This window comes from Rosa chinensis, chromosome 2 (genome assembly GCF_002994745.2).
Source record: "Rosa chinensis cultivar Old Blush chromosome 2, RchiOBHm-V2, whole genome shotgun sequence".
NCBI classification, from domain to species: Eukaryota; Viridiplantae; Streptophyta; class Magnoliopsida; order Rosales; family Rosaceae; genus Rosa; species Rosa chinensis.
The window spans coordinates 27,892,698-27,964,786 of record NC_037089.1 but is presented as its reverse complement, the minus strand read 5'-3'; the positions used below and the strand labels follow the sequence as shown (position 1 = coordinate 27,964,786).

At 36.7% G+C, this 72,089-nt stretch overlaps 2 protein-coding genes, 2 long non-coding RNA genes and 2 pseudogenes across 5 annotated transcripts; 5 read left to right on the top strand and 1 right to left on the bottom strand.

Annotated features, from left to right (window-relative positions):
- Window positions 1–3,472: 3,472 nt before the first annotated feature.
- On the bottom strand, window positions 3,473–7,006 carry LOC112184042 (annotated as a pseudogene).
- A 15,739-nt stretch (window positions 7,007–22,745) lies between these two features.
- LOC112188874 lies at window positions 22,746–24,590 on the top strand. Its single transcript, XR_002931601.2, has 7 exons — window positions 22,746–22,821; window positions 22,940–23,003; window positions 23,433–23,488; window positions 23,800–23,889; window positions 24,098–24,145; window positions 24,300–24,441; window positions 24,541–24,590. It is a non-coding gene; the product is annotated as an uncharacterized LOC112188874 (long non-coding RNA).
- A 317-nt stretch (window positions 24,591–24,907) lies between these two features.
- Window positions 24,908–30,068, top strand: LOC112184041 (annotated as a pseudogene).
- A 1,672-nt stretch (window positions 30,069–31,740) lies between these two features.
- On the top strand, window positions 31,741–38,474 carry LOC112186411. Its single transcript, XM_024324841.2, has 7 exons — window positions 31,741–32,071; window positions 32,383–32,468; window positions 33,431–33,577; window positions 33,673–33,781; window positions 36,273–36,396; window positions 37,087–37,357; window positions 38,057–38,474. Exons 1-7 carry the CDS (start codon window positions 31,948–31,950, stop codon window positions 38,162–38,164), a joined length of 969 nt encoding a protein of 322 aa, XP_024180609.1. The 5' UTR covers window positions 31,741–31,947; the 3' UTR covers window positions 38,165–38,474.
- A 123-nt stretch (window positions 38,475–38,597) lies between these two features.
- Window positions 38,598–42,353, top strand: LOC112186410 (F-box/FBD/LRR-repeat protein At2g26030). Of its 2 annotated transcripts, XR_002930781.2 has the most exons (5): window positions 38,598–39,501; window positions 39,998–40,940; window positions 41,349–41,480; window positions 41,572–41,934; window positions 42,090–42,353. XR_002930781.2 is itself a non-coding variant. In XM_024324840.2 (4 exons), the coding sequence occupies exons 1-4, from the start codon at window positions 39,473–39,475 to the stop codon at window positions 41,878–41,880; spliced, it is 1,413 nt and encodes a 470-aa protein (XP_024180608.1). In that variant the 5' UTR covers window positions 38,598–39,472; the 3' UTR covers window positions 41,881–42,353. The 2 variants fall into 2 exon arrangements, 1 of the variants encoding a protein (XP_024180608.1); XM_024324840.2 differs by having other exon boundaries at window positions 41,572–42,353.
- A 5,992-nt stretch (window positions 42,354–48,345) lies between these two features.
- On the top strand, window positions 48,346–55,133 carry LOC112187632. The gene is made up of 4 exons (XR_005807587.1): window positions 48,346–49,066; window positions 49,233–49,321; window positions 49,743–49,814; window positions 54,572–55,133. It is a non-coding gene; the product is annotated as an uncharacterized LOC112187632 (long non-coding RNA).
- The last annotated feature ends 16,956 nt before the right edge of the window (window positions 55,134–72,089 follow it).

Here is a 72,089-nt window from a genome sequence, read left to right as displayed (position 1 = left end):
TGCATTTGATAGAATCAAGATTCAAGAAAAGCAAGAATCTTACTTCAAAAGTATGTGATGACACCCAAAAAGAAAAGTCCTTTGGAAGTAATCAAGAGTCCAAGATGGTCCAACCTGCAAGAACTCATTGTAAGAATCATAATCAAGAAATCATGACCTCAAAATAAAGCGAGGGGGTCTTCATCAAAGCTCTGATATATGGCATGGTTGAAGAGAGAGAGATCTGGGTTTGGGAAAGAGGTGAAGACATGGTGGGTGTAGCGAGGGGAAGAGGGGAGAGAGAGAGGCGCAGAGAGAGATGACAGTGGAGGCTAAGGAGGCGTTGTGGTGGAGATTGGACTGGAGAATGTGGTCGTAGAATTACAACTAATCATGCTGCAGGAAGTAAAAACAAATATGGTACCAGAAAACTTATGAGTATTGGGAGACCTATCCTTCCTCAACGCACTTCTTCATTCATCTAGTCTTCTCCTTTTCAACTTAGGGTTTTATCAGAGCAAACGAAAAATTTGTACCAGAAGAAATTGAACGACTTCTTACTTGCCCTTTCAATTTAGGGTTTTCTGAGAAAGTCTCAAATTTTATGGTTGATATAATTTAGAATTTTGCAACAAAAAAAAAAATGTTGATACAGGCTAACGGGTAAGCAGGTTACCATTATTGAATATTCTGAACCATTAGATATAATCTCAGTTTAATTATATCTGACGGTCTAAAATATTCAAAAAAGTTAATGTATGACATACATTAATATACACTAGAATTTTCCGATAAAGTAATATAGGCTTCACAACAAAAAACAATGGCAATAGATGAAGTTGACCCAAATATTTATAAACCCATAAATAAAGTCCCCATTTTCCATGTGAGATTCATATTGTCAACACTCCTCATCTGATTCTGCCATTCATCACAAGAGTTGGTCTCATTTGTGTTCTTCACTTTTTCTTCATTTCTTCACTTGTTCATCATTGTTAATATTTTGTTTCTCCTTTCATTACCCTCTCGATGGAAATTGTACTTGCATGAGCATTTTGCAAGCATAATTAGCTCTAATGAGCCACACTCATACTACCGCCATCAGTACCAACAACCATCAAGAGTGTGACCTATGGAAACACAGCCAAATAGGCTATCACCTGAGCCCCGGCTCACCTCCAGATCACCGCTAACGCGCTGCCACGCACCGCGCCAATATCACCTTGCTGAAGCATCAGAAGCTGGGAATTGAAGCATATTAGTCCCACATCGAGAACAAGGAAGAGATCAGTCTCTCCCCCACTTATAAAAGGTCCACTTCTCTCTCCTTATTAATTACGCATTTACTACTTACCTACTGTTATACTGTCAACATAAATACATTGACTAACTTAGGCATCGGAGAAGAGAAGACCGCCCAACGCAATCTCCCTTTGACGCCCTATGTATTTTATTTGACAGATAGCGGGAGCAACAAGAATATCACAAGTAGCAGTTCGCCCCTCGAACCAGCGTTAACCAAGATTTGGCTACCGCCCAATCTTAGACATTAACAGAAATAAAAATGCTTCATTTCATGGTGATACCCCTTCACTTCCAATCCAGAAGTGACTTCTTCCATGAGGAATTGTTTTCTAATACAGATGTAACCACCAAGAGGTCAAGGTTTGATATCAATGAAATTGTTTAATTGTAAGTTGACGTTTTCATTGGTGCATATATGCCTGAAAGTACGTTGGGGTGTCGGAATTGTTGTGACTTATGAGAAACAACATAGGAGAAGTTCGATCAGCTAGTTAGAGTTGTTCCTCACTATAGCTAGTGTTTCTTCTCTTAGCTAGTCATGTAGATCTTGCGATCTTATTCGGGTTGCGCGCAATTAGCTATCTGGAGTATGATTTCCTTTATGTTGGTTGAATTGTTTGAGTATTAGATAAATGACTCTAATAATGTTATCGAGTAAACCTAACATCATATGAAATCATGAGTTTTTATAACTTTAAACATATAAGAACCTCATGAATGCATACTTGAAATCATGTATGTACCAGCTAGCTGCCTAGCTCACACATATATAAGAATGGTTTACATACAAACCAGCTGGGGTTGTGTGTGAAGATCAACGATTTCAACAGAAAAATTTGTACATCAAATTAGAGACACAATAATATATAGAATATAAGTTGGTGGTTTGTAATAGTACAGAGGTTTTTTTAGATAAAACTCTACACTTGTTTTTTGAGATAAAACTCTACACTTGTTTATTTTAAATAAAATTATACAATGATCTATAGGTTAAATGGGAATTAATTATTTCATAACGTTTTGAAAAGGTATGAACAACATATGCTAAAGAAAATTCATACTAGCATGTAATGGCAAAACAAAGACAATTCCGATCGATAGCATGATAGCAGTTCAATTGAATGATAATCGTACCTTTTCATCCAAAAATAAAAAATAAAACAATAATAGCTTATTGATGATATGGGCCCTATATAATCATATTGATGATACGTTGGTGTGCATGTATACATCTTGACATAGCCTTTTTTTTTTTTTTTTTTTGAGAAATATGTTCACATTGCCTGAACAAGGAACGATCCCTGAAACAAGTAACATGCATTCATGCAAAAACCGCTAAACGGTTCTGTAAAATTGAAGACTATGCCTCCTTACGAAAGTGATATGATCTAATTTGTCGTTTTGAATTTGCTTCTCCATGCAGGAACATTTTTGTTGGATAATACATTTGTACATTATTTAAATTGTTGTATTATATATCCAACAATAACGCATGGATACATAATAGCATTGATTTTGCAATAGATATTACATTCTTTCTTTTTTTTGAACGCGTGGGGTGTCAGTTCATTAATAGTAAAGTAGGAAACATTACAAATATGACTCACCCGGACTCCGGGCAATGACAGAATAGAGTCATGAATGAATAATCTAAAACCCTAGACTACTCAAACATAATGTAACCATAGGATTAGGCTCCAATGCTTCAAGTAACCTTGACACTACCAGGGTAGACTCCGCACACAATCAAGACCCTACCCTAATATTATTCATGTTTCCAGAGAAAAACCCTAGACTGGGGATTCTCCGGGCTCAATGAACAGATAAAAAATGAAGATAAAAAATCGAGGCCCAAAAGACCTACGAGCCCATGCTACATCCAAAACCAATTGGCAATGGATGGAGCGGCGCAAACCCTTATGAACTCATAGGCAAGGTCCCATTTTTTCGATGTGGGATGTATATATTCTCAACAGTAGTGCTTCAGTTTATTTAAGCAGATAGCCTCAAAGCAGAAAAACACAGAAACTACAAAGTGGAAAGAGCTAGATGGAAGTTATTTTTGACTACAGAGTAGTAGAGTGAATTACCAACTAAACATGAGTCAGAACCACATTGCCAAACAATTACATAATTACATACTGAATCAAATGCCATGCCAAGATATATCAACACATTAATTAAGGGGTTACGAAATAGGACGACGGCTCAACACCTTACCTCTTGCAGTAGAGTCCTTTGAAAACTTGATCTTGATTGTTTTAAGTATGGCTACAGCCTCTTGCATGTTTATCCTCTCTTCCGGTGATTCTGCTGAACAAACAACAGCTAATCTCATAATAGATGATGAGCACTCCTTGCTCATGAAGTCATGATCCTCCTCAGTTCCAAGTAAGGTAGAATCCATAACTTCAACTATCGCATCTGCAACTAGGAAATTTGTAACCCATTGATTTATTCTCATTCCCCCAACGTAGATCTCATCAGTTGGCTTCCTTCTTGTGAATGTTTCCATCACTATAATACCAAAACTATACACGTCCCCTCTTCTGGTCACTATTCCTTCTGTTCCATACTCTGCATATATAAAATTTATTTAAAAACAAAAATACTTTTATAATTAAGGACAACATACAAAATTGAAAGATAAAGTACAACACCTGGAGCAATATACCCAATTGTGGCTAGGGTCATGGTTTGAGTCATAGAATCTCCTCCACTCAAGAGTCTTGCAATACCAAAATCAGCAACATGTGCAACCATATTATCATCTAGTAGGATGTTGCTTGGCTTCAAATCACAATGGACAATAGGTACTTCATAACCCTGATGAAGGTACTCCAATGCCGATGCAACATCTATCATTATATCCAACCTCTGCATTATGTTCAAAGAAGAATTCTAAGAATACAACCACTTCTCAAGGCTCCCATTAGGCATGTAATTCAATACAAGACCTTTGAAATCAATTTGACTGCAGCAACTGATGACTTTGACAAGATTTCGGTGATAAACATTACTTAGCACTTCACATTCAACCTCAAAACTTGTAAATGCCCCTTCTAACTCCAAATTGAAAACCTTTATTGCAACCTCTATCCCATCTGACAATGTTCCTTTATATACTGAGCCAAAACCCCCAGTTCCAATTAAGTTGCTCTCATTGAATCCATCTGTGGCACTTAAGAGCTCTAGATATGAAACTCTTCTCCATAAAACTTGTGGCGTCAAGATAGTATGTGCTGCAGCATTCGCATTCTTTTTTCTGCAGAACATCAACATCCAAAATATGGACGTCGCTAGAAGCATTGCGGACAAGATCCCGGGAATAACATATTTCAAGATAGACATTCTAGTTTTTCTTTTGCATGGTGGAACTTGAAATTGCGATGCACCACAGAGTCCTTGATTTAAAACAAATGATTCAGCAGAGAAGTTTTTGAAAGGACCACCTGTTGGAATTTCTCCTTGGAGGCTGTTGGAAGACATATTCAGGTACTTGAGATATGAGAGTGCTTCTAGAGACTTTGGAATGACTCCAGTGAAACTGTTATGAGATAAATCCAATCATTCTAAGCTTATGCAGGTTGCAAAGGAACTAGGAATAAGGCCTTCTAGATTATTATGTGCTAAAGAGAGATTGACCAAATTCAATAAACTCCCAACGCTGCTCGTTATACTACCAGATAATTGGTTGTATGATACATTTATGTGTGTAGCAACTTTCAAATTACCAACACCATCTGATAGAGGTCCAATTAGAGAATTGGATGACAAGTCTATTTGCAAGATATCTGTAAGTCCCCACAAGGTAGATGGTATTGTGGAATTCAACAAATTGGAGTCTAAGTATAGAGTTCTTAGAGATGCTGTTAGATTACCCAAGCAGGAAGGTACATAACCAGAGAGTTGATTCCCACCTAAATGCAAAACACATAAGCCTTATAGTTGACAAAGTTCATCTAGAATGTATCCTTGCAATGTGTTATTATACATATACAAACCTTGAAGATTCAGTAGTCTTCCCATTGATCTTGGAATTGGCTCGCTCAATTGATTGTGTCCAAGGGACAAAACTATCAAGCTACTCAAGTTGCCTATATCACTAGGGATGTTACCTCTCAAGCTGCAATCTTTTAAATAAAGATTTTGAAGTGATGCAGAGAAATTACCGTAGACAACCGGAAGCTTGGTATTTAATGGATTGCTTGAGAAGGCTAAATACCTCAAATTTCTAAGATTTGCCAGACAAGACAAAATATTAACTTCTGAAGTAGAGGTATCAATGGTCAAATTATTGATGAATAATGCGAGCCATTCAAGGTTTGTCGAGAGGCACAGAGTTCTTGGAATAAATCCAGAAAAAGAGTTACCTCCCAGACTTAGAATCTGAAGCTCAGAAGCATGGGAGATGGATTTGGGGATTATTCCACTGAGGTGATTCCCTCCTGCTCTAAACTCTTCTAGGTTTGGAAGCGCAAGGCCTATGTTTGCTGGGAGGCTACCTGAAAGCTGATTGAGGCCAATATTTAATGCTATTATTGTGGACATATTGAAGATTGAGGATGGGATATGGCCATTTAGATTATTCACATAGAGCACCAGTACCTCTAAATTTGGAAGATAACCAAACTGATCATATGGTATAGTACCTGCAACAATTAATTGGCATTATTAAATACTCATGTGAGAAGATTTTTATGAAGGATAGAGTAAAGTTGTGGATGGTTTTCTTTTTCTTTTTAGAAAAAAAAAAAAAAAACTATTAGTCGATCAATTGTACTCTTTTGATACTCTTTTTTACTTGCTCTGATCAAGCAGAGTAAAAGAAATCTCTATTTCAATAAAAAAATAAAATAAAAATTTGTGGAAGGTTTTTTTTTCTTTTCTTTTCTTGAACATGGGAAAGTGAGGGGAGAGATAACATAAAGAGAAAAGGATAGTGGGAGAAAAATTATCAAAAGTTTTAGGAAATTATATTAAGATTTGTCTAACATAAAAAGAATACTATAGGAATACATCAGACTAACATAAAACAGGAATAAATTTGTTAGAACAATATAATATGATTATCAAAATATATATAAAATGACCAGAACATCTTTTGGATTGATAATTCTATGAACCCGTTTATAAAAATGTATAATGGTAATTAAATATATGCAATTGAGATTATGAATACCTGTCAAGCTGTTTGTGACAAGGCTAATCTTCTTTATCCGAGTTAAGTTCCCAATTTCTTTAGGTATGCTTCCACTAAACATGTTATCCCTCAACTCCAAAGTAAGAAGTTGTTTGCATTGCCATAACTTGGATGGAAGTGGACCATCAAACTGATTGATACCTAAATTCAACGCTTGAATATTTGGAAGATGTTGACATATATTGTTCGGAATTCTACCATTCAAGTTGTTTTCATAGAAAGTTACAATAGTCAAAGATGACATATTGAAGATACCCATAGGAAAGGGCCCTTTTAAGGCATTTTCTTGCATAGACAACTTTTCTAGTTGATTCAAGGTGCCGATCTCATTTGGAATCTCTGAAAAATCAACACACTCTAGCTTATACAAGTTTATGATATACTCTATACTATTTCATAAGAATAAACAAAATTTAAAAATGGGACAGGCAAGGTAACTAATTATCCATTTTAATTAACAAAATCGATGGAAATCATACCTTTAAAGTTATTATCATCAAGGTAGATCTCCTTCAACATTGTTAGATTCCCGATTTCTCTGGGTATTCTACCTGTTAATAATTATTTATTAGATATCGATCTCCTTATCTTAACAAGCTAGGGTGCCAATCATATATAATTGAGAAAACTTATAATCATTACCATACATTGGTTACTTGGGAATAAATTATATCATGAGAACAAAATAAGATAATTATTGGTTAAAAAAATGATTATTAAAATATTAGCTGACTTTACGAATACTTGTCAAATAGTTCGAGCTAATATCAATCGTTCTTATCTGGGTTAAGTGATAAATATTAATGGGTATGCTATGTAATAAAAAAGAGTCGTTTACATTGCGACCATTTGGATGGAAGTAGACCATCAAGCTAGTTGTAAGAAAAATTCAACTTTTGAATGTTCTGAAGATGTTGACATATATTGTTTAGAAGACTTCCGGTCAAGTTATTTTCATATAGACACAAAATAATCAAACAAGACATGTTGAAGATAGGTATAAGAATAATTCTTTTAATTAAGGCATTGGAGTTCACTGACAACTTCTCTAGGTGATCTAAAGCACCAATGTCATTTGGTATTTCTTAAGAATTAAGAATGATATATTATAGTTGATGATCTCCATACCAGATGTCTGATTGAAGTTTCAAGTATGGGGCATATGCATGGTTATTTTCTCTTTAGCTAATCCTTCAAAACTGATTTGTGGGCCACCTATGAAATTGTTACCATAAAGGTATATCTCCTATAACATTGTTAGGTTTCCAATTTCTTTTGCTGTGCAATAATTATTACTTAAAAAAACAAGCGTATATTATACCTTAACATGCTAGCTAAGGTGTTAATATATTAGGGTTCCAGATAATTTGGTGACAAATAATTTTAGTTCATACCTAACAGTTGGTTATATCTCAGATCAATTATTTGCAGAGCAGATAAGTTGAAGATAGTAGCTGGTATGAAACCTGAAAATTGATTACCAGACAATCTAAATACTTGAAGTTTGGACAAGAACCCAAACCATGACGGAATGACTCCAATGAACTTGTTGTATCCCAATTTAATAAATTTCAACCGACACAAATGAGCCAATTCTTGAGGCAAGGTACCATGGAAACTGTTATTTCTGAAGTCCAGATCAACAAGAAAAGATAAGTTGCCAAGCTCCGGAGGAATGGTGCCTGTGAGACCAAAGTAAGAGAGGTTCAACTCTATGATTCGATGACGGCGTGCACCACAAGTGACTCCAACCTAGTTGTAAACAGGGGTGGTGGTTGACCAGTTGGTGAAGATCATGTTTTGAGGGTCACTGGTGATATGGGCTTTGAGAGCAAGAAGAGCAGATTGGTCTGTGGTGATGTTGAGGTTGGTTTGTGCTGCCATAGTTAAGCAGCTAGCAGCCGTACAACCGATTAAGTATGCTAGGAAGAACCAAGTAACTCTCTCCATTATGTGAATAATGGATATGCAAAGTGTGTGGAATTGTTAACTAAGACAGAGAAGAGTTATAGGAGACACTGGCTGGAGATTGTTCAATATATATACACACACTACTAATTCAGAGAGGTTACCTGTCTCGGCTTACTTTTCAATCAACATATGAAAACTCACAGCACGTCTAAAGACTTGACTAGTACACAGATATATGTGATTGACAAGGAATTGCATGGATCAAATTGTTAACTGAAGAAATAATAAATCCAAGAGAAGATTGACAAGTGTGGATCAAAATTGACATGGTAATGCGTTGATCAACCACTCTAACAACAAATGGACCCATTTAAGTAGACTTCAGTGCTCTCCTTTGTCGATCAATCACAGAGAAAACTTTCCTTAGATGGCCTCTTGAGATCAAGTTTGGTAGTGTTTTGGGCCCTATTCGGTAATGTGTTTGAAAACGTGTCTGGTACCAATGTATGAAATCATTTTCATATACTTATGAAAATTTATATAAAATGATTGAAATGTCTTCTAGGCCATGAAACTAGTCCACAACACTGCTGAAAAAAGTAGTTTTTGTTGTGTGATTTTCAAGGAAACAGGTAACCCCTTGATCAATTTAATGACTTACCCATTACGATACAAGCTGGTAGGAAATGTGTGGATTGAGTTGGTTTAAGGCATTGTTTTGTACGCCATAAATTCAAAATTTTAAAATAAAATAAAATAAATCAATTCTATATTGTTCCAATGTCACCCAAAAATTGTACTAATAAAAAGAATAACAAATCTGTCTAATATATATATATTTTTTGATACGCAAAGGAGTAAATTAGATACTAAGGCCACGCGGGCCTCCACAGTTTACAGAGTCATACAAAGTAGCTCTAGCAACCGCAGGTGGAAAGCGATTAACCCACCAAATACGGTCCGAATGAAGGTGTCCTAGATTAGTAACTGAATCAGCAGCAAAATTTGCCTCTCTAAACACATGTTTAAAAGTGATGGTAGAAAACGAAGCAACAAGAAATTGACGTCCTGGATAATTTCCACATTCACCAAGGTGGGTGAGAGACTCCATTGATAGCATCAATAACAAGTTTTGAGTCTCCCTCAACCTCGAGGAACTGGAAACCCCTATCCTTTGCAGTAGCAAGACTATCCCGTAAAGCGATCACTTCTGCCATCGGTACAGTCGCATGACCCGAGTTTGTTGCACTGGCTAGAAGTGGATTCCCTAGGTGATCTCTGAAGATGAAGCCCGAGGCAGCAGCGCTTGATTTTACAGATCCATCAAAGTTTATCTTGATTGTATTTTGCGGAGGAGAATGCCAGCGAATGTTAAGTGGTGGTTGGTTGGAGCAGCTTGATGTTGAAGCTTGCAGAGCGTTATCCGATGTTTGTAGAACAGTCTGTGAGGCTGACACAACAGTACTTGGCACTACAAGAAGTCCTTTAAAGATAAGGTCATTTATTGCTTTCCAAATTTGTCAAGCCATAACAATGACTTTAGCAAAAAGCTTTTGATCATATGGTCTATTAATGAACATTTCTCTTAAAACGTTCAAATACGCTTCATTCCAGTCAATAGGTGCAGAAATCCCTGCTAGTCTCTAGATATTTGAAGCAAAAGAACAATAACCAAAAAGGTGGTCAGTTGTTTCATTATCAGTGTTACATAAAGGACAAGAATTATCTGAGACTGAACCAAACCTTGATAGTCTATCTCTTGTCTTGAGTCTGCCACAGAGGAAGAGCCAGCCAAAAATCTTAATTTTTGGCGGAACATTAAGTTTCCACAGCTTGTTAATAAGGTCCATTTGGCTATGTTTGTTTGTATTTTGTAGTTGAAGCTAGGTTGCAGATTTGATTGAGAACTTCCCACAAGAAGAGGGGCCCTAAACAAATTCATCATTCTGCTCTGATAATGGTATTGGGATTCCAAGAATTTGATTAACTATTCTGCGGTCAAAGAAAGAACATAATTTAGGTTTATTCCACTTACCTTCAGTGATGTAATCAGCAACTGTCTCTTCCCAGTTGATGTGAGCTTTCTGTGTGTCATTTAACAAGTTACACAGTGGGAAATCGAAGGCCCAGTTAAAAGTCCATAATTAATAGTTCTACCACTCCCCACAATCCATCTCATTCCTTTGAGTACCAGATCTCTGCTGTCCAAAATTCCCTTCCAAGCCAAAGAGCCAAACTGCTTCTTTTTAACCTGAAAAAAGTTAGAATTCCTCAGATATTTCTGCCTAACAATTTGAGTCCACCAGTTATTGTGATCACTGCAGATTTTCCAAGCAAGTTTAGCCAAGGCTGCATTATTAAAGAAAGCTGAGGGTCTAATTCCAAGCCCTCCCATGGCCTTGGGCTGACAAACTTGCTCCCAAGCCACTGGGGGACATTTCATATCAGATCCCCAAAAGAAATCCCTTGCTTGTTGATCCATTTTGTTGGTTAAATCTTTTGGACATTTGAATCATGATATAACATGATTAGGCATGCTAGCGAGATTAGATTTAATCAAGGTTAATCTACCAGCCCTGGAAAGAGTACCTTTCTTCCAACCACTAAGTTTACCTGCCATTTTGAGGAGAAGTTCCTTTTCATTTATCGGGTTCTTCCAAAATATAACAGTATGTATTCCAAGATACTTACCAATGGTTACCTTGTGTTGTATATTGAGAATGCCAGTGATATCCTGTTTCAAAGAAGCTGGTACCCTAGGTGAGAAATAAGTAGAGAATTTATGATAATTGATTTTTTGCCCAGAGGCAGTAGAGAAATGATTAAGAACAGAAACAATGTTTCTAGCAGATTTCCTAGAAGCTTTACCAAAAATAAGACAGTCATCTGCAAACATAAGGTTAGAAATTCCAAAACCAAGGGGGGAAGATAAAATTCCAACATGGGTCTTATGACTAGTGGCTAGAGAATTAAGATGCCTGATTAGAGGTTCCATTGCCAAAATAAAGATATACGGTGAAAGGGGGTCACCCTGTCTCAAGCCCCGATTCGGTTTAAACCAACCAGTCGCATTACCATTCACTAGTACAGAGAAGGAGGCAGAGGATATACATTTCATGACAAGATTGATCCAAACACAATTGAAACCAAACCTTTTCAAGCAAGCTTCAATAAACTGCCAACTAATCAGGTCGTAGGCTTTTTCCAAGTCAATTTTTACCGCCATATTCCCTATGTGTCCTTTCTTCCTTTGGAAATCAAAAAAAATTTCATGAGCAATGAGAATATTATCTTGTATGGCTCTTCCTGGTGCAAAGGCACCCTAGTTTCTTGAAATGCAATTTTGAAGTAAAGGTTTTAACCTACTACTAATGATTATTTTGGTAATAATTTTGTACGAAACATTACAAAGACTAATAGGTCTATAGTCATTCACTACTTCAGGACTATCCTTTTTGGGAATCAATGCTATATTAGTGTGGTTAATTAAGTTAAGGGACATACCATTACTGAAGAGAGTCCTGACCAACTTGATCACGGGGTCACGTACTTCATTCTAGCAAGTTTGATAAAAGATTGCATGCAGACCATCTGGTCCGAGAGAGCTTTTAAAGCCCCAATGGAGTTAACCGCATTCCAGATTTCTAGATTAGTAACTTATGCCGTCAAAGAGATGTTATCCTATTCGGAGATGCAAGGTGTAATAATGGAGATAAAATTGAGCATTGCTTGATTTTGGGGATGTTCAACAACATGAAATCTCTTCTTGAAGTCCCTGACTAAGACCATTGCAATGTCAGCCTGGTCAGTCAACCAGTTACCATCAGCATCCTTAATTTTTGCTATGTGATTGGATCTTTTCCTGATATTTGCTTGCGTCTGAAAGAACCTGGTGTTCCTATCTCCCAATTTTAACCAGTTGGCTCTAGCTTTTTGAGCCCAAAAAGTTTCCTCATCCTGATAGCAAGTCGCTAATTCTCTTCTGATTTGAGCATCCTGTTTCGGTAGAAAAGATGAAGAGGGTGAATTCATAAGCTGTAATTGAATTGCATTACTAGTTTGATCTTCAATAAGTTTGAACAGATTTCCAAAAGTGTTTTTATTGCAGGACTTAACCTGGTGTATAAACTGTTGAGAGATTGTAAGGAAATTAAAAAGCGGGTTATCATTAAAATTTTGCTCCCAAATTTTAGCTACAAGAGGTTTAAAACCTTATGAGACAGCCACATTGCTTCAAACTTAAAAGGTTTACTTAAGCGCTTCTCTTTATGTTTTATGGTTAAACAAATAGGACCATGATCAGATCCCACAATAGGTAGGTTTTCCAGAAATAAATCTGGATAATCATTTAGAAAAGCTGAATTGGCACATGCCTGGTCTAAGCGTTCATAGATTACAACATCTTTCCTTTGTTTATTTGTCCAGATAAAAGGAACACCAATAGATTTATAGAGCATAAGTTCATGTTCGTAAGAAATCGAATAAAATTCAACATATAAGGTGTAACAATCTGATTTCCACCCAGTTTCTCATCCAAGGAAATAATTATATTGAAATCTCCTATTAGAAGCCATTTCTCATCATTGTTTGGCTGTAACTTAGCCAACTCATTCCATAAAGAACCTTGCTTAGCCTTTTGTGGGTAAGCATAGACAAAAGTGGCAAAGAAAGTATTTTGTAGTGACATCCGTAATAAGATAATGTATAAACCGTTCATGTGGATAGATAATAGAAATATTGATCATTCTAGATTTCCAAAGCAAAAGCATACCACCAGATTGACCATTAGAGTTAACAACAAAAGAGGAATCAAAAGACAATCATTTAGTTTTATTTAGAATAGTAGAATTAGCTCTTGTATCCAGGATACAGAGCACATCAACATCTAAAAACGAAGCATAATAGAGGACTATGCTACAAAACCAAGCCAAGCATTGCCCTTACTATTCCAGCAAAGGATCTTCATGGTTTATGGACGTTGTGAGAAGAGGCGCTGTCCTCCTCATTACTAGCAGCCTCCGCCATACTCTGATCATCAGCCATGTCCCGAATCCTCTGTAACAAAACAGAGCCCTTCTCCCATTAATCATCCTAACCTCATATTCATTCATGTTCTGATCCTCCCCAGCAAAACCAGAGGCTCTAACATCAGTAAAATTCTCAAACTGCTCATTTGAGGATCCAAAATTAGCATAATAATAGTCCAAAGCATGGGATGGAGAATAGATATCATCCGGATCATAATTATAGAGTTTTGCTATTTCAGGAAACGAAGAAAAAGATAAAAGATAAGTTTCAGAACTAGATAAGCTCACCACTTCCTCCTCACTGGAGGATGAGAGCTTGTGGGGACTAAGGGTCCTGTTGAGGTTATCTCATCACCGATGATGACGGTTCCACGTCCCTGAGTTGCATCCTTTAAGCTAATTCCCAGCTTGACGAGAGCTTCCTTGCGAGTGTTCTGCCTTGTTGAACTACCTGACTCCATGACGACCTTCCCTTTCTTATGAAGATTAGCATTTGTATCAACTCCCTTAGTTAAAGAGTAGTTCTGGTTCCTGCCACGAACCAATTTCCATCCAGGTGATGGCAGGTTGACATTGGGGTTGTTGTGATTAGTCTCCTCAAGTTCCTCCTCCTTAATAGGCTGAGGGAAGTAGAGCATAACTTTCGACGTTGCCAGCTGCTTGACCTCTGGTTCAACATCCATATCAGCAGGGACAATATCATCATCCCCCTCCTCCTTGTCGACCATAACGAAGTGTTTATCCTTCATTCGGAATGGGCAGTTCCTGATCTTGTGCTTGTAGCTTCCACACTCGAAACACACTTCAAAGATTGTTTCATAGGAAACATAGATTTTGGCTGGATCACTTACTAAATCAAAGGGCAGATCACCCTCTTCTTCTTCACCAGAATGCGCTTCGGTGGAGTGTGCAAGTCAATTTCCATGCACACTCTAGCAATGACATAGTTTTTGCTGTTCTCCGTGCGTTCATCCAGTTTGACAAAACGGCCCACAACTTGTACAATCAGTTGAATAGCTTGTTGGCTCCAGTAATGTAAAGGGAGATTGGGGAGCCTAATCTAGAGGATAAGAGTTTCAATCTCCGCAATTCTCGGGTTGAAAGAAGGGGACCCACACCTAATGTGAAAGAACCTGCCCTTAACAAACCATTGCCTATTTTCCAGGACAAAGTCAATGTCCTGTTGGTAGGTGAATTCCAGACAGTACCACCCATTAGCCATCTGGATAAGCTTGACAGTTCCTTGGAGGGCAGCCCACATTCGGTTGCACTTCCTAGTAATCTTCTTAGGGGAAACCCTTTTACCAAAAATTTTGGCCAGAAGGCAATAGTTATTGAGGTGTTGTTTGGTGGTAATGGCATGTTTGGGGACAAAGATATGAGTTTGGTTGCTTTCAACAACAACCCTTATGCCACCAATATTGGTGACAAAGGGAGGTTCATTTGGGTTCGGTAGAGGAAGAGGGTTGAACACAGGGGTTCTTCGTGGAGGGCTGGCCTGGGCACAAGGTTTGGGCTGAAAGTCATGGTGAAGAGGTAGGGGTAAACAAGGGGGAGCAGATTGAGAAGAAGGTAGATGAACCAGTGAAGTCCAGAATGGTTCGAATAAATAGAGGCAGATGGAAGGTTTAGGGTGTAAGGAGGTATACATCTAAGACATTGGGAAATCAAACTAGATCCCCAAAACCAAGAGAAGTAAAATGAATTCCGAGGGCGGAACTAATCATGATTAAAAACTCACAAAAGACGAAGCATACTAGTAGCAGCCCTATTTCATAATGAGAACGAAGCCCCATTTTTTGAAGGTAACAGGGACAAAAGGTACATTGGGAAGGAGAGAAACATACCTGACCAGTTGGTTGTTCAGTGGGAAAGACGGCTACCCATTCTTGAAACCCAGGAAACGGCAGATCGAATGGCCAAAAAAATCCGCCTGCTCGAGGTTGTGTTATAGTGGAGTCGAAATCAGAGCTTGGGAAGCTCATAGGCAGCTTGGTAATGTAGGCGGAGGCTTCGACGGCGAAATCATCATGAGAAATGTTGTGAAGAGTGAGATCAGGAAGCAGGAGCTCGAGGAAAGTCATCTTGGTGGTCGAGTCGATGTCAGGCCAAGTCAGGCCAAGGAGGCCACCAAACAATCTCGCCGGCGGCTAAGTACTTGGAGTGCAGAAACACTAGCAGAGCTCTAGGATTGAGGAAAGCGCATGACGCGCGTGTCATGGCTCTTTTTTTCCCCAATTCTTTGATCCGACCCTGTCTAATTCTTTGCTTGTTGCAATTTCATAAGAGAACCTTCACTTGTATAAAAAGTTGAGCAGTATACAAACAAATGTTGCGGAAGCAATCACAAATGAAGCTTATAGCAAAACCAACTTAAATAAAATGAACCTAAAGTACATAGGATTAAAATATGCAAGCTTGCTCTATATGTGGTAGTGTAAAGCCACTGGGTGGATTGCCACAAACATTCACTGCACATTCCACTTCAAATACATCTTGTTTCTTAAGAGAACAACTTCACTATTTGGATCTTCATGATAAATTTCAACACTTGTGGATGCCTCTTGTTTCCCCATTAAAGTTGGAACTGGACAATATTGAATAAGACATTAATAAAGAGATGTTCATAAGTCTGCCAAGGTATCAACACAAACATCCTAGAATGAAGATAACTTCTTAGAATTTACAGAACCAACAAGTGGCATTGTAAGTCTCAAAGCTTCTAAGTAGTGTTTAGCCAATTTCTATCTATTTTAATGTGCATGCTTTGTGTATTACAACAGCTGTTGGTGATCCTATATGAACTATGTACTTTCTTTGCTTGGTCATCGTCTCACAATTTTCTCCAAAATTTACTATTTCAGTTTAACCCTAAAGTTATTTCATAGAACTTACAGAGACTGCAAAGCTCTCAATTCTCAAAACAAAATGATCAGGAGGAAACTATCGGTGCTCTAAAGTCAAAAAGCAAATTAACAACCAAGGAAAAAGATATAGAAATGGAAGAGAGTTTACCATGTTTATATTGAACCTTGCTGTAGCTATAGCAATCTGTGGTGCTAAGATCACGTCAGTCTGCAATTAGAAACGTCTAATTGATTAGATTTGCTTTAAGTTGACTTATTCAGTTTCTTTTGGTGGATGAATCTAAACTTTGGAATTATATGGTTGCTTCAAATCTGTACCATGTAGTTCTGAACTACTGATGCACTTTCAGCTCCAAAATTAGGAGGTTCAATTGAACCTCTCAGTTTAGATTTTGACATAATCCATACTTCCAATTTGCCTAATTAATCTTCTTTGTTTTTTCCCCCTTTCCGCACCTCTTCTTCCCAACTCCACAACACCCACCTCCAGCAACATCCTATCTGGCTGCCTGCGTCAGTATCCGCCCCAACCTCTGGTAAGGCATGGAAATACCAAAATATGGCATCATATTTGTTTACTGGATGCCTACTAATAGTCATCCAACAATTATGTATTTAATTTATAGGTAAACCTCTTCTTCTTTTTATTCCGAGGTTGGTTGAATTAAAAAAAAAAATCCTCAAAGAATTAGGGGAGATATTATGAAACTTTATCCTGATTATCTTGATGGTTTAGATCTCCTAGGAGAGAGGCTCTGCATCATCAGCGAAGTTTAGCAGAAAAATTGAGATAACATGGTTCATGAATAGCTCGTAACAAAGCTCATCAATGTTGCCAAGTTTTTTATTCGATTTTTAGTTTTTTACTCATTCACTTGATTGAAGAGAACACCATTTATTCTACTTGTATTATTTTGCTCAGTGAGAGTTTGGGATTGTAAAATGCGGGATTCTTTAAATCATGGATTCAAGGATGCAAATCTAATATTTTTTACCTGCGAAGCATGTAGTGTATGGAATACATAGAAGCCCATAAGCTTTCAGGGTTTTGTGTCTTGAACCATTAATTTCTGACAATGAATTCAAATTCAAGAATCAAACTCTTAAGATATACATGCCCATTCACGGATTCATACATGAACCTAAATATAATATATAGTACGTTGACTCTTTAATTTGGAGAACAGAAGAATAATGGGAGGAAATAAATAGTATAGAATAAGATTGAAAAAAATTAATTTTCAAAGTTTAACTTTTATGTCACACAATATAATTCATTTATGTGTTTGGTCAGTCTGACAATTATGAATGTAAATCATGTAATGTACGTATACTACATTATGTATCTTGCATCAAGTGATCATACAAAGATCATACAGAAGAGTGTTGATAGCAAAAACTATCTTGATGGTATGTTTAAGATATATGAGAAAAGCGAGGGGAACAAGCCAAGGTTAGTTCTAGGCAGCTGCTTGATATCGTTAGGCAGGTTATTAAATTTAGATTTGGAAATAATTGATCCCTCCCACACACACACACACACACACACACTCGGGATAGAAAGCACATGCAGAAGATCTTTCATGAACGAGCTTAACTCAAACAGCAATGAAGAAACCAATGAAACTCAAAACACTGCAGGCCATAAATAAACTTGCGGTTCAAGCAAGAGAATGTCATTGTTGAACTGAAATTTTGAACAGCAGCTAGTAACAAACTACATAAAGTTCATTTCGGCGCCACTTGCTTGCATGCCTTAGCTTTTCACTTTTTCTGCTCCTTCCAGAAAAATTGCATTATAAATACCCTCAAACCGTTTCAACTTCCCCACCACCACATTCATCACTCCTAGCTTCAAGTCATTAGCTAGCTCCTCCTTCTCTCTCTATGTTTGCAAATTAAAAACCCAACGTATGTAGAGAGAAAATGGCAAATACTCTAGGAGCCTTTTTGTTCTCTCACTTGTCCTTGTCTTCATGAACGTCAACTTAGCCTTGGGCGCAACTGCTTCAGTCACTTACACTGTGACAAGTCTGGGAGCGAATCCTGATGACAAGACCGACTCAACCAAAGCATTCCTCTCTGCATGGGCCAAAGCTTGTGTCTCCGCCAAGCCTGCTGTCATTTATGTCCCGGTGGGGAGGTTCTTGCTTCGCAAATCGGTCTTCAACGGGCCATGCAAGAATAGCGCCATCACATTTCAAATTGCCGGCACACTCGTTGCCCCATCAGATTACTGGGTAATAGGAAATGCCAGCAACTGTCTTTTCTTTGGGTGAATGGGGTTACCATCTCCGGTGGTATTCTTGACAGACAAGGCACCGGATCGTGGGACTGCAAGGCCACTGGCAAGGCCGGGTTGCCCCAAAAAGGAGCGACTGTCAGTTACCACAAACGCACATGATATACATATAAAAAATAATATGAAATATCTTCTTCTTTACAGAACTTAATTTCTGTATATGGATTATGGGGTCGTCTTGGGTACCTTGGTGTTTGCCATACCCTTATTTTTTTTACTCTTAGTAAATTAATATAGTGGAAACCTACTGAACTGGTCAACAGGTTATCCAATTAAATATCGACATGTGTCATTTTAAAAAATAAAATTTACCGTATTAATAACACACTATTTCTTGATATGTAACATTGTTAAAAATCATGTAATAAGTATTGTCAAAATAATAAATTACACATAGTGAACTACAATTACGACTTATGACAACAGTTGTTGTGGTTATTGTAATTGAGTGATCAAAGATGTAAATATCATATTTGGACAACTTTTATCAAATTTAGAACCTTGATTATCAAGTGGAGAAGCTCCTTACAATACTGAGTTGTTACATACCTTTTGGTCTAATTTTAATTTTACCATGTTCACAACACAAATGTTGTAGGAAGTAAAATGGTTTGTAATCTTGTAAATGGTTTGTAATCTTGTAAATGGTATAGTTTTTGAAGTAATTACTACAATCAGAACAAAAGTTACCGCTTTTACACCAATAGTTGCGAGTTATGGTAAAATATGTAGTCATTGAGTAATTATTCCATTAATGAAAAAAAAATATAAAGATTTACCACTTTGACAACAAATTTGTTGTTGCACTTGTTAAATTGTCCATAAATTAGTACATTAGTTTAGGTTGAGTAATTACTATAAATAGGACAAAAGTTACCGCTTTTACATCAATTGTTGTGATTGTGGTAAAATGTGTAGTCATTGTAGTAATCATTTCATTACTGATAAAAACATAAAGATTTACCACTCTGACAACAAATTTGTTGTCATACTTGTTATATTGTCTATAAATTAGTACATTATTTTAGGTGGAGTAATTACTACAAATAGAACAAAAGTTACCGCTTTTACGTGTTGTGGGTTGTGATAAAATGTGTAGTCATTGTAGTAATAATTTCAATTGTGTTAGAAGGTTTTTGTTTTTAATAAGGAAAAAACGTAATTTTCAATTGTGTAATTGTCCATTAATAACAAGCATTAATCAAGCATTAATTCACTAATAATTTAGTTAGTAATATAGACTATTTAGCTAAAAGTAATTCGGTGAACCTAGGATAGAAGGTTCTTTTAATTTTTTTTTTAAAAGGAAAAATCATAATTGTCAATTGTCAATTGTTAATTCAATTGACAATCAAACATTAATTGGCTTTATTGTTTTCACTATCTTTATTGTTTTCAATTCAATTAGTAGTTTGTGTTACCAAAAAAATTAGAAAGGCTAAGTAGGGGTGTGCAAAATAAGGCACAAACCGGCCAAACCTGTCGAAACCGACCGGTAAATATGGTTTGGTTAAGGTTTTTTAGCGTTAAAATATGAAAGCCGGTTCAATACCGAACCAAACCGTTTATGAATTGGCTTGGTTTGGTTTTTCTTTTACTTAAACCGCGAAATCCGAACCAACCGGTATGTATTAAATATAATAGGAAAAAAATTAAACTTAAATACATAATATATATATATATATATATTTATTTGTGGGTAGTCTTTTATAAGTAAGTTATAAATCTCCAATTATAATTTGATTCTCAAAATGATATACTGCCATATTGAATCCTAGACCCAAAGGCTTAAAACCCAAATAAGTGAGTCATTTTGCAACTATTTTTTTTTCGACAAAATTTTGAAACTATTTTGGATTTTGTTCTTTGAATATTAGTTTTGGATTTTGATTATTAAATTTTGATTATTGAGATTGAGATTTAGTATTCTACTATGAGTTTTTCGTAAACAAAACGTTAATGCTATATAGTTTAAAACCGCCTTACCGACCGAACCAAACCATCTTTAAATAAATTGGATTGGAACGGATTAAGCTTATTTTTTTCGATGACCAGTTGTCTAAAATGTCTAAACCTCTTACTTTGGCATAGAGACGGTTTGGAGTCAAAACCGATCCAATCCAATCTGCGTGCAGCCCTAAGGCTAAGGGCTACACAAGTTACCCATTTGTTAATCTAGGGTTTTCTCGCGTCTGCAGCTTTCGTTCTAACATCAATGGCAATTGATGCAATGGTCGCACGTCTCGCTGCCTCTCTTGCTCTGGCGGAGGGGAAGAGGCCTGTGGATTTATGTCCATCCAAAGGACTGCGACAATAGGGGGCTTTCATGGTGGGAAGCTTCTCACAGCGCGAGACTATACGCGCCGCTCGTTTCTGGGGATGTTCCGATCTGCTTGGAGGGTGAATGGCACTCTCCGGGTGGAGGAAACTGGAGAAGATGACCGTGTGTTATTCTCTTTTTCAAATCCGGCCGATAGAGGTAGAGTTTGGAAGGGAGGGCCATGGGGGTTCAATAAAGCTCCGATTGCACTTGCAGAGTACGATGGCATCGGATGGATCTCGGAGGTGCCATTGAGGACATCATTGTACTGGATGACGTTATTGGGGGTTCCTCCGGCCTTTCGATCTGAAAGAATTATGAGGCTTATTGGTAGCATCGTGGGCGAGTTCAAAGAGTTTGATAGAACAGCTTTCCGGCAACGGACTCTGCGTATACGGGTGGAGATTGAGTATGCGAAACCTATATTGTTCAAACAGAGGTTCTGGGTTGAAGATGACGTCCAGTTTCTGGTCAAGTTCAAATATGACAAGATTTTTGGACGGTGTGGTTTTGTTACCCACGTTGGCCTCCCGTGCTCCGGCCTGGAACTGGAGGAGGATGAAGAGGAGGTTGCGGGAGTAGTGGCACAACCATCTGCCTTAGCGATCCTTCGTGAAGAACCTGGGACCAGCTCCAATGTATCTAGGGTTCCGGCTCCTGGCCCGACTCTAATCTTCAAAGCAACAATACCTAGCACTGTTCCAGATTTCTGTCTCCCTCCAGAAATAGTTGCTGCCCGGCGAGCAAAGAGACAGGTATAGATTAGGGAGCTTACAGAACCACTACAACAGGTCGAGTCTGTCCTTGGTCAACGCCGGGATAGAGATGGTGATGAGGTGCTTATTTCTCCCAAGAAACTGAAATTGAGTTTGGCTATTGGCAAAAAGAATCTGGATGCAGTAACTATGAGACTGTTGGAAGGGCCGTCAAAGCAGACTAAACAACTGAAAAGAAAGAGAGGCCGGCCTCTAGGAAGTGTGAATAAATTGCTGTATGGCATGGCGGGAAAAGGGAAAAATACTAAGAATGAGGGTGACTCAGGGAAGAAGGTTCCAAACAAGAGCAGGAAGACCAACCTGATGCCGAGGTTGTTAGCTGCTGAAGGGATTGAAGCTGGTACTCTCTCCAACCCTAAGGGGAAGGAGATGGTACTGTCTTAAATCTTATGGTGCCTAGACAATTTGGATACAAGTATTTTCAAGCAGGAAATTTCTCTATGAGCTTTTCTAAGATGTTTCTAGTTTTTGTTTGTACCACAATTGAGTGTTTGACAGATTAGGCTAGTTGATTGAGTTTTCCTTAGGAAGCGAGTTTTTCTTGCTTAGCTAGGCTTGCTCTCCAGCGAGCGTCCCTTTAGACTTTAATGAGTTTAGTATAGACTTAGATAGGATATCTGGTGCATGTATCAGATTTCTTGTGTAAGTGTTTTGTTAGACTCTGGCCTGGTTATGGCTTTGATTTCTAATATATAAATATCAAATCCTTTTCAAAAAAAAAAAAGTTACTAATTTGTTAAATATTTTGAACCATTGGATATATTACTAATCCAATGGTCCAAAATATTTAACAAAATGTGGATATGGCAAACACCAATGTATCCAAGAATTCTCCTATGGATTATATGTGATGAATGGAGTGTCATCCCTAAACAGCCAAATTTAACATATACTAAAGGTGAATCCACTGTACTACTGTTCATACTATTGACAACTGTTCATAAGCGTGTGAAAAGACAGTTTTGCCCTTTGTGTTCCAGCAATTACCGGCTGCCACTGCGGGTTAAGAGGTCGGGCGTTGTTTTGACGCGATAGAAGGGTGTGGACTGAATTTCAGAGGTTTACCGTTGTTTAGATGCAATAGAAGGGAGTGGATGTAGCTCTTTCCAATCTTCGATCTGTCGATAAAAGGTAATAATGAATCATCTGCTCTTCCCTCTTCAAATCTCATCTCCCAGATTATAGAATTTGGAATTTTGATTCTTTGATTTGATGTGAGATTTGCCAATAATTGATCGTGTTTGGGTAGGTGATCTGCGACAACTAAACCAGTCCTGCTTGGGTCTTGAAGATAATCGAGCTAGACCAACCAGGTGAGAGGTTTTGTGCTATGATCGAGATAATCGTGTCTATTTTTCATTTAATCCTTGAATTTGGTTGTTTCGTCCTTGGGTCTGGAAGTCTTCTTCTGCTATCCTTTTTCTTATATTTTGTGTTTGGTGTTTATTGGGTTTTTGGTTTTTGTTGGCTTTGAACTGATATGAGTTTTGGTGTTCTAATTTGGGAATTTTTGTTTTTTCTTTCTTTCTGTTCATTATCTCCTCTTATGTCAAGTGATGTTTTTTTTTTTTTGCAAATCTCACTGCTCTTGCCTCCTCTGGGATATTGCTGTTTTTTTTTTGATTTTGTTCTTTTTTCTTGGTTTAGTTAGTGGTTGTAAGTGTGAGTTTGGGGTTTTTGGTTTCTGTGGATAAAAGGTAATGATGAATGTTGGATTAATTGGGTTTGTTTTTATGTGATAGAATTGATAGAAGGGAGAAAAGCCAAACCATTCCAATCTTGGATCTGTGGGTGACAGGTAATGATGAATCTTGCTCTTTCTTTTTGATCTGGAGTTTGATATCGGAGGTTCGATAATTTTGTAAATGTAAGGAATTATATTGCTATCAAAGATTTGATAGAGAATTTGGATAGAATAGTGGAATTAATTGATTTTGTAAATGTGAGAAATTATATTGCAGGTACTGTTTGTTTCTTTCTTTCTTTCATATTTATTTATTTATTTATTTTTATTTCTTTACTGTTAGGTTGGTAGTTGTTGATTGTGGTGTGTATTTCATTATGGTCAAATGAGTGTGTTATGAATAGATCTTGGGTTTATTGTTGCAGATTTGATGCAAAAGACTCTGTCTTTGATTGTTTTGTTGCTATTCCTCAATCTGTTGTTTGCTGGTGTTTCAGTGTTTTGCTTTTATTCAGGTATGAATGAAGTTATTATGTGTGGTTATTGTTATTTTTAATTGTTATAACTGCTTTTATTGGTAACATAGTTAATAAATTATCAGATAGTTAATAGAGCATATCTGTGCCTATGTTGGTACGAAAATAAAATTTATGTAAACAAAATTTTTCCAGAAAGAGTTAGATAGGATCTTGAATAATAAAGGATATTGTTTTCATTCTGCAGATTCGAGGAACAGTTTGGTGTTACATTGTTTATCTACTTCAAATTTAGGTAACGTTTTTGAAATTTAGCAAGATTTTGGTTTATTAATTTAATCTATATATATGTATGGATATGTATATATGATTGTTTAAATATATATATATATATATATATATATCTAATTATGTTGCATTCTTCAAGCAACTTATACTGTTGTGTGCAGTCATGGCACCAAGGATTCCGTGGAAGCAACAAAATCACATAGCAAAGGACCTTTCTTGGCCATAGAACACCTTGGTATCCACGATTAAGCCTCCGATGGCAAACTCCACACTACCGATGGACACTGAAAACTTACCTGAAATGTGAGTTGGGGGTTACTATTTTCAATTGTTCATCAAGGGTAGGAAATGACGCAACTGTCCCTGGTATTTACTATATACTAAACATGAGTTTCACTGTAGGGCTGTTCACTGGGGAGTTTGAAAAGACTCTTTTGCCCTTCGTTTTCTGTTTCGTTATGCCTCAGCCATTCATCTAAGGTACGCCAGAATACCAGATGCTTCCACCGGTTTCTTCTTTCTTCTAAGGCCATATAACCAAGATCTAATTGCATTTCACGCTCCAAATTTTTGATAATTGAATCAATCTTTCTCAGGCGAAGACCAAGATGGGTCGGAGGACCAGATAATCCATCAGCAGTAAGAACGCGGGAACAAGGGGACGGGAAGAGCATCAATTTGGGTGTTTGATTGTCGATTGTATCTTCTTCTTTTTTTTTCCTTCTGATTTCTCATGCATTGGTTTGTTGCTTTTGTTGTAGTGATTTGATGCTGTTCTGCATCTACCCGGTAAGAGTACGGCTGTCGTCTTTGAGTTTTGGATAATAGGATTTTGAATAGAGACAAGCAGAGAGTTTTTGGGTAAGTTGAGGATTTTGGTATTGATTAATTGGATGTTTACGCTATCTCACCATATGCACACACCTTGATGGAAGTAAACATAAAGGGTAATTACTAATTTGAATGTTGGCTTCTGCTCTGTTAATTGTTTTTTTATTGGTCAATAACAACTAGTTAGGAACATTTGGTTTTCTTATGAACCTTGATGTTGGATATGAACAGAAAAAAGAAGTAAAGCTATGTCTGGGATTAGATACATTTCAGTTTTCAAACACTGCCTTTCCATGACTTGATAAGCAATTATATATAGAGGCAATTATAAAAAGATCCACCAAGTCCTAAAAACTAGAGTCCATATGTGGTACCTTTTTCTTTTAGTTCTTGCTAATAGTTTTTTCCAAGTGCTGTGCAAGTTAGCTAAGACTAAAGTGATCCACTGAATTTGAACTGTTACTAACTGTTAGTAGCATTTATTCCAACTAATCCAGTCCTGAGCAAATACATTTGCTCAAAAAATCAAAGTTGAACCCTATATTGTAGGTTTTAATGTTGGACGTTGAACTAATAGTTGAAACATTCGGAATTTAAAATTAAAGCAAAGTTGAACCCTATATTGTAGGTTTTAATGGAAATTCAACGCCCTTTGGGGTGCATGTCGGACAAAAGCAATTTGATCACAATCGTAAAAGCAAAGTTGATCTACATCTACCATTTACTCCAAAATTGCTGCAACTAAAAAGTAGTAATGCCCTGGGTTTTAATTTCTTCTGAGTTTAGGGGAAGTTCCTTTTTGTGTTCTATAGAGACCTGATATTCTTATTTGTTAGCCTTTGTCTTTTGTTAGTTCTGTTTCTGTTGCATCTTTTTTATCTGTTGTGGAAATTCTGTTGCATCTTTTTTATCTGTTGTGGAAATTGCAGTGCGGCTGTTTTATGATGCATGGAAATTAGGTTTTGAAACTGAAAGTTCAGTTTTTTTCTGTTTTTGTTTCTATACAAAAACCTTTCTATTGTTGCAGCCATAAGTGTCAGAGGTATTCTCGAGCAAGAAATAGTAAAGGTTGCAGCTATGATCCTCCATATGACCTTAAACAGGGCTTACAGAAGGTAACATGAAATTATGTTTTCTCTATTTTTGCTTTTCTTTTTGAGGAAAGGATTGAGATCAATTTTAGTTCTCACCATTTCTCACTTAGTTCTCAATTTTAGTATTGTCGTGTATATTTCATTTTGTGTTGGGGCCAGCTGGAAAGTTGGGTTGGTTAAAATATCTGTGGTTCCTGAAAACCTCTTTTTTGGTTTATAGCAATCGCAGGCTTTAAATTAGTCAAAGCCAATGTGAGTCTCTATCAATATTTTGAACTTGGGTTTTCAGAATAGGAAGATCATATTATTCTACCGAAACTTGCAAGCTCTGCCTACTTTTTGTATCATCTGTTAATTATTATGTCTATAATTTTGGTTTACTTCTTAATGTCGTACTGAAGGGTCAATTGTAGTACTAAGCTATTAAAATCTGATTTGAGTGTCTCCTAGGCTACATTACATAGTACAAAAGGAAAAGAAAAAAAGCTCATATGTAACTTATACTCTTCAACTGTTATTTGATTTCAGGCAGTGCAAACTTCACCAAGAGTGCCGCAACATCGAACGTCAAATTTCAGGTAATATCTTTTTTTCCTTTATCCAATTCGTAATTCCATCTAAAGTTTTACTCCTTTTGATGAAAAATTGAAACTTTTGGTTCGAATTATGGATCCTGGAATTAATGTTAGTTGGTTGTTAATTACTGGTTTTTTGCTTCAGATACACAAAGAGAAGAGAAAAGTTTCCAAAAGCAATAAAAGATGCTATCAGCCTACTTGCCTCATGAAAACCAAAAAAATATACTCATGAGCATTGTTTTCCTTTATTGGTTTCAATGAGACTGGATTATAGTGTTCATATTAGACTTCATGAGAATGTAGTTTTTTGGTTAAATTCAACCAAATTGAAATAAGTAGTAAATATCGAGCTATCATGATAATGCAAATTTCATAGGAGAAAGCAAGTTACCCAAATAAGGTCCATCTTTCCTGCAAGGGGTCAAGCTGATACCACCCTCTTTGGCCTGGATTTATGTATACTCGATTTATACCTTTGAAAACTTTCATTTAAATTTTCAGTTCTGTGCAACATAAGTTTATTTGAGAAAGTTAGAAGCATGTTCTCCTTCCTTTTTGGTGGTAAAAACCCATGTTCAAATGACTTGCTATAATTGCAAAAGAAGTCGTTCATTATTTTTTTCAGTGCAAATCCATTATTTTTGGTGACAGACTTAGAATTTGCTCAACTAGCTTTTCTCTTTGTTCTGGAGAATTTGGTCCTGTAGATGATTATAGATTTGTAGGACCATGCTGAATGCCTAGACATATTGGGTAAATATGCTTTGAATAGGAATTATGCATTCTGTACATTTTGGCATTTAGGCTTTAGCAACTATTCAATGGCTCTGATCCAGTGTGTGTCCATTATTTAATTGTGATGGCCTTCAGATTCAGGAATAGCTCTGCATGAGTTTGAGCCATGGTATGCTTCTATGCATTAAAACCTTCTTCTATGCTTCTATGCATTAATATTTATTTAATTGTTACATTATTCAAAATGGAATGGATTTATCTTATTTTGCACATATATGGTCTAGCCATCTTAAAGTGTAGTGTTATTAACTGTGATTCCAGGTTGTTGTTAAATAACAATGATTGTAGCATATATATCAACCTCACTGATTTAGTATCCTTTTCAGTCATAAGACTGTAGCAATCTGTATTGACACATTAAAACCTGCTTTTTCTTGGCCTGATGGCTGACAGACTTAGATTAAGAAATTTTATTGTTTTATTATGAATTTTATTGTTTTATTATGGTGCACATGGATTGGTTCGGGAGTTAAAGAGGTTAGCTCAAGTCTTTTCCAGACAGACCGAGACAAAGTTTTATTTACAAAGAGAAATTTTAAATCCACCCTAACCATATATTCCTTTTTAGGATATTTTAGAGTATATATATATAGATGCAATGTGTAATTTGGTTCAATGCATGATATGATTTTCTCCATCAATGACAAATATGCATTGCCCCAAAATATCATGTAATGAAGCTGGTAGATCCTGAATTTTGGAGCTCTGTATTATAAGTATTCATTTAAAGATGCTACTCTTGCATTATGACAAACTTTGGGAGATTAATTATGGCCAAAAGAATTTCTTCCAAAAAAACTGAATCACTGATCTGAACAGTTAATAAAGACCAATCTTTATTCTCAATGCCTCCTAATTGGCAGTTCATTGGAATTTAAATCAAATTTATTACACCACCTTAGACTTACTCACTTCCAGTTTCATCACATTATTTATGCTTTAAAAAGAGATGATATTATTGCTTATCCAATTAGCTCTGCGTGCCAACAGTTGGAAGTGGTTTAAGATTTGCGTTTTCCATTTTCTTCAATAGAAATTTAATTGGTTGTCATTTTGCATGTCTTCAGATACTGTAATTAGTTTCCCAGGTTTCATGCTTTGTGCAGGTAGAAGTTTTGGTGTGATTTTGCTTTTTTAATTTGAAACTTATTTGATCGAGTTATTCATAGGTTGAATCCTTTTGTTTTAGTTATTTAGTGTTTAATCTGGATTTTATACATATTGAAGGGGGAGAATTTGGGACTGGAAACAAAGAAAACGGACGTATCTTGGTATTACTGCTGGTATGGCTGCTCTGGTTTTTGGCTAAAGCAGCTGTATTTCTTGATAACAACACATTCTGCATTTTTTCACCAACATATTGATATTCCTGAGTCTCTTATGCGTGCCAATACTATTTTCTTTACATATTTCACATATGCTCATTTTCATCATGTTCATTCAAATTCAATGCAACCTTATTATGTATTTACTTATGCAAGTAATCGATTGAATTGCAGGCCCGATGACACATTGTAGCCATCAATCAAAAAGTTCAAACCAAACCAATTCTATAAATTTTGACAACGTAATATTATAGAAGTAACTATATTCTTATGTATAGAAACAGTTCCTTTTCTAAACAATTTCCACCAATATCTAATCATTGCTTTTCCCATTACATAGTTCTAACTCGATGATGACAATGAATCCCGCAGCAAAGCGCGGGCAAGTTTTCTAGTGTTTCACATAGTGATCAATGGCTGCCACAACGTGAAAATGCTAGGTGTCAGGGTTTCTGCCTCTGGCAACAGCCCCAACACAGATGGCATTCACGTTCGAAATGTCTACCAGTGTCACTATTCTCAACTCCAAAATTGCGACGGGAGATGATTGTGTTTCAATTGGCACCAGTAATTTGTGGATTGAAAACGTTGCATGTGGTCCTGGGCATGGAATTAGGTAAAAATTATGCATGAGTATTGAACCTAATTAGGGATATGCGCTATACGCTCACTATGAAGCATTTGGGTTTTCGATTTGGTTCCTAATTTAGCATTGATTTGGTTGGTTTGAGCTGTGCAGCATTGGGAGTTTAGGCAAGGAGCAAGAGGAAGTGGGAGTGCAAAACGTAACAGCTAAAACAGTTACATTCACCGGTACTCAGAATGGGGTGAGGATCAAGTCATGGGGTAGACCCAGTACTGGGTTTGCCAGGAACATTCTTTTTCAACATGCTGTAATGGTCGATGTCAAAAATCCTATTGTTATTGATCAAAATTACAGCCCTGACGAAAAGCATTGCCCTGGTCAGGTTAGATATCACCACGAGGTTGCTTTTTTGTAAATTTAGTTACAACTCTCATAGATGAGTTATTTATGGTACTGTGATGTTTATCATACATTTATTTTATTGTTTTGACAATATTTTTTATTTTTTCCCTTAACAAGAGTCTGGAGTTCAAATTAGCGACATTATGTACCAAGACATTCACGGCACATCAGCAACAGAAGTTGCCGTGAAATTTGACTGCAGCTCCAAATATCCTTGTAACAAAATCACATTGGAGGATGTTAAGCTCACTTACAAGAACCAAGCTGCTGAAGCTTCTTGTAGCCATGCAGGTGGAACAGCTGAGGGTACGGTTCAACCTACAAGTTGTCTGTAGAAGAGGAAATACACAGTTTGTTTGGTTTATAGGAGTAACTTTGTTCCCTACGAGACAAGAAGAAGGAGAATTATACTAAATTTTTAGAGGATTATTTTCAGTAGATGCAACTCGTTAAGTACGTAGTTGATTGAGCCTGTGGCGTTGGAAGCCTATTAATTGGGTTTCTAAGAGCCTTGCCCATCTTATATCCTTGTAAATTTGCTAGTTAATCAAGTTGTCTGAACAAATCCATTGCATGAGAACTTGTTTCAGCATATGAATGCTATAGTAATTATTTTTCAGTGTAATGGTCGATCATAATTTATTATTTGAAGAGATTATCCAAGTTGACAAAGAAACGAGTTGGTGCCTCAAGTTTGGGTTATTTTCTGCATTTCGAATTTTGTAGTTTTAATTGGACCTCTACTTTATTGTTAGTTTAAGGTCTATTTTCTGCTTTCTTGTAAATAATAGAAAGGTGTGTGATCACACACGACTTTGTAAGAAATCAACTGTATTTCTGTGTTTTCTGTGAAATTATTCATTCTATTTATTCTCGATTCTATTATTCTTATGAAGGCAGTGACGTTCTGCGATCTTTGAATTATTTGATGATTTGTTTTGAGTTTTCTGATGTGAGATTGTGTGATCTCAAATTATCAATATTACCCCGCACATGTGTTGAATTTTCAAGTTATACACGTAAACAACTTATATTAGGTGACCTGGAACCCGTGATAAAGTAATATAGGCTTCACAACAAAAAACAATGGCAATAGATGAATTTGATCCAAATCTTTATAAACCCATAAATAAAGTCCCCATTTTCCATGTGAGATTCATATTGTCAACACTCCTCATCTGATTCTGCCATTCAACATAAGAGTTGGTCTCATTTGTGTTCTTTAAGATAAAAGGACACCTGATAATATGGTTCGTTAGTGATCGAGTTTGGACGATAGCATCTGAACTCGTTCGGACCTATTATTATTTTTTTTTGAATTTTTATTAATGATGTGTTCCTGGTAAACAATAACAGTGGCTTCTCCAAAACCCAAATTTTTATTAATGTGTTCCTGAATTTTTTTTTTCTTCTCAAAAAAAAAAAAAAAAAACAGTGGCTTCTCCAAAACCCTAATAGCCCAATTATTTATGGGCACAAATTATAGAACACCGACAATTTTATCAATTTTCTTTCTAGGATAATTCGTTAAGAATATACCTTCTCTAACAATTGAAAATTACAAATGATGATATGCACCATTCTAGCGCGACATAAATAGCCATATAAGTATTTTTTTAGTTTTTTGAAAGAACTCGAGATTTCAAGTAGTCTACCCATACATCACTCAGAAGAAGGAGACATTGACGTCAAACTTCATATTACCTGATTAGAAACTCTCTCCACTAAAATTACATAATAATTTATAAGTCTGATGGCACATTATGAAACTCACCTTCAAAATGGACATTTCTTAACAAGGGCATCCCTCATTCAAATCTTGCCTTATGTACGCACATTTTTTATGATTTAAGGCGAAGTTCTTCAAAGGTAGGTAAACAATTTTTACTAGTTTCTACCCAAAACCAAAAAAAATAGGACTTGACAAAAATGTTTCAGGCCATGGTCATTTTAGGAAACGCGCCAAACGAACCCAATAGGCTACTATTTCATAGACCTCTTCACCAACCGTCGCTTAAACAAGAAAAGTCCTTGCCTTGTTATACCATCCACCAAAACACAGACCCAGAGAAATTGGGGAAAATCTTAGGGTTTTTCCTCAATGTGATCCCACTTTCCAAATCAAAAACCCCAACTCCTCCAAATTCTTGGGCACTTTCCCACTGTTTTAATCTCTCTAGGTCGCTTGTAATTCAGTAATGGCGGATGAGTCTGACGCTTCGCCTCTCATCGCTCCGATCCCGATCACCGACCCCAGTGAGATCGACCTCGAAGCCGGTCCCGGCGAGCAAATCCAGTGCCGAATTTGCCTTGAAAGTGATGGTATTTATCATCTAGTTTTGTTTTGGTTTGATAAATCGCTCAATTGGGTTTTCTTGAATGAACAAGATTAAGTATGAAAGTGGAGGTTTTTAAATTTAGTTTGATAATAATCCATTGGGTTTTGGAAAGTTTGAATCTTTTCAAGATTAGATTGTGCCAATTTGTGTGGATTGATAATGGTAATTTTGGGTTTGATAGTTAAAATTATGGCTAATTTTGCTCTTTTTCTTTTTCGTTCTCTGTTAAATGGTTAAAGTTGACTGAAGTAATGTGCGCTTATCAGTGGGTTTTGCCTTATCTTTTGCACTCAGGTAGGGATTTTATTGCTCCTTGCAAATGCAAAGGGACTTCAAAGTATGTTCACAGGGAGTGTTTGGATCATTGGAGAGCTGTAAAGGTATGGGCGCCTTCTATGGTTTTGCTTCTTGTTCTTTTCAACAGTTTGTGAAATTAACTCCATGTTGAGTTTTTATACCATGTTGAACCCCACCAGTGTTGAATGCACTGACAGTCCAAAGATGAGGGATCAACGAAAGACCAAGACCAAATCGAATTGCTCATCAGTGCATTCAACAGTGGTGAGGTTCAACATGATTTTGCATGCGAGCTTAGTGGTCTTTTGGATAAAAGTAAGCTTATTGGTCCAAGTCAACTATATTGTATACGATTACTTGTTGCTACATTTTGTGGTGTAAAGAGGACGGACTAGCTAGTTCAGTAGAAGCTATTTAGTTATGACACAATCATTTTTATACGGAAATGCTCTATTTGTGCTTGAACTTCTAGTAGCGGTGTCATTTGATTACTAGTATTCTGTGGTTTGTGTGTGCATGGACATGAACTCATATGTTCGCGTCTCTCCTATTAAACTCTTTAAATATTTTAAGGAGAAGGTTGCAAATTAAATTCTGGAATAGTGTGGTGTATGCACATTAGCTTATTCTTGTTGTAATTAAAGTGTGAAATGAAGCCTATTTAAATAAAGTGCGTTCAATACTCGTATCTCTAGCATAATGTGTTGAAATCTATTTTGGCACCCGTTCTGCTATTTTTGGGCAGTATGTTTCACGACTCTTGAATGTGTTGGAACACAACCAAAGTAAACTGTATGCTTGTTATGTGACTTGTTCACTGAGTTTTGTACTTTTAGTATATTGCACTGAGATCATCTTTGGAGAACTTGGAGGTGAGCTATTAATGGTCTTTGCATAAGAGGTCCGATTTAGATGATTAAATGTTAAAAAAAAAAAAAAAAAAAAACCAAACACACTGTGTGTGTGTGTGTAAGTTAAGGTTTTTTTGTTTGTTAGTGATCTCTGAGTCGTATCTGATTTTTTTTTTTCCTAATTCTATTTCCAGGAAGGTTTTGCATTTGCTCATTGCACAACCTGCAAGGCTCCTTACCATTTGAGAGTTCATCAAGCTGCCGATAGGAAATGGCGAACCTTGAAATTTCGATTCTTTGTGACCAGAGACATTATATTTATATTTCTCGCTGTCCAGCTTGTAGGTCATTGTTTATTTACATTGAGTTGCTTGCTTCTCTTTGAAAGCTTGAACGAGACATGCATTTATTTAAACACTTCTGTTCCTCTGTGCAGGTGATTGCTTCATTGGCATATTTGGTGTTTTTAATAGATGGTTTCCAGCAATTTTGGCTTCGTCTTGCATGGGGTTTTGATAGTGAACCAAGTTTCTACTATATTTGTGGTATAGTCTCAACTCTCAAGTGCTTTTATATGGTGGTAAAATAAATAATAATCTTATTGCCTGTGTTGGTTATTTTAAATTTTGTCCTGGTATTTTATCTGATTCTTATCCTGGGTCATTAACAATTGGTACATATGTGCATGGTGCCTTAGCTTGAATTCTCTCTTTCTGGTAACTGAATTGTACTTATGTTTGCTCTGCAATTTTCTCTGTGATTGTAAATTTGCGGTCAAGGTTCGGTTAGATACTTGGGTTATGTTAGATACTAAGAGGAAGATCACATTTAAAGATTATGTTAAATAGTAGTATAGGAATAATACATTTATAAGATTATGCTAGATATGTACATTTTGAATTGTCCTTCTAGCTCAGGTTCTTTGTTGTGTTGTTGAGGTAGATATCTTGTCCTCAATGATTGTAATGGTCCTTTTGTGAATTTTGATAAACTTCCAATTCTTTTACGAAAAAGAAAAAAACACATGTATTGTACTACATTAAGCAATTTTGGTTCATTAATGTCTTTAGTGTAGTAAAATCAAATTGAATTACATGGTGAAAAATAAAGAATATCCTATAGGAAAGATATGTTACCATGCTAGTGAACAAACACATAGGCAGGAATGGAAATAGAAAAGCAAAAGACAAAATGAAGTGAGTGACCAAGCTAGGAACAAAGGAGGAAGGATGAGAATAAAAAATATATAGGTCTGCATATGTGCAGACATATATTGCTTTATTCACATATTCAAGAGGCAACAAACTATATGTAAATTATCGGGTGGGAGCTTGGTTGGTGCTTTCTGATGACAATGAGGCCGCAGTAAAGCCCATAAGAGACCTGAGAAGAGGAGCATACAGAGCCTCTGATAATTTGATCTGGTGGGATCATGGTACAGGAACCCTAGTTGGGATTTTCTTAATTGACAACCTCCAAAAAATCAATAAATGAGGGAGGAGATCTTGTAAGCAAAAAATTAATTGCTCTTGGAGAATTTAAAGGAGTCTTATAAGTCTGAAGAGTTTTATAGATTCTTGATTAATGAGACATTTTTTAGGAATGAAAGACTCATGCTCGGATAACCAAGAAGTGAGAGGCGAGCAGGGTATTGTTATGTATTCAGAATTGTCCACTTCTTGTGAGTGATTCACAGTTCTTAAGGTGTGAGGCCCTGTACTTAACTTGGAGTGATTCCTAGATCCAACCAACATAACCCAGGAAAATAATTTTACCTTAATTTTCTCTTTATGTGGTGATCTTTCTCCCTACTGTCTATTATTTGTCACTGGGATCACTATTTCTCTGTCATTCCTCTATCTGTTCGAGATTGACCCTTCTTTAGGGTTCCAACTGCTAGCAGTATGGTGTTTCAATTTTATTAGTGAGAACATGTTATCCTTCATGGCCTACCATGCTCTTGCTGCCCAATTGAGACCATCTATCACCAGCAGTCCTTCTTTGTGTTTTGACTTGAATGATATGATGGTGCTGGAAAAGGAGCTTGTTGAGATCCCTAGGATTGTTTTGTCCAGTTCGGGCCTAAAGTAGTAATCAAGGCCCCTTATTAAATTTGTAAGAAAATTACCTTTGGTAGTGTCCAATTTGCAACTGTCTGAATATTTTTTTTTTGATTAGTAATTAAAGGTGGAAGAACTGGATATTGGATATGGTTTTGATAAAACTTCATAGCTGGATTCATTGAAACTTCTGTTTTCATGGATGGAAGGAAGGGTTTACAGTATGACTTTTGTTTGCATCATCTGAATTGGACCATTCAGTTTTGGATGTCAGTGGTTAGCTAATATACTTATTATGTGCTAATGTACTGTAATGATATCTTCTGTAGCCATGTTGAAACCAGTGAAATCATATCCCCAGAAGAAAGGGGTAAAGTAAATGAAGAAGGTTAAGTGGTCTGCAAAGATAAATAATTGAGGAAGATGCAAACTGGTGAATAGATTTATTCATATGACTTGGTTGGACTTGTGAAGGAAGACTATGATGAAGATCTTGCAGTTAGATGCAGTTAGATGATCATATTAGCAATTTATTATGAGTTCCTCTATATTTGCAGAAATATCAACAATTTTAAGATACACATTACTTTTTCTTTGACAATTTTTCATATGTTAAAACATGAAGTGCTACTGCTACCTTTGAACACATGCAATACGTTATACGTGTCTTATGTGGTTTCTGGTGTAGTTCTTTATATTACTTATGGTTTTGAGAATCAAAACAAAAAAAAAGGAAAAGAAAAAAGATATAAGATAATTCATGTTTCTTTTTCCCGCAAAGAAATCTTGGCTGCTGCTGTCTGGTGATTTTTATTTTCAGCATGGGAGTTTAGTATGCATTTGTTTCATTTCGTGCATGTACTAATTAACCTAACAGGCTAATAGTAGGACACATGGTTACTCTTTTGTTTTCTGGGTTAATACTTATTTGCCTTTTTGGCCTTGGTAACTCAGACACTTCTGTTAATGAATACAGGAGCTTTGCTGTTTTTCGCTTTGCTTGGGTTATCGGGATGCTTCATTACTTGTTATGACCGAAGAGTGCGCAACGATTTGGCTCAGCCTTGTCGAGAGTTATGTCTTTGTTGCTGTCAGCCTGGGTATAAGTTAAATTTGGGAATATATGACCTAGTTGGTACAAATGATTTGGTTTACTGGCTGTTTAGCAAATCATCATTATCATCATATTTTCTACCTCTAAAATGATTAAATATATTAATTTGCACTTGGGTGTTATATATAGATATATTTATGTGTGTGTGTGTGTCCACCTGTTATCTTTCACAGGCCAACACTATTTCGATAGGATCTCATTTGCACATGAATGCTTTATCTGCAATTCTCTTTGAAAAGTTTGATGTCGTCATAAGAGCTTTCTGCAAGAATTTAAACATTTTCTGTAATCATCTCAGGCTTTGTTTTAGTAGTTCTTTTTGGTAGACTGTATGAAAAGTCAGACACTGTAATATCTCTCACAATCCAGAGACGTATTCGGCAGGATGGGGGAATGGTTATTTTGCACATGATGGCATAAGTCTAAGCTAGAAACTCCCCCATATGCTCTGCTTGTGATGTGAATGTTATTGTTAAAGAGAACATAGGGTGGCGGGGAGTAATGAAGTTTTCTGCAGAGAGTAAAAATGTCAATGAAGTGTAATTACAAACCTCTTCAAGCAATTAAAATATCCAAATTAAAATCGCAGAATTGGAAGTTTTGGCATTTTGTTCTGAAGTTATTAATTTGAAGTTACCATTGAACAACATGACTCAATTTTAGACAATCCCTGCAGTGTCTGCGCAGATTGTCATTTACCTGGCACTCTTTGTATGTGGACTGACTGTACCACATGCTGGGGAAGTTGTGCAAGTATGGCCGGAGAATGTGGTTGCTTGGGAGGTGCTGGTGAAGCAGGGCTTCCAATATTATTTATAATGGCTCTGATTGTGCTGGGGCTTTTCACAATTATTGGGATATTCTACAGTGTACTGGTAGCTACAATGGTTGGACAAAGGATTTGGCAGCGGCATTATCATATACTTGCAAAAAGGATGCTGACAAAAGTGAGTTGAGAACCCTGCATTACTATTTTTTCTGTTTTGTGTTTTGTTTTCTTTCAGACATGCTTCTCTATCGTCTATGCACTGCACTACAAAGAGTTTACTCAACCACTAGGAGTCTAGGACCAGAAAACTGTATCTGAACCAAATAGACGGGACCACATTTAGCAGCAGACTAAACCCTTCACATGGTCAACCATGTCTTGATGAGATATAGTGTAGTAGTAAATATCATCTCTAATGAGAATCATGAATGACGTTTGCATCTATTAGATTGTGTGCAGCAAGAATTTTTTTGCTAAATCACCATATGCAATTTGAAAATGCACGGGAACACGTGTAGGAGCCCGTTTAGTTAGACTTAGATCCCTAAGATGTTGATTGTTCCCTCTTGTTCCATATATGGCACACGGAACTTTTAATTTTGAAAGCTTGTTTCCTCAAGTTGGCTTTATCTGCTAGTTGTTGTTATTGTTGTTGTTTTAATTTTTTATTTTTTAAATTATTTTTTTTTTATGATGAATTAGTAGAGATTCACTCTGGACACTCTCCCTAAAGAGATCATTGTAGCTCAGGCCACTAAGATAAAAAGTTTCTAAAGTCATGTTTAATACCATTACATATTCAATTCATTTCTTCATTTCTTAATGCTGCTGGATATTGTCATTACTGGATGTTTGTTGTAAATATCTACTCATGTAGGAATACGTTGTCGAGGATGTTGATGGTGAGATGACAGGATCTGATTGGTCTGCCCCACCTCTCCCACCTGAGCATGTTCAGCAGCTGAAAACTCTTGGCCTCCTATGAATTTGAAGGTCACGTTACCAAGAAAAATAACATATATTTAGCTTCTGAGTCTGATTTGCTTTAATATAAAAAAGAGGAGTATATGGTAACTGAACATATCCCAAAGTCCTTTCTAGTTCAGTTGTTCTGTAAAATTTTGTACTGAAACTTGTGAAAAGTGTTGCCTTTCTAGCAGTGTAAGAAATCAGGACTAGGATATCCCAAATAACTAACATGTATATCAATAATGTTTTCAAGCGACAATTTACTGTTGTGCAGACCATTTTTCATATTTTTGATGTTGAGGAAATGAACGAACTTTTTTCTCTTATGATTTCTGTTTTCCAGTAAACTGTAATATGAAGTCTGATGGAATGTTGTGTATCACTGCAATTTGGAGCAGTGCCCTCCTTGTATTCACCACCAATCTGAAGCCAGACAATGTCATTAGTCAGGGGAACAAAACCAAAATTGACAGCGCGTTTCAATATGATCCATTTATAACCCCCTCTGGAAGGCACAAAGCACTTTGTGTTCGAGGATCTCAGAATAAGACATGCTCTCATTCAGTGTCACTACATATGGATGGATAATTGGATATAAAGAGGAATGGTCCTCCGACATTTGAGAAACCCAAACTTGTGGTATCATGCCATTCGCAAAATGACCAAAACCAAATGCACGTTACTTCGTTAAAACGAGTCCTGGTGACATTTTAGATGTTTCTTTTTATACCAAGGTCTTAGTGCAGACATGAGAAACTAGTGAATCTGCTGCAGAAGATAACCACAACTAGGTGAATCCTCAGTTCTCAACAGTTCATGGGTTGAGGTGTGATTAGTACTAGCAAAGCAAAACATCATACCACATAATAGCGGGGCATCCATATTTTGTTGTTGTGTTGCTATCTTCCTAATCAGGGTTGTTCTTCACGTTACATCTGACCCTTGCATGGATGAGAAACATGACATTTTTATCGTAAAGCTAACAGAGATTAGAAAAGTAATATCCACACATCCCTGAATAGTCCACTACAACCAGGAGCCCACCGCCCGTCTCTTGTTAGAACTTTTTATTGAAAACAGAACTGTATCTTTCTGCTTTGAAGGGTAAAAAAACTAAAAACGCTTTGTAGAGAAAATCTGTTATTTGTACTTGGATACTCTTACAATCCAAGCCGTCCATTTATTGTAAGGCTGAGATCGAGTCGTCAAAACCAATCTCAAAGTACGAGGCAGAGAGAAATGAGAAATGAAGTGGGACTGTTAGGACTTCCCTCACTTTCTTGCTCGCAGAGACGCCATTGTTAAAGCTTTTGGGGCTTCTTCCATGGATCAAAGGCTTCCTAAATTGACCAGGTATTCCTTATTCTCTCGCTTTGAAATGTTAGGGCTTGTTTAATTTCCAAGCACACTCCTTTAAATTTTGGCGCCACACGCTTTGTGGGGTTTAATGTCTGTTTGAATTGGGGGGGTTTTGCCTGATTTGGTTCGCTCATAGTTTTAGAAAAATTGGAAATGTAGGGTCTTTATGTTCTTGATTTAGATTTAGGTTTTTTTTTTGTTTGTCAAGATTTAGGGATTTTGGTTTATCTCAGAATAATAATGTTCTACAACAACGGTGCGTTTCTCAGCAGTTGCAGAATCAGTAAGGGGAAAGCTCAAGTCTTTCTTTTTCTTTTTGTCTCTTGAAATTATTTATATTCATGTTGGTTTCTATTGCTTACCAATGTATAGTCTCAAGGAAAAAGCTCTAGGAATCTCTGAAATTTTACATTAAAATCTTTTTAAGCTGTGAAAGTTACAAATGCAGTTAGAATTTGACAATTTTTTTTTTTTTTTGGAATACCATCAGGGCAGAAATGGTTTCGGAGTCAAAGCAACAGCATGGAGTTGATAGGATTAGTGAATTGCCTGATGGAGTTCTTTGTCACATACTATCGTTTCTTCCGACAATAGATGTTGTGCGGACCGCCATTTTGTCAGCAAGATGGAAGAACATATGGACTTCTGTTTGCAATCTAGACTTCTCCGACCAAGATTTTCCTCCAACTTGGATCTCCTCTGATCGTTTTGTGACATTTGTTGATCACGCACTTTCCTTGCGCTCCTCGTCAGACATACAGAAATTTCGAATAAAGCAAAGCAGGGTTTCATATTTCAGTGATGAGGATTTCTCTCGTTTTGAAGGCTGGATTTGCACTGCGATCAGGCGTAATGTTGTTGACCTGAATCTTTTTGTTGGTGTTGAAGATTACTTGGAACTTAAATACAAAATGCCTCAAAGCCTTTTCCTGAGCAAGACTCTGGTGAGTTTGAAGCTGTTTGAAAGTTGTTTTAGCTATGTTCCTCCTACGACAGGGTGTTTCCCAAGTCTCAAGTTCCTATCTGCTGCATTTGTTTTTCCTGATATGCAATCGATGGAAAATCTCTTTTCTCATTGCCCTGTACTTGAAGATTTGACTATATTGGCATCCCTTGGAGATCAGGACAATTTAAGTGTCAATATATTTACACCTGAATTGAAGAAATTATCAGTAAATTTGCACACTTATTCGATTGAGGGCAAAGATCGTCTGTCCAGTTGCATTATTAATGCCCCAAAGCTGGAAACCCTTTATCTCAAGATGGATGGTTTGACATATTACTTTCTGGAGAAGGCACATTTTCTAGCCCAGGCCAGACTTGAGTTCAATGACAGATGTAAAGATAACCCTGCTTTTGCTGACCATGCAATCAAGTTATTGGGAGGAATTTCCAGTGTTCAAGAGCTGTTGCTTTCAGTTTATTCTTTCGAGGTATTTATGGCCTAGCTTCTTTTCGGTCATCAAAACTAATTCATTCCATTCACTTTTTAGTAGACAGGAGTGAGGCATGCATGGAGTAAAATTGAAGAAATGTAAGAAATCAAATGGCAATGAGGTTTTGGCTTGTAAATGAAAGTATAAAGAAATAAAGAGTTTGATTTTAAAGAAGATTCTCATACATCCCCATTGTCCCTCTATTATTAATTTATTTACCTTAGTTTTTGTTCTCGTCATTATTTCGTTGTAATTTACATGGTAGTTGTGAGCTTTTTTTTCCCCCTCTATTCTTCTACTTATATTTTCATTCTTGCAGTCGATGATTTTATGAGTATTTTCTGCATAAACCACTCTATAATTTTCATGAATATTTGTTTGATCCATGTTTTATTTCCAATGAAGGTTTGTTCTCTGCCTAACTTTAATAATTTGACCACATTGGAGCTGGCTCTTCAAGAATCTCAGTACTGGGAATTGCTGATAGAAATGCTGAAGAGATCACCTAATTTGGAATGTCTTGAGTTATGCTATGATGTGAGTTGTATTTTCAGTTATGTACATATGCAAATTTGCTATTCTTACTGTACCCATAGGTTTCTCATTATTTTTTTATAACAATTGTCAGGGTGTTACATGGCGTGAAGAATATGGAGATCAATGGAATCCAGTCAATCCACCAGAGTTGGTTCCTACTTGTCTCTCATCACACCTCACCAGCATCTCGATATGGGAATTCAAAGGACAGCTAGATGAGATGGAAGTGGTAAAGTACTTGTTACAGAATGGTGTAGTTTTGAAGAAGATGAATATTTTTACTGAATTACATTCTGAAGGTCTTTTATATTCCTTGGATGAGTTACGGAAGGAGTTTTCAGTGTTTCCAAAGGGTTCAAAGGACTGTCGAGTCATAATAGAAGACTTGAGAAAGTTGTAAAAGAATGAAGTTTTGATGAAGATGAAATATTTTCAACTGAATCAACATCTGAAAGTCTTTTATATTCCTTGGATGAGTTACGGAAGGAGTTTTCAGTGTTTCCAAAGGGTTCAAAGGACTGTTGAGTCATAATAGAAGACTTGAGAAAGTTGTAAAAGAATGAAGTTTTGATGAAGATGAAATATTTTCAACTGAATCAACATCTGAAGGTCTTTTATATTCAAGGAATACGGAAGGATTTCCAAAGGGTTCAAAGGATTGTCAAGTGCTAAGAAAAGACTACTGCAAGTTGTAAAAGGATGTCATTGTTGTTGATAAACTTCTATATACCTCTATTAATCTCTATATTCATTTCAATTTAACTATGTACTTGAACAAAGTTGGATATGGTTTTCCCAGATTGGTGTTAGCAAGTGTTGGTGATTGCAGTTGGTTTTGACAATAAATGAATTGCTTGCATATCGATCTTCCTATGCGTTAATGTTTCAAAAGGGTTTAGATACTTGTGAAGTTGAAGTCATCTAATATTTACTTATTTAGATGTAGGTTTTCAATTCAAATAAAAGGAGTCTTGTGAAAGTTGTAGAGGCATAACCTTGTTAGAGAACACGTATCCATCTCTGTTATTGGAATTATTAATGACAGATTCTTTTCTTAAGAGATCAATTTTTTTTTCTCTGTACTTTTGGACAAGTGATATGAATCTGCTGGAGTAGCTAATTATTAGCTTTCTTGAGCTTTCTGTGATTTTTTGTTCTTTTGGGTACATTCCGTGATATATTTACTATCTTAGTGTAGAGAGTTCTGCATTTTCCTGCTTTTAAAATCCACCGAATTCAGTGATGGATTGAATTATGTCGAATTGTGTAGAAAAAGACGAGAACATTGCCACACTGATTGGCACGTTTGTACATGTGACATCTACCATTTATTGTATTATTTTCTTGTTTAAGAACCATAAGTGAACCAACAAACCGTGTTTTAAAATCTATTTTGATTTTTAAGTTGGATGGTGCCATTCACACACATTTTTTCTATTCACACCCCTTCTATTTTTCTATTACTTTAATTCAATTTTTTTTTATATAAGTTACTCTAACTACCCTCCCTTGTAATTATGTTTCTTTTTATTTTTAAATTTTTTTTCTTCTATTTGGCAAGTCAATCATGAATCAAACATCATTATACAATAAATCAATTTTTTTCGCCTATATAAATGAAGGAAAAATAATATGTTCATTAAGTGGAATGACATGTATTATTAGACAAGGAATATGTTTTCTAGTTAATTACGTTCATCCAACTGAATCTAAATTGTAAATGCCAGTGATCCATGACATGTTGGTTAGCTAGCCTAACTAACACCATGGAGGTCATGAGTTCAAATCTCACTGACATCATGGGTGGGGTGGGGAAAAAACTGTAGTCCAGAAAAAAAAAACTAAATCTAAATTCCTTGTCTAATTTTGAGGACAAACTTTGCAATTTTGATTCAATTGATGAATGTAATTACCTAGGAAACATATTCCTTGTCTAATAATATAGGTCATTCAACTTAATGAACGTATTATTTTTCCTTCAATTATATAGGTGAAAAAAATTGATTTATTGGATAATGCTGTTTGATTCATGATTGACTTGTCAAATAGAAAAAAGAAAAAAGAAAAAGAAATATAATTACAAAAGATGGTAGGTAGTTAGGGTAATTTAGAAAAAATTAAATTAAAGTACCAGAAAAATAGAGGAGGTGTGTGAATAGAGAAAATATGTATGTGAATAGCACCATCCTATTTTTTTATTCAAGAATCATTTTCCACATTATGAAACAATTACTCAAGTAAAACTTACTGTTTAAAAGATATATATTTACTCAAATTAGAAGAATCGAACTTTTGATGTAAACTAACTTTGAATTTAGATTTTTAGTTACTAACAGACGCTGGTTTAACAAATCAATCAACTTATATGGGATATATTCACAAAGTTAAGTTTTGACTATTCCAAATTTCTAATAACAAATACGAGTACAGAATAAATATGTACATGGATCGCTATCTATTTCCAAAGTTGAATTATGTGTACGACATTGACATGGAACTAGGGGCTGGGGTGTGCTGCAACACCCACAACCAAACACAGTGGTAGGAACCCAGCTACATTCCAGTGCAAGGTCACAAAGCCAGGCTCCATTCAATCTCAATCAGAGTTACAAGCATTACCACCACCAACCCCTTTATAGGAACAAGCGAATGGAAGGCTAATCATATTTAGCTGAACGTAATAAATTTTGACGGTTTTCTTAAACATGATCTCTTCTATTGCAACTAGTTTTGTTATTAGAAATGCATATGGGAATCCTTTACATATTGCTGCTTAAAAGGTTGGTCCTTTCGAAGTCCTATTGTAGAAGCGGTTGCTCTTAGAGATGATTTCCAAGTTGTGGTTTTCTATGGTCTTAGAAGTTGAAGGTGACACAAAAGATCCTTCTTGACAATTGGGAATTCATAATACTTCTTCGACAATCAAGTCTCTAGTTTATCACTGTAACAGCCCAAGCTGCATCTCACCAGCCTAAGCTCGTTACAGTGCTGGGAGTCTCTAAAATATAAACCGAACTCTCGATTTACATCCTAAAGAACTGCTAGGCATTTTATTTGCAAACTTTTTGAAAAACACAGTGGAAGCTACAAGTACCTTTGAGGTGAAAATCTTTAAATCACTAGAATTTATTTCCTTCGTCCAGAACTTAAAATGAAGGCTCACACGAGATATACGAATCTCAAGAAATGAGAATTCAACTAAATTTGACACAAGGCTATCAACAAGTCACGGAACATGCAGTTCGAGAAAAGAATTTAGAATAAAGTCCAAACAATGGTTTACCAGACTTGTTCTGCACACCCAGCTCCATCCGCTCTTGTCCCATCACCAGTGCACAGTACCTACATTCACACTGTTGTAGGGGGTGAGCTTTCATCCTCGCTGCTCAATAGGAACTCTACCTTAACTAGACTTAAAACCAATAAACAAATATTTGGGTTGCCCAGTATAAAAACATATTTAAACCACATATTTAAAGGAACAACAAACCTTATAATGTTTTTCAACTTGAAAACTGATGCATGACGCTTAAACAAATACGGCGCCAAATCCAAGTATTACCTGATGGTTGGTCCCATAGACCCACTACACGACCTTACCTCAAATTAGTTTATGACCAGGTAAGCGTAGCAAGAGCGTCCGCTACCTAGCTACACACACGTACCGAGTCCGTGATTACGGGTACTCGGACGACCGGCAAAGCTAACCTTCCAGAGGTTTAGGGAATCGAACCCAAGGAAATCAGTGTCCCTTTCGCTCTCAAGCCATCACATTTCTTACGATTTGATTAGTATACATTGCATTTTAACATAACCAAACCTCATATACTTATCATGCATCATTATATAAAAAGTGTAATACAGTAAAACCACTAATCGAGGAGACTTCCGAATCCCCTACTTGGATTTTAATGCTTCCTCTCACATACTCCGAGAGTCACGAACCTTCCGTTCCTCGGGTAATTGGAGTCCTTTGAAAGTTTACGTTGAACAAGCTCGGGTTTACAGAACCCCTTGCTGGAACTGGAATGTTGATGAGTTGAGGATTTTGACGCCAATAACCCAGCAAGCCTCTAGATTTTATAGCCCAATCGGTCGCCAGAATTTGCAGAAACTCTCAGGAATAGTCAGGCCTTCTCACCGTCGGTTCTTCTTCCTCGTCTGGTGCATGGACGATTTGAGGTCACCTGCGTGACGGCGACAACGAGGAGAAGAAGATGGTGCTCGTGCGCCGGCCGGAGGCTGCTTGAGGGCGGAGCGCCGGTCGAGTTAGGGAATCGGATCGCTGGCTCTCGGTTTCGAGTTGAGAGGCCTCGAAGCCTCTGAACGTGATCTTGATCCTTGATCTAATCAAGGGCATTTATAACCCTGAGTTCAATCTATTTCAATGGCTAAGATGAAGCGGTGGTAAAATGGAAGGCCACGATCGCACCACAGAAATTTTCTTTTTATTTAAATGAATTTCCATAATTCCCAAACTTCGGAAATTCATTATAAATACTTCGGGCGTCCGAAAAATTCCCCAAAAATTCCCACGAACTCATCGTGTCGTGTACTTTATTATTCAATCCTCAAATTGAGGATTTCACTATACAAAAATTTCTGAAAATATTCTTGAGCACTTTGACAATTACCGAGAACGTAAATAAATAACTTGTCGAACGATCTCAATTTAAGCTCGATAAATTTTCCGGGGCTCACAATGACTTTCAAATTTTGGCAAAAGATTTTGATTTTTGAGTTGGATGGTGCTATTCACACACCCATTTTCTCTATTCATACATCACTTCTATTTTTCTATTACTTTAATTCAATTTTTTTATATAAATTACTCTAACTACCCTCCCTTATAATTATGTTTCTTTTTATTGTTTCTTTTTTCTATTTGGCAAATCAATCATGAATCAAACATCATTATACAATAAATCAATTTTTTTTACCTATATAAATGAAGGAAAAATAATACGTTCATTAAGTGGAATGACATGTATTATTAGATAAGGAATATATTTCCCAGGTAATTACGTTCATCCAACTGAATCTAAATTGCAAATGCCAGTGAGCCATGACCTGTTGGTTAACTAGCCTAACTAACACTGTGGAGGTCATGAGTTTAAATCTCACTGACATCATGGGTGGAGTGGGGAAAAAACTGTCGTCCAGAATATAAAAAAAAATAAAAAAAATAAATAAACTGAATCTGAATCTGAATTCTTTGTCTAATTTTGATTCAGTTGATGAACGTAATTACCTGGGAAACATATTATTTGTCTAATAATATAGGTCATTCCACTTAATGAATGTATTATTTTTCCTTCAATTATATATGTGAAAAAAATTGATTTATTGTATAATGATGTTTGATTCATGATTGACTTGCCAAATAGAAAAAAGAAAAAAAAAACAATTTAATTACAAAGGAGGGTAGTTTTTGAGATGAATGATGTCAACCTTTATTGGAAATTAGAGAAATTACAGGGAACAAAGTTCAGCTGCAATTGCAGCTGATAGAAACTGAGGAGGAAATGAAAAGAAACAAACTTGAGAAAAAGAAGAAGCTTGAGCGGCTAACAGGTGTGCCACTTTGTTGGCATCTCTTCTAGCATGCACAATAGTCACATTTGGCTGTGATTCCAGTAACATCAACAGGTTGTCGTACACCCTTCCTAGTGTAGACGTGTTAGGCATAGCAGCAGTAGTCAGTTGGCGCTGGACCTTGGTAGAGTCAGTCTCCACTACTAACGATTGCATGTCATGTTCCATTATATAGTCTAGAGCAGCTTGAAAAGCTGAAAGTTCTGCATGTTCTGGAGATAACACAAACAAAGAAGGGTAGTTAGGGTAATTTAAAAAATAAATAAATTAAAGTAATAGAAAAATAAAGAGAGTGTATGAATAGAGAAAATAGGTTAGTGAATAGCATCATCTTTGAGTTCATCAAATTGAGACATTTCTATAGAATTAGCTAGTTTATGTCATAATATTGCTTAAAACATTTCTACTTAATTTATTGTTTACCTATTTCAAAGTCTTGTACCTTTTATTTAAATCAGCTTGTTTAGAATTGTTTTTGTAAATTTTTTGGTGATTTTTTTTCTATATGAAAAAGAAAGAAAATATGAAGATGCCATTCTCCAAATATGGAAAACAAAATCAAATAAGCCATGACTGTAGATTTGACATTTTCCATTTGACATGGTACAGGAAAGATGCTCTTCTTCCAAACAATTTCAATACCCTAATGATACATCATCCTATGAATCGCTATACAAACGTGACAAGTGTTCATCCTATAGAGGAAGTAGCCTTGCGTGCGGCTTCCACTTACGTATTAAACAATCAAATGAAAACCAGGAACCAGCCGACTCAGCCAAAAGAAAAAGTCGGTGTTGGAAACCAGGAACCAGTAAAGCCATGTTCAAAACCACCAAACCAACCAGCACCCACATTATAATATAAACTAGGATCCAAACCAGTTAGCCCCACCTTGTCATAGCCCTTATCCATTTCTTTTAACTACCGCCTTCTGCAATCCTATAAATACCAGTCCCCAGATGCAGTTCTGAAACAGAAAAACCAGTTCACAGCAAGTTCATATAGTTGAGAAAGAGAGATCAGATATATTATCATGGCTGATATTGCGATTTTGGTTGCTGAAGAGTATGAGAGAAGGGTGAAGAGCTCAAGAAAAGCTGGTGAGGCTAGTACTGACTTGGCTTCTTGTGTTTCAGTTTTGGCTCAAACCCTGAAGGAGAAGATTGGAAAAGAAAAGATGGAGTTTCTTGTGAAGTGGGTTCAGGAGGAGCCCAGGAGCCAGATTGGTGTTGAAGCCTCCAATGGATTCTTCTCTGCTTAATTAATTGGTTTCTGAAGCTTTTCATTTGTATGTTTATTTATTGTACATATATAATATCCAATTTCCTTTCCCTATTAATTGGTTTCTGAAGCTTTTCAATCTCTAGGGGCTTTAGTATATGTATAATAATTGTACCATCTTCTATAAATTAAAACAAAGATGTCATCTTGTTTTTTTGAACGTACGAATGAAATCCTTATATGTTAAGGTGCTATTGTCTTTGGAATTTATGTTTGAAATTAAAATTCGTGCGCTTCGACTTCAACATATACAATGCATTATTTTATTCTCATTCAAGATGAAACTTAGCCAGATCATGAACTACCTTGTTGCACACTTGAGATTGAAAACATATTTTATGACCGAACACCTTGTTACCTTGTGGCACTTTTTACTCTTGCTCAATTCGCATTGCATCCAGTATATTTAGCTAGTTTCCACTCTTTACTCTTGTTCAAAATTATTATACATATACTAAAGCCCCTAGAGCGGCACTGTTCATAGCACTGTTTTCCTGAAAGGACGGTTTTGCCCTTTTTTTCTTAGTGATTTACGGCTTGCCATTGCATATCTGTGTTTAAATTGTTTTTGCCCTATCGGGTTGTGGTCAGACCAAAAATAAAACAAGGAAAAAGAAAAGTGATTGTCGTGTCGTGTTTGAGCAGAAAGCGAGAGGATGGTATCTGGTTTTGTTTTGATAAGGTCGAATTTGTAGCTTGAGTGGGTGCAGGTTCGTAAGCTTTCTCTTTTCTGCTGCTATTGCTTTCGTTAGTATTTGTGTGGTTTGATTGGGTCTTTTGTTGTCGGCGGTTTTGAATTTTTATTTTGACTGGGGTCTTTTGCTGTGAGGAAGAAGAAGACCTGTGCGCTATCTGTTATATCCTTTCAGAATATAGGCGAATCGAGCTTCAGCTTCGCTGTTCTGTGTGATCAAATTTTTCCATCGACGTCAACCATTGTGAAAGCTTGGTGGGATTTCGATTTGGTACCAACACACTCGAAGCTGATTTTCTTGAATTGGTTTTTTTTTTCTTCCAGTTTTCTGGCTATTATAATCAGTGTTGTTTTTTTTATCCAGTGCTTTGCATTGTGAGTGGTTCGAGTTTATGAGTTATGATGAGAAGATTGGGTTGAAAACAAATAGAATAGGTGTGGTATTTGATTGTGTGTATTTTTGTTTAATTGGTTAGCTGAAGATTGTGTTTGTTGTGATTGGGCTCTAGCGTCAGACTTCAAATAGTATAGCTCCAGTTAGTGAATTGGTTGTGTATCAGCATTTTTACTTTCTTCCTTTTGAAAAGGAAGCATTCTATATGAACTATCACAGAAAGATTTATGTGTGAATTGTTCATTTAATTAATACTTTTTAATTTAATTTTCAGACTACCAACTCAACCACGATCGAGAGATAAAGAGATTGGGTTTTTTTTCCTGCGGTTCTGGAAAAGAAAGGACAAGAGGAGAAATTTAATCCCAAGGTTTGAGAGCTTTTGTTATCTGGGTTTTGTTCGTCTTTTGTTAAAGTTTATATATATATATATATATATATAGAAAGCCGTTCGAGAGCGGACGTCCGCAACTCAGAAAAAGTGCGGACGTCGCTCCTCCGGCCTCAATCGAGCGGCGACGGCGCGGCGCGGCTTGCCGGAGGGACGCTGGGGGTCGTGCGGAGGGGTCTGCGGTCCGGTGGAGTCGCCGGCGACGGTTCTGCGGTGCTGCACAAAACCTGCAACTGCAGGTGAGGTGGCTGCCCAGAAACCGGCAAGCCCGACCTCCTCCGACCTTGAACTCCGCCCAGAAGAGGTCTGGGACGCCTCCGGCCTCCCTCCGGCCATCCCTGTGCCGCCGTCGCCGCCTGGAAGCCGCTGCTGCATCGACGTCCGCACTTTAGCGAAAGTGCGGACGTCCGCTCCTGATCGGGCCTCTATATATATATATATATATATATATGGATTAATTTCAGTTTACCCCCCTGAGGTTTGGGGGTGTCATCATTTCACCCCATGTACTTTCAATTTTGAATTTTTACCCCCTAAACTTTCCAATTTCAATCAGCTGTGTCCAATTTTTACTATTCTGTCCAAATTGAACGTTAAATTTGACTTTTGAGGGCTAAAATGGTCATTTCAACATAAAAAAAATTAAAAAATTAAATTTTTTTCTTTCTGTTTTTTAATTTTTTTTTTCTGTTTTTTTTAATTATTTATTTTATTTTATTTTGTATTCAACCTATACACCACAAGTTATAATAGGTTTATAAAAACAAAAAAAATACTCTAGGTGGTTGAAAGCCACTCGCTGGTCTACAATATTTGTGATATATCTTTGATAAAGTGAAGAATTTTAGGATATATCCCCAATAAAGTGAAGAAATATTTGTAAAAAATAATTTTACACTTTATCTGTAAATAAATATCTGTATATCCCCAATAAAGTGAAGAAATATCTGTGTAAAATCATTTTTGGTCTACGATATTTGTGATATATCTCCAATAAATTGAAGAATTTTATGATATATCCCCAATAAAGTGAAGAAATATCTGTAAAAAATGATTTTACACTTTATCTGTAAATATCTGTATATCCCCAATAAAGTGAAGAAGTATTTGTGTAAAATCATTTTTTACAGATAAAATGTAAAATTATTTTTTACAGATATTTCTTCACTTTATTAGGGATATATCCTAAATTCTTCACTTTATCGGAGATATGTCACAAATATCGTAGACCAGCTAGCGACTTTCAACTACCTAGAGTATTTTTTTTGTTTTAATAAACCTATTATAACTTGTGGTGTATAGGTTGAAGACAAAATAATAAAAAAAAAGCGAAGAAACAGAAGAAAAAAAAATTAATTGTTTAATTTTTTTTATGTTGAAATGATCATTTTAGCCCTCAAAAGTCAAACTTAACGTCCAATTTGGACGGAATAGTAGAAATTGGACACGGCTGATTGAAATTGGAAAGTTTAGGGGGTAAATATTCAAAATTGAAAATACAGGGGGTGAAATGATGACACCCCCAAACCTCAGAGGGGTAAACTGAAATTAATCCTATATATATATATATATATATATTTTTTTTTTTTTGGCTGAGAAGTGTGTTAGGTATTGGAATCACTGTGGTTGATGATTTTTGTTCATTTGAGTCATTATGTTTGATTGTTTAATCCGAGTTGTCAAAGTTTATGCATTTGATTGATCGTGGGTAGTTTGGCAAACTGCTTCTCTGTACCATTTGGTTCACACAACAGCTCTCTCTCTCTCTCTCTCTCTCTCTCTCTCTCTCTCTAGCTTATGGGCACAGTTTTTACTGTTATGCTTTCTGTTTTCAAAAAAGGCCTAGTTTTCAAAAACCATTTTGCACCACTCTATTGCAAATGGGTGAGTTCCTTTCATCAACATTGTATTACCGTGAGGGTCTTTCATAGACATATTTCAGTTTAGATGGTAATTAGATCATAGAAGAGAGAGCCAGCTTAGATATCACTCATCATATTCTGCATTTATATAGTTTTCAAGGTGAGAGCTCTATGTTTCCCATTTTTTATAACTGTTTGTTCTGTTTTTCGTGCCTTCTAACTCATATTTTGTGCTTGCTATTTGCTAATGATGATTTTGTGCTTGGATTTAGAAGTTTATTTTTAACTTTTTATTGAGAAGTGATAAGCTTAAATATGTAGTTAAGGTGATATCAAGAGAATCATTAATCCTTTTTGTGATTTAAGCAAACTCTATAACCTGTGAAAAAATTGAGGGATTAACCACTTTGATTACCAGCTACCAAAAGAAGCATTAGTGTTTTTTGTCAACCAAATCTTAATTGGAATGAAACAAATTAGCAACTGAATTACTTTTAGAGAAAATTAGATATAAACCCAAAAATATAAGCTTCTATTGAGAAAAACCCATAGATATTTTTCTTTCAATTTACACCCACTCTACATAAGCAAACCTTCCATATAGAGTATATGTCTATAATTAATGGTTTTTCTCATTCTTTTGATATATCTAATATGCCATTCTGATTATGGAGGGTTAAATTAAGTAACTTGCTTAATCTTATCATCCATTTGAATTTGAATTTGAAATATTAAGCTAAAAAATCAATCATAAACAATTACGAACGTCCTTAATTTCTTCCTTACTTTATATTTTGATTACTGACTTGAGTATATATTTCTATATATGCTCATTACAATAGTAGTTCATTTCTAGCACAAATTTCAATTATTGTTTTCCTTATATGTAGGTATTTTGTTTTCGAATAGATTTTCAATTTTCTTTTCCTTGATGGGGTTGTTTCAAAAGATGAAAAGAGATTTTGATTCAATCACTGGGAGAAAATGTTTTTCTTGCTTGAAAGAAAGGGCGGGGGGGGGGGGGGGGGGGGGGGGTGGGGGGGGCAAGCAGGTATGATACTTCTCTCTTGTGTCTATGCAGAACGACTAAAGAAATGTTCTTAAAGAAAAGAAAAGGATTCAAGATGGGGTCAAGAAATGGGAAAAAAACTTTTTTTTTATTGTGTTTTCACTTCTAGGCTCACACTCGGTGGCTCTCTAGCTATATTCTCAAAAGATTTTTAATTATAAGGTATGTATCTTGTTCTTGGATAACTTTCTTCTTCTTTTTAGGTATATTGTCATATTAATCCCATGATAGCTTTCTACTCTCAACTACTACATTTCTAATTTACCTATTGAGTAATTAGATGTAAGTGAGGCTTGAATACCATAAACCTTCAAGCTAAAAAAAGGTCGTATCTTCTACGATCATAGGTATAATATAATAGAAAACCTAATAAAGAGGTATGATACAAAAAAAAAAAGATTGTAATATAGAGGTGTCTATGTCATACAAAAAGAAACCTCCTATATATATTAGATACATACTTGAAATCAAATTAACTAGAAAAAGTGTTCTGATGATCAAGTACTTTATTATATAGGTATACGCATATATTATAGAGACTTTCAACCTAATAAACATGGTCAACTCACAATGATAGAATACCTAAAAAAGAGGCTGATGTTGAAAATGATTCTAATAAATAGGTTGATATGAAGATTTCTAGAAATCAAGTTGGCTAAACATACCTGTCTAATCTTTAGGTTGTAATAAAAAAAAAACAATCTATTAGTTGGGTTAAAAACTTTAAACCTCTACCTTTCAGTTAGGTTGTAAGTAAAACAGGAAGTTACTTTTAAAATAGAAAGTTTAAATTACCGAAAAGTAAATATCACATTCACTTAAATCTATATAACCTTTGAATTCAGAAAATTATGTAAAAAAAGATCCATAATTCTAGCAACCATGATGAATTTAATGAAAATTGCGATAATAATGGGACCAATAAAAAAGATCTACAATTAAGGTATTTAAAGATGACGTTAATTTTGCTAGTTGACTTATGTTTGCCAGATTTAAATTATGACAATGTGTGTAATTCTTCAACAAATGAAATCTAATATTTTATCCTGGTTGGCAATAATTGGGTGTAAAGTGAAAAGAAATAGTAGGTGAGTTTTTTCTATTAGATCTTTTAGAAATTGGGTGTATAATGAAATGCCCCATAGTTTTATGTTCATGATTGAAATAGTCATTTTTATATGTTCTGACGTTGTTTGCTCGAGTTTAGTTACATTTGATTTCTATAGTGTTTTATATGGTCCCTTCACTTTGCTCATTATAGATGTGGATACCAGTTTAGACTTGGAATAACTGACAGCTAGCATATTTTGAATACCTCAGCTAGCATTTAGAAGTGTGTAAGGATTTCTTTCTTTAATACCATCTGTATTCTGTAAGGTTTTGGCTTTTGATTAAAAATCTCTTCAACTTTGAACCTTTATTGCTGTGGATCGTTTGTCGTACTGTTTGTTTAGATTTTGGTGAAAGATGTCATGAGATTGAATCAAGTTACTATGATTAATGAATCAATACACTTTGATTTTTATTTTTTTTTATTTTATGTGCTTCCCTTTTGATCAAATTCCTACTTCCGAATCTGTGTAATCATCTATTGACCATAAAGATCCAATCTTGCCTTGCGTGTTTTGATGGCTTCATAGGTTTTGTTCATCCTAATTAGTTTGAGTAATTATCTGGAGTAGATTTATTTATTTAGCTGTCCTAAATAGGAGACTTCGATTTTTCATAACTGCTTGAGAAAAGTTGTCCTGATATTTCTTTTTTTGAGTCTATCTTTCCTGTGATTATAAATTACTCTTTGTCAGGGGTCAAGATTGCATTATACTTGGACATGGTCTATGTAGTAGATTAAGGAAGTTGAATTCAAGAGAGAGTTGCCTCCAGGTGAGATAATGATAATGCCGTGGAATGTAACTGTTAGACAGCTAAAATAGGAACCTGAGAGTGTCCTAAAGGATGCATATTAACAGTTTGTGGTGATGAAAATCAAACGCTTGAAGGAATCAGATTATATGAAAGTATTTTCTGAACAGTTTAGTTGGGGACAGTTTGTCTCTCTTCACACAAATACTATTCCGATTAATGTAATATACGGTATTTTATCAGTTTGATCAAGAATATAGTCATTTTCAATTATATCTTTCATTATTGTAAATTATTACCAATAACAAATATCTTTCATTATTGTAAACTATTACCAATAACAAATCCCGCGGCAAAGTGCGGGTGTCATTGCTAGTGAATACCTGTAGAACAGTGCGCCTAGATATTAAAAAAGAAAAGAAAAGAAAACTGGATTACATTATTGTATCTTACTAGCTACTGGACAAAGGTAAGCAACAGTGACAATTGCTGAGTTAGATGTAATTTCGATCTTGGTCATTGCTTTATATTTCTTTAATGCTAATTTCTACGCATGAACAAATACATCATACATCATGCTTTTGTTTACCTTTCAATTCTTTTTTTTTTTTTTATGATCTACCTTTCAATTCATTGACCTTCGAGAGTTTGAGGGAGCATCGATGGTTGAAAATTTTTCTAATATATATTTAACATTTTTGACCTACCAATTTAATAAGGTTAGTTTTCCACCAATTATATCCCAAATACCACGAATTCCAAATTTTTTGGCAAGAATATTAATATTTTAATAAATAAAAATCAATACAATACTAGATTCAAGTCAATTCCTCTTCTCTCTTAAAGAGCTCCTGAAAATTCGGAGCCAAATCGAAGCCTAAATCTAGGTTTCACAAGCAGTGCGGCGTCGCCTCTTGGCTTCAATTTGTAACAGGGTGCTTTGGCGTTGTTCTTCTAGACGAGGGAGGACGAGACTTCGATCTCGGGCGTGATGGTGGTGAGTTGGCGGGAAACGAGTCCCGTTTTGGTTTCTTTCGAGCTGTGCTTGAGGTCGGTGGCAGTGGTCGACATCAGGCTTGCAGAGGCGGCTTTTCTTGCGAAGATGGTATTTCCATTTGGAGTGAATTGGCGTCTTTGGGCGGAAGGTGTGTGGCTCGGATGTCACGCCCCGAATTTTGAATAAAGAAATTCAAATCCGAAACGCGAAAACTTAACCAAATGCCCAAAATACTTAGAAACTTTTTCAAATAAATCTGAGCAACAACAAATCACTTAAGTCGAATATCATATCAACAAGTGTATACAAAACTCAAGAGAACTGATATACAAATGCACACGCTCGCTAGGAGCATACCAAAAACAGTAGTACACTAACAAAAATAGGTTATGAACCTAACCCTGCTGCACACGCTCGCTGGGAGCATACCAAAAACAATAGTACACTAACAAAAATAAGTTATGAACCTAACCCTGCTGCACTCCACGCCCTCGACTCAGCCCTGGTGGTCCTCACCTGCAGGAATAACCGCTACACCATAGAATAGTGCACCAGGATTGAACAAAACAAACCCGGTAAGCTTTTTATATGAGTAAACTCAATTAAAGTGACTCACGTCACTTACGCTTATAATTTCTCAACTCGTGAGATAAATTAAAGCAACCACATTTAACCCACAAAACATCACCAAACATACAATCACTCTAGGTAAACAATTAGTAATCCCTGCATAGAAAATTAGTTCAGGAGATCACCTAAAATCACACAATCAAATCATAGCAAGTCCTGTATATAACTTAGTTCAGGAGATTACATTAAAACAAACAATTCAAAAGGCAGTAATCCCTGCATATAACTTAGTTCAGGAGATTACATAAAATTCAACAATTAGAAGGAAAAGGAAAATAAATGAAGAAGTCACACAACTCACACTAAAGTCAATGATCACCCATCAACTCCAAATACTCTTTTAATCCAATTACATCAATCACTCACATGATGAATTGTATACCGCTACACTCATACAATTACATCAATTATCGCCACTTTGGTCACCACTTTGGTATTACAATATAAACTATCGCCACTTTGGTCACCACTTTGGTATTACAATATATTTAATCACACTCTCAAACACAACTTCACCAACGTCACACCATCCAATATATATATTCTACGTAAATATATATACGTAGTCATTCACGTAGGAATGACTACTAATACCAACTATAGTTTTATAAATTATTCCTCTCGAAAATCATTATATATCAAAACATTGTTTTAACTTACCCATGAACCGTTGTCGATCAAGTTCATATATTTTAAAACAAATAATTTGTTTCAAAAATAATTTAACAATTAAACAAGTAATTCCAAGTAATAAATAAATCCATTCGTAAATGAACCACGTGAGATTTACTCACCTCAAATCCAGTTGTGTCTTCAATACAGCCCAAAATCACAATCACAACCGTCCGCCCAACCAAAACCGTCAATCACCAAATCAAAATACGATCCTAACTTAGCAATTGATTCATAACACACCCAAACGACGATCCAACGGTCGGATCTTCGCGGATTGCAAACCGAAGATAATCGAAACTCTAGCATGCATCAACTTTATCCAAAATACCCTTATAATATATCAAAACAACCGTATCGATGTGTAGATGAATAAACTGAAAACAGAACACAAAAAAGGAAGCTGGACGCGCCACCACGCGCCTTCGGCAGTGGGCGGTCAACGCCAAGTCAACCGTGGAGGGTCAACCGCGGTCAACGCCGGTAAACCACCTCCGATGGCAAAGTGACCAACTACAAACTTGTTCAAAATGAAGAGATGAGCAACTTTCATACCTGGAGCTAAGTCTGCATTGGCCTAGATCGTCCTAGATCAAGCCTGGAAGTTGAATTAATCTCGGCCCTCTGATCAGATTCCAGATTCGACCAGAACCGTCGATTTATTCAAACCTTGATCTTTTGCTCCACACTCCAAATTGTGATGCAAGGCCTATATGGGGATGATCAGCAGGAAGAGGCGATCCCAGAACCGTGGAGAAATCGGCCGGGAAGTCGCCGAAGATCGGAAACTGGTCGGGTCCCGATCGTACAACTTATGGCCTTCGATCTCCTTCTGGGGTGCTCCACCGGTGAAACCAACACCAGGGGTCGACGACGGAGGCTGAGGCACGTCTGTCCAAGCCGGGTCCGCCGCTGCTAGTGGCAGGAAAAAGGAGATGGGTCCGGGTCGGGTCACTGTCGGGTTGCACGGAGTGAGGAGAGAGAACGGAGAGAATTTGGGGAAGAAAATGGAAATTTAGGAAGTTTTGGGATTTATGAAAAAATCTTGGATTTTCTTATATTTATAGAAATTTCCTCAAATTTCAATCACTTATAAGTTTCTCATACGAACTCCGATTTCCACGTTCCACATGTCCACGAACTCGTATCGACACGCTCTACGACTTTCGTGAAGAAAGTTTTCAGAGATACCCACAAAATAAAAATTCAACCCTTGCGCCCCACCCTAAAATGACGCTTCCCGAATAATTATTCGCCCGAAACACTTCCGCTCCATCCACGAGCCCTGAAATTGTCTGATAATCACTAAATTAAGTTCCGGAAAATAAATACAAATTTCCGGGCATCACATCGGACGTTGAAGCGGGTAGTTTGTTGTCACAGCGGTGTCTCATTATCCGACTTCGACCCAAGGCGAGGTCTTTCCCGATTTTCCTGATGCTGGAAGGCCGATAGAGGCCGCTGGAGCGGTGGCTGCTTCCCTACAGATTCAGATCTGCCCAATTTGGGTGTTGTGGACAAAGGGTTTGGGCAGTGGACTTGGGCCTCTACCTTGTTGGGTTGCAGAGCTGCAGTCTGGTGAACTGGGCCTAGCCCAGTTCCCCTTCTTCCTCTCTCACTTGCGTTGGGAGTTATTTGGGCTCTACGGGAAGGGGCATATCCTCCTTTTAGTCTAGCTATTCCTAGAGCGTTGCTATTAGGGATGGATTCGGTACTAAACTGATCCATGTTTCCCCAAACCACTGTTGAACAGACCTCTGTCGGTATCAAGATTTTCAAACCGTCGCCGATCCGACATAGTCAGTATATCGACTATCGGCAAGCCAAGATTTCGGTTGGCATAGTTCAGTTTTGAGTGGATTTGCATCCGGAGATTCATGTCTGAAATCTGATGATTTTGAGACTTTTTTTCTTCCTCCTCCATCGAGATTCATGATGTTGGAGATGAGGATGATCAGATGACGATGTTGATTTGATAATGGAAGATATGGTAATTACTAATTAGATGAGGATGATTTGATGATGAATCTGATGTTGATCTGATGATGAATCTGATGTTGATCTGATTAGATGAGGATGATCTGATGATGAATCTGATGTTGATCTGATTAGATGAGGATGATCTGATGATGATCTGATGTTGATTTGATGGGGATTGTGGAGGAAAGAAAAAAAAAGAAAAAAGATGAGAAGATGAAGCATAACTTGAGCAAAGCCACACGTCTGTGAAGAAGAAGAACGTCGAAGGAGAAGATAGAAGAGACTGGGGAGAGAGAGAGAGAGAGAGAGAGAGAGGGAAAGGAGCTTTGTTTTGTTTAATCTATCATTTAAGAAACTATAAATAGAAAGTTGGTACATAATATATTAAAAGCAGCTTGTGCTCAAGTGGTTGGGAGTTGGGTTGGTGTATAAGAGGTGAGGGGTTCGAAGCCCACCTCTTGCAAAGTTATATATATTTTGTATATAATTCGGTATGTATACGTGTATACGGTCGGTACGGTATACCGACGGTATGCAGTATCTCATATCGTAGCCGAGCTGAATACGAGCCATCGGTACCGCTCAGCCGAGCCGAAAGTCGGTAGGCCGAGTTTTCAGCCCAAATCGGTTCGGGCCGGTTCTAATTTCGGCTAGTTCGGTTGCTTTGGCCCAATTTGCTAGCCCTAGTTTCTATGGCTGTGTTGATTGTTGCGATGCACACCAAGAGGGTCTTAGGTGTCAAGATGTTCAAGATAGTGGTTCCGTTCTAGGACAATATAGGGTTAGGGAGTTTTTAAATTTATGTACTTTAGTTTTCTGTAGTTCCTTTTGGATTTTAGTCTTTTTAGATGTTCATTTTTGGAACTTATTCATTCTTAAAAGAGCATCGATCTATAATATGAGGGATCTTCGGACCCTTCTAGCTTGACCGAGAGAGGTCGTATGATTTTCATCCATGGATATGTCTTCCCTTACCCTAAAAAAAAAATTACAATACTAGAATAAAAAAAATGGCCCACAATATTACATACCAAAATAGAAAAAAACACACTCAAACTAAACAAACCGAGAAAGACTCCAAAGGTCCAAACCAAGCGACCTGAACCCGTGTCCACCTAAATCGGAACCCAACAAGGAGGAGATGCGTTAGGTCATCTACACCACCTAGGAGGAAGTTGAATCAAGCTGCATGATCCGACACGAGTGACAGATCTTGGGAAGTGCCGATGTTGATTTAAAACACCCAAACATCTTCCCCGGAAACATAAAGAAGAAGAAGAACAACAAATCTTAAATCATCTATGCAACGGAGATCATCCTCTACTACCAATAATACCAGATAAATAAGAGGACGATAAAAAAAAATGAGATACACAAAGGGATTGAAGAGACAGCCACCCAAAGGAGAATTGGTATCTTGTTGCACCACCATATTTAGATTCATGAGATCTGCAAAGGGATCAAAGAGATAGCCACCCAAAGGAGGAACAATTCCTTGTTGCAGCACCAGATTTAGATACATGTCCACTAATAACAAAACCCCACTTACACTATAGCGCTAAGGATCAAATTTACAAACGATGGTAGAAGGCATGAAATTAGAACCGTCAGAGATAGCGGATAGCACAAGGAATGATTGATTTGAGGAAGAAAGAAAAAGTAGATATGGAAAAAGATAGGTAGGGAAAAAGAACCAACAAAGACTCAAACAAATTGTAAGGGAAAACAACTAAAATGGTAAATAGAGACAAGATGCCTCTGATCTATGCCGAAAACTAGGCAAAACTGCCAATGAAGGGCAGGGAGGAGCGTCACTGACTCACAACTTGGTAGGAAGAAAACCATAGCACAGATGTTTTCATTGGAGGGAGAAAAAAAAATTAAATGGGGAAATTCAATTTGGGTGAAGTGATTTCAAATCTTGATTCATAAATTTAAGTGCTCATGTAGATTATTACAAACTATATTTATCAAGAATTTTTTTTCCCAAGGAAAAGGAAAAATAAATTTGCTTGATCAAAATATAATACGACCGTACTAGGTTAGTCCTAGAGTAACCACATCACCAATACAGTTCATCACAATGTTGACATTACAAGCCGGCCAGACCAGAAACCATCCTAACAACTGGTACTCAATACAATTTGACATGCTCACTTATTCAAATGACTAAACTAACTAAAAGGAAATAAATTAAAACAAAAAAGTAAAAATAAACCATAATCTAAACCAAACTCATCCTCCCAATATGCTAAATGCAATTGCCTAAGAGCATCTCTAGCAGACTCTCTATTTTGGCTTATTAGCTATTTTGAAGAGCATGCTTAACTTTTTAAATATTTTAGCAGTTGCACCAGACTCCTAAGTGACTATCTATTTTAACTTTTAACTATCTCGCTCCTAAATATAGAGAGCATGATGAGACTCTCTATAATTTAAAACATTTATTTTGAGTTATTTTATGTAATTTATAAATATATTTAAACCATTTAGTCTTCATTTACAAAATAATATAAATTCAAAATTAGCTAAAATAGAGAGGACTGATGCAGATGTATTTCTAAAGTGGCTAGCTAAAATGACTTTTTAGCTATTTTGGCTATAATTTAACTAAAAAAATGGCTAGCATTGCTAAAGATGCTCTAAGAATATATTATTGTAGCTAGCATGAAGCAAATAAGGGAAGGTTGTCACGAGCCCAGCTAAGATCATAATGTACCACACTACCCTAAAAGGCCCAGCCCAAGCCATACCCAAGTTAGAGAGAAAATGATCATTTGGCTAGCCCAAAGGCCCAACCCACCAAAACCTAACTCTGCCACCCAATGCCAGTGAGAATGAGCCCTCTAGAGAAGCTATCAGCCACCACCGCTTAGGCGGCCAACCTCAGCTCTTAGTTAAAGCAGTAGATAGAAGGGAAACCCACCTTGGGGCTGACCTAAAAATAAGCCACAGCCGGAATGTAACACCCCGTACCAAATGTAAATTATTATTGGCTAGGTAATCTGGTTGAGCAAGCTTCCGAGGACATTCCCGAGATGGGACTCACCTAGTCACCCTTCATTGTGAGTTGGACTTTGTTTTAAAGAAATGCATGCAATTACTTCGATTCTTTGATATTTGATTTCCTTAATCACCTATTTATTATTCAAGAGGTTTATTGTGATTTCTCTTAAATTAATTGTTGTGGTCATTATGCAATTTTATAATTTATGTTTGAAGTAAATTGCTTATTTTTGGGAAAGAAATAACCTTTCCAAATGGTCTATTAGATATGAAGTTTTAAATGTTGTTACGTGTACGAAAAGAAAGAACCTTCTATTTTGGCAAAGTAAATTAGATTTCAGGTTACCTTACGAGTACCCAACCCCAGCAAGATACAGCGATACTTCATCAGTTTTCCGGTTACGTGCACATATACCCTCATGCTCTACTTGTGTACTGGCGGACGCACAAGTGTATGACCAGCTCTCCCGCTCTGCCTGATGCACACAGGTGTACGACCAGTTCTTCCCCCTCCCCCGCTCTGCTCATGTTGAGTTCGCTCGGCATGAGTGTATGACCAGTTGTCCGCCACACTCTACCTATTTTGATATAGCTCATTATAGGTGTATGACCAGCTTTTGCGTACAAATTTGGTAATGCTTTTTAGTTTTGGAAGTTATGCAAGATGCCTTAGACTAAGTTACCTTTGCAAGCAAGTATCGAGTTTACGTCCCAGTTATTACCATCTGTTTTCTTGAGACCTTACTAAAGCAAAGTGCGTATTTTGTTACAAGTATCTTATAAATTGGTGTTTGAAAGTATTCGTGACATATAACTTTTGAACTTGTCTTTTTACTATAAGTGGTTAATTGCATGCCAAAGGTTTACGAAAGAAAAATGATTTTTAAGGAAAATAAGATTTTTGGAAAGTAGTTTTAAATATTCTAATATTTTTGTCCTCTTATTGAGCTTGTCTCACATTTTCTATGATTTTCTCAGGGCTCTTTGGTTTTTTCTGTTTTGCCCAGGTTAGCGTTGTAGAGGTCGAATCAATATCCACGTCAAAGGCATGCATCCACTTGATCTTCTGACATCAGTCGTATAGTTTACTTAGTAGTAGTTCTTATGTTAATTAGAGGAGCTTTGAGATGCCATAAGTAAATTGAGGTCTATTTAAATTGCATGTAAATATTGGACGAGACACTTTGTTTTATCTATTCATTGATGGTTAGTGAAGGTTGATTTTGTGAGAGACAAGGGATTATATTTGGGAGTTGAGATTTATGATATTAGAAGTATATTATTGGATTTTACAGGTTCTTGGATAGTCCATTTTTAGGGGAGGTTATGTCGAATTTTCGATAAAACCTTTCTCTAACTTGGTCTATACGGATCCATCTAGGATTCCACCTTGGAATCCGGAAGCAGGTCTGTCACGGAAGATCTACAACATCACGATCATCACTTCCTAGTCAAAAACTCGATATGCTACTCCAAACGCCGCCTCAAACGAGAGTGTCACCAACCCCCGCTGTTGAGACTTCGCAGCTGCAACTACCCATGCATAATGGAACACCACCGATTAAAACCAAAAGGCAACCCAACCTGAGCACCATGCCGCTAGCCGTGCGCAGCAGTCTAGGATTGGATCGACGACGTCAATCCCAAAACTCCTTCGTCCTGATTCTCTTGGGTAAAGAATACGATGCCGGAGGCGCCCTGATGCAGTTAGAGAAACCCACGTACAAGGTCCACTGTTGATTTGCTCCTCGAAACCTAGGGTTTTGGTATTAGTTGTTCTATAGTTATCAGATTTGAGTAGGAAGAACAATAAGAAAACATATGTATTTTTAAAAAATTGCATCTAGCCATTTCATCCCTTATCTACAGAGGTCATGTCCTAATGCCTAGTTAATCTAATTTTAAGAAAAGAAATTATAGGCATTGTAAATATACTCAATTGATCAACATTTTCTTTTCATAGACAAATAAAGAATTAAGTGATATTAGTTCCTTAGAGAACAAGTCTTAACCTTTAAATATGAGTGTGAAGGGTTTGCCCTATTATAGCACTTGGAATTACTGTCGCACACTACCATCATTGTAGCAACTGGTTTCTCCAACTCTACACAGTCCAAGCCACAAATCGTCAGAGCTAATTTGAATCAGATTGACTAAGGCATACTTGAGTTTAGTGGAAACGTATGTCCCTCCATCATCAGATAATGAATAAGAGATTTTTATCCTAGCCGAAATGAACTACCATAAGAGTTGTCACCTACAACAAAAATCCGACCCTGACAAGAAAAGATCATGATCAAGTGGTCACCGTCCATCTTTGATGCTGCCAAAACAACATATAAAGCTCCTTGCAGAGGCTAAAGCCTTCTCTTGCTGAGGCCAAACTAATGGTACGCCTTGAGCATTGTCGACAAAAATCAGCGTTAAAATCCTTGCTCAAGGGTTGGTTGAGAGCATTCTCATCTTTTTTCATAACTTAATGAAAGTTTAGCTTATAATATTTCCCTTAAGCGAGAGTCATGTTAAGATTCTAAAGAAACAACAAAAAAGAAAAAAAATAGAAAATTACATAATAGCACATGACTAAAGATGTAAACACAGAAAACCCACTTTCAAAAAGCTTTATACAAATAAGGACATGAGCCCAGGCCCAAAAGCCAAATAATGCAAACCTGACCCTCAATTTTAATAAAAAATGACCAAAATGCTCAGTTTAATGAAATATTTACGCGTATGCCACTGACCCAATACCAACAGTCCAAAACATTCCAACTCTTCTTCTTAACTCCACCTGATGACCATTGCTGTACAAACTCCACTATCCGACACGTGTCCACATGGCATTGGAGAAAGGCCATCAATCAGCTCCAACTTTAAAAGCCGGTGCTTGCTTCCCGATCGTTGTTTTCAACCTTTGGGCTCAATGCCGAGAAGTCCTCTCTCTCTCTCTCTCTCTCTCTCTCTCTCTCTCTCTCGCCGGCAATTGGGCATCATGGGAATCCCTGCTGCTTCTGTGGCGGCGACGAGCTTGTCGTCAATGGCGTCGACGATCAGAGCCTGCTCCATGCCCCTGATTCTCTTCATCATCGCCATGTACTTCTAGCTCTCTATTATTCCATGCTTGCAATTATGAATTAAGGTGCTGGGTTTTTGTGGTGGGTGTTATCTTTCTTTCTCTTGTTTAATTGTTTTCATTTCTGCTAAAAAGTTGTGATCTTGGTAAAGGTTTTTATGTAAAGTTGGGATCTTTGGTTGTGATGGGTATGGTGTTATTGTGGATGGGATAAGCTTTAGGGATTTGTGGGGTGGAAGAAACCAGAAAATCTGTGGGGTTGTGTTGTTGGGGGGATTTGATTGAGTTTATTTGGTGAAATATGTGGTTTCAGTGAGCTGGGGTTGGTTGTTGTTCAATTGGGTTTTTTTTTTGGTGGAGTTTGACTATATGCATTGAAGAGTTTGTAGGTTTTGAGGGGAGTTGTGATTAATGGAGGCTTTTGGAGGCAAGCCTCGGAATTTGTATGTTCCGGTGGTGCCGGATTTGAAGGCATTTGGGAAGAAGAGTTTGGAGTGGGATTTGAATGATTGGACATGCACACCACGTACCCATGGCTTTGCAAAATGACAAAATGATAAGTTATCTGTACATGAGCTCAAGTGCATTAGCAGAACTGGATGAGTATAAGTGCAGCGAGTATAGTAGCAGGATCGGACAAGTGCAGTAGCAGATTAGACGATGATGAGTGCAGTAACAGAACACGAGTACAAGTGTAGTAGCAGAACTGGACGAGTATGAGTACAGTAGCAGGATTGGAAGATTGCAGTAGCAGGATTAGGCGATGACGAGTGCAGTAGTAGAACTGGATGAGTATGAGTGAAGTAGCAGGATTGGACGAGTACAGTAGCAGGATTAGATGATGAGATGAGAGTAATAGGAGAGTGAGGTTTTGTGAAGTAACATAAATGAATTATTCTCAAGGAAAAAAAAAAGTAACATAAAGGGATTATTCTAAAAAAAAAAAAAAACATAAACGGATTATTCTAAAAAAAAAAAAAAAGAGTAACATAAGGGATTAGAAATCAAAAGAAGTAGTTAAGGGTAAAAAAGTAAATTAATTCATAACATGTGGCAAGTAGAGAGCATATTGTCCTTATTTGTAAAGATTTGATCCTTATAAAGGGATTAGAAGTTAAAAGAAGTAGTTAAGGGTAAAAAGGTAAATTAACTTACGACATGTGACAAGTAGAGAGCACATTGTCTTTATTTGTAAGATTTAGTCCTTATATGTTTAATTCAATATTTAGATGATGTATTTGTTAAGTCATCTTTTGTCAATAATTTATATGTAATTTGTTAAAAAAAAAACATCAAACAAAACACAAATAATGAAACCGGATATTTCAAGCCTTTGACTATAATATGTAAACTTTTAGACCTTTTAAGTTTTAACTTTAGGGATTTTGTCCATTTACCCCATTTTTAGAGATTTTTTTTGCACTTACCCCATTAAGTTTTTTTAATTCTCTTTTATCCAAAACACTCTAAGGAGGTATTCCCTAATACCCCATTAAGATTTTTTTTTTTGTTTTTCATTTTTTTTTTAATACCATTTTACCCTCACCCCTTTGTTACTTTAGAGAGAGAGAAACTATAGGAGACTTCGCCGGAGCCCGGAGTCCGGTCACGGGCAGCCGAAATCCAGCCAACTTTCTCCGAATTCTGGTCATCGGCCACCGGAATTCGGTCACCAGCCGCCGCCCACTGGAATTTGCTGAAAATCTCACCGGAAAGGTTTTTTTTATCCCCAATAGACCTCTGGTCTATTGCCCCCCAATATACGACTATCAACCATGTATTTCCCCCCAATAGACGACTATCAGCCATGTATTATCCCTCAATAGACGTCTATTGTCCTCCAATAGAACTTTCGATTGCCGGAATTGGAACTAATCTCCCTAAAATTAAACAAATAAAACTTTGATTAAGGAAAAAGAGAAAGGAAATTACATAAATTCAAAACATGTATTGCCCCCCAATAGACCTTCAATAAAAGTCTATTGCACTCCAATAGATGTCAAAAATTATATTATACTGTAGCTATGTAATGAGCAGTATCATCATCTTGTGGATTAGATGTATTATTATACAAAGGCCAATAAGAAGATAGAAACTAGACTAGGTCAAACTTGACTGCGACTAAACAAAACCAAGAAAGAAGCAATGTAGCCATTGTCATTGTCATGAAATAAGCAACGTAGCCATTGTCATGAAAAAAAGCAACGTAGCCATTATCATGAAAAAAAAGCAACGCAGCCATTTAAAATGACTTCTACAAATAATATGATAATGGTTTTTTTTTTGGAAACGATGATAATGTTCTTCTTTATCAATGAGATTAGAGAGAAGGATATGAACCTTCCCTTAGTAAACTAGCAGTAGCATGGTGGTATAGGGCTTCAAATGAAAACTTGCCTACAAACTCGGTGAACCACGAAGGAGAAAAGCTCCAGGAGCCCGATGAACAGACCCTGCATCAACATTGCGGTCGTCTTCGGCTTCGAGGAGCTCTTCGCCGTCGAGTCTCTTCGCCACAACCGGAGAAAAACTTCGATCTCATCGAGTCTCTTCGCCATAACTTGAGAAAGCTCCGATCTTGTCTTATCTCTTCGCTGCAACTGGAGAAATCTCTGATCTTATCATCCAAGTCTGGAGCCTCCATGGCGCGATAGTGTTGGCGTCGTGCTGGTGGGGACGAGAGAGAGAGAGAGAGAGAGAGAGAGAGAGAGAGAGAGAGAGAGAGAGAGAGAGAGAGAGAGAGAGAGAGAGAGAGAGAGAGAGAGAGAGGTCGTCTGGAGAGAGAGGAGAGTGGAAAGAGTGGCAATGTTGTAGTTTGATAATTAGGCTTAGGGCAAAATGGTATTTTCTTATTAAATTGTGTAGGTGGAAACAAAAATCTCTTGCTGGGGTAAGTGAGATAATTTTCCCTCATTTTGGTGCTTTGGGTCAAGGACCCTTAACTTTAAGACTGATGATAAGGACTAGGATTAACAGAGAACTCGTGAGTATACAATTGCTACCTTGTGGTGAGTCATCAAATTAGGTAACCAGACAACATCTACTTTCTTTGTCCCTAACTTTACCCCAATAAACTAGACATCCTTTTAACGACTTGCATAGCTGAATCATCACTGACGAAATAACCCTTGATTAGTGGGAAAAGAGCTATGCATAGTGAATTCGAGATCCTAATAAAGTCAATTACTAGATGAAAGCAAGAAGACACAATGTGTTGCATAACCCTACTTAACAGCTAACACTTCAGACAAATCCGTGGGGTAGTCCTTATAAACATCACTAATTGAGGACAATATCATGAGAAAAGGATCCTGACGTTTCCTTGTCGATGCATCAATAATAAGCACTTAATTTCAGATTCAAATAGGATGAATCTTATGATTTCGTTTGGAATGTTATGTTGAGAAGTATATAAAATATCTCTACTTCTCCAAATTTGACATATAGTTCACCAATAATAATTTGAATGTGAGATTTAAGCCTTCCCTTTCAACTCTCATTTTCAAAAAGAAAAGAATGAGTTGTGCACTCGTGACTCTAAGAGTATGTAGCTATGCATGTATTCTCGCGATTGAATAACACTTTGCAGAAAAGGAAAATTCTATAGGACATTAATGTATTAATACATCAAATAGACAAGATTTGATAAATATCTCCATGCATAAATAGACTAGATTGATTTGATCTCGAATTAGTTTATCTTTGTATCGAACTAGTCTAATTGATGTATCGACAAATTAATATACCGTCGACGAATCTTGCACAAAGACACCAATCACACTACATATGTACATTATGCCTTAAAACTATGACTACTTACACTTGGTTTATCGTGATTCAAAAATTAAAATAAACTTTTGAATAAGAATTAACCAAGGTTTCAAATTTCGGTTTCAATTTCGATACTTCAAATTTAAGGAAATTTCGGAGAAAGTTTCGATTTTGGTGGAAATTTCGGTTAAAAATAAAGAAATCATATTAATTGCATTTATAAAATGATATTTTTGAATGAAACTTTTATATCAACGAAACTAACCTATAATAAACCTATTTACAATATAACCTCTTTAAAATTATACATAAATAATAGAATTATGATATTTAATATAGACGAGTAATTAATTAAAACTGTAGTAAGTTGCTAAATTAGTGTTTTTATCTATATGTAATTATAAATGTTATGTATATTGACAATGTGAATGTGATTTTTTTAATTTATTTTTTTATGGCTAGAACCCAGTGGGAGACTTTGCCATCATGTCATTATCGGGGGAGGGGGGGAGGGGGGGGGGGGGGGCGCACGTAATACTAAAACCCCGTGAATGAAAATAAACCAGTATAGCAAAAGCAATATAAAGTATTAGTAATAAGAGCTACTGCGATGTGGTTCAATCCATGTGGTTGAACTGCTCCCATTTAGTATCATACAATACTAACATACTGCTCCCAAGTACATGAATTTTGGAAATGATTTTGGTACTTCATTGTCACGCCCCTGATTTCGTTCAACCATCAATACAAAATACTTTGAAACTTTTTTCCACCCTTTTCTTTAAACCAAGTACATACTGATGCCCTGAACTTTCAAAGTTAACATACACTCACTCCACTGAGTTATATATTACACAAGCTTACGAATTAAATTGTTAACAACAAAATAAAACGTAAATGCTCCTCAGAGCTCACTACAAGCGGAAGTCTTTATAACGATAAAGTCACAAAATTGGCTTCCTACCGTAATGCTGCCAACAAGCCACCTCAGGTTCAACCACGATTACCCTGACCTACAGGATTAACCCCTACACCATTTGAATGGTGCACCGAGTTGCTACACAATAAACCCGGTAAGCTTTTGTAAGCCCGTGAGTAAACTCAAAACCACAAAACAGAAACACATTCTAAAGTCACCTCAACCTAACCACGATAAGCACATAACTCACAATTACAACAATCTGTTTCATAATCTCCCATCTCATGCTTACGTAGGTCAACTCGTGACTAAACTACATGCTTAGATTCTCAACCTAGCATTCAATTACACAAATTTCAGTCAAACAAAACCTCCTCAAGTAATTTTTGGAAATCCTTTGACGCACAACGGCGAGTCACAAAGTTCACACTCATTTTCTTCCCACCGGAATCCTTTGTCATCAACATGACATCAAAGGTGAAAAAAATTAATCACCTTCCTATCCTCACATAGAGCACAATCATCACCATTATGGCCTTTAAGATCAATCAATGAAATCAAGAAGAAAACAAGGCAATCACAATTCAAAACAAGCAAAACAATTCATAGTAACCCCTGCGTACAGTTTTAGTTCAGGAGGTCACATTAAGATAAGCAATTCAAGTCATAGCAATCATCATAACCCCACACTCTGACATCCATAGGTAGCTCCGACCATCACAGCAGTTTTCTTGATCTTTGTTAACTTAATAACAATTCAACTCCGCTACTGAGCAGTCATCGCACCGATCATCACACAGATTTCACCGGTCATCACACAGATAGTCATCGTCCTACTAATCATCACACAGATTTCGCCGGTCATCACACAGATAGTCATCGTCCTACTAATCATCACACAGATAGTCATCGTCTTACTAATCATCACACAGATAGTTATCGTCCTACTAATCATCACACAGATTTCGCTAGTCATCACACAGATAGCAATCATCACACAGATTTCGCCTGTCATCACACAGATAGTCATCGTCCTACTAATCATCACACAAATTTCGTCAGTCATCACACAGATAATGATCATCACACAGATTTTGCCGGTCATCACACAGATATTCCTACACAACCTTTGCATGACAATCATCACAAAGATTCATCACACTTGTGTCATCGATTCATCACACAGATATTCCTACACAACCTTTACCATATCTTAAATCTCAATTAAGACGGTCATATTAGACCCATGGTATCACAACACATGATATTCTACAATCACAACTTAATACGCAATTTTACCATTCTCAAGCAATAATGAACTCATTTCAAATATTGCTTACATCACAACGAAACCACCAATACATATATATTTCACACACACACACACACACACACACACACACATATATATGTAGTCATCTACTTAGGAATGCCACTAATACCAACTATAGTCATAGTTAACCTAATAACTCCAAGATCATATGGTAATTATGCTCATAACGAATATCGTGAGATTTATTCACCTTTGAATCCCGCTGCGCCTTCACACGCTAACCAAGACAAGCACAATTGCAGCAATCCGCTCAACACAAGCCTGTCAAGTACCTAAACACATATGGTCTCGACTTAGTAACAATTCACAAACGATTTAAGTCTGAAACCCCTGTTTTGAACTAAAATCTCCAAAGTAACTCCAATCGAGGCGAAACCACATCTGAGACCACCCAATGTCTCCGGAATACTTCTACAATCGATATGACAAAACCACAAGTCGATCGGATAATTGGATCCTCATGGATAGATAATAGAAATTATCGAAATCACAAAAACCCTAACATGCTTATATGATCTCCAAAAATTACAAACAATATATCGAAATGCTCATATCGACAAGTAGATCGAAATCAAGAATAGAAACTATCCTTGAGGTGGCCGAAAACTGCCGGAAAACACCACCACAATGGTGACACCGCCACCAATCCAAAGTCAGAATTTGGCAAAACTTCCAACACCAAAGTTCTCCATCTTAACTCCAATTACAACATTCATAACTAGCACAAAGTCTTAATCAAAGCCATTTGACCGGAATTTACCTCGAAAGCTTTGAATTCCGATGAACCCTCGAATCCCAAACTCCAAAATTTGATCTCCGCAAGTTGAATCAATGCAAGCCACCCTAGGAGAAAGCTTCTATGTCCTCTGGGCTACAAAATCCCCCAAGAATCACCGACAAAGGTGGCTGGAATCGCCGACTCCGATCAAGGCGATTTCAGCTCAACCGCAGCTTCTTCTCAGCCTTGCAGCGCCCACCACAGCTCGACCCACGCTCTATGGCTTCCACAGACATGTAGAGGAGGATGAGGCGAAGAGAAACCACTTTGAATCGCTTCCAGAGGCGGCTGGATGAGGGAG

What these genes read in the sequence shown, in the direction of transcription:
- LOC112186411 (XM_024324841.2), top strand. Translation starts at nt 31,948, where the DNA reads ATGGCGGATGAGTCTGACGCTTCGCCTCTCATCGCTCCGATCCCGATC. An exon ending in AATTTGCCTTGAAAGTGATG is followed by an intron (nt 32,072 to 32,382) that starts GTATTTATCATC and finishes TTTTGCACTCAG; the next exon opens with GTAGGGATTTTATTGCTCCT. An exon ending in TATTTCTCGCTGTCCAGCTT is followed by an intron (nt 33,578 to 33,672) that starts GTAGGTCATTGT and finishes TCCTCTGTGCAG; the next exon opens with GTGATTGCTTCATTGGCATA.
- LOC112186410 (XM_024324840.2), top strand. Translation starts at nt 39,473, where the DNA reads ATGGATCAAAGGCTTCCTAAATTGACCAG. An exon ending in TTTCAGTTTATTCTTTCGAG is followed by an intron (nt 40,941 to 41,348) that starts GTATTTATGGCC and finishes TTTCCAATGAAG; the next exon opens with GTTTGTTCTCTGCCTAACTT. An exon ending in GTCTTGAGTTATGCTATGAT is followed by an intron (nt 41,481 to 41,571) that starts GTGAGTTGTATT and finishes AACAATTGTCAG; the next exon opens with GGTGTTACATGGCGTGAAGA.